Source organism: Papaver somniferum, chromosome 3 (genome assembly GCF_003573695.1).
Source record: "Papaver somniferum cultivar HN1 chromosome 3, ASM357369v1, whole genome shotgun sequence".
Lineage (NCBI taxonomy): Eukaryota > Viridiplantae > Streptophyta > Magnoliopsida > Ranunculales > Papaveraceae > Papaver > Papaver somniferum.
This window is the reverse complement of record NC_039360.1, coordinates 104,135,514-104,207,602: the sequence shown is the minus strand read 5'-3', so window position 1 is coordinate 104,207,602 and position 72,089 is coordinate 104,135,514. Positions and strand designations below refer to the sequence as shown.

At 40.2% G+C, this 72,089-nt stretch overlaps 1 protein-coding gene across 1 annotated transcript; it reads right to left on the bottom strand.

Moving 5' to 3' along the window:
- Positions 1-31,893: 31,893 nt before the first annotated feature.
- On the bottom strand, positions 31,894-50,769 carry LOC113359819 (46 kDa FK506-binding nuclear protein-like). Its single transcript, XM_026603394.1, has 4 exons — positions 50,605-50,769; positions 38,691-38,880; positions 36,399-36,499; positions 31,894-32,115 (listed from the first exon to the last, which is right to left on the bottom strand). Exons 1-4 carry the CDS (start codon positions 50,767-50,769, stop codon positions 31,894-31,896), a joined length of 678 nt encoding a protein of 225 aa, XP_026459179.1.
- Between the last annotated feature and the right edge of the window lie 21,320 nt (positions 50,770-72,089).

Below are 72,089 nucleotides of genomic sequence, written 5' to 3'. Positions count from 1 at the left end.
TGCAACCATTACATATTCATGAGACTATTTGGGTAGACATATCCATGGATTTTATTTGATAGATTACCAAATTCACATGGAAAGACTATTATTTTTGTTGTCGTGGACCGCTTAACCAAGTATGCACATTTCATGGCGTTAAAACATCTCTACACAGCAACGTCAATAGCAAGGGTTTTCTTGGAGTCCGTTGTAAAGTTGCATGGATTCCCACGATCGATTGTCTCAGATCGAGATGTTGTGTTCACTAATAGGTTTTGGCAGGAGTTGTTTCGACTACAAGGTACCGAACTAAGAACGAGCTCTTCTTATCACCCTCAGACGGACGGACAAATGGAAGTGGTGAACCGATGCCTAGAATCTTATTTGCGTTGCTTTGTTGTGGAGAAACCTAAGAGTTGGACTGCATGGCTTCACTGGGCAGAATATTGGTATAACACAACGTACAACACATCTTCCAGGATGACTCCTTTTGAGGCATTATATGGGATACCTCCTCCTGTCATGCAAAACTACATCCCAGGAGAGGAAAGAAGTACGCCTGTTGAGGAAGCATTGAATCGACGCGACCAAATTTTGCTATTACTCAAGGAGAACTTGACTGTAGACCAAAATAGAATGAAGCAAACAGCGGATGTCAGGCGTACTGAACGAGAATTTCAGGTTGGGGATTTTGTATATCTGAAGATGGAACCTTACCGCCAACAGTCTACAGCTCGCAGAGGTAATCAGAAACTTGCGCCGAAATTTTATGGACCATTTAAAGTGCTGCAAAGGATTGGCAAGGTGGCTTATGAGATGGAATTACCAAGAGAGTCACGAATACACCAGTATTTCATGTCTCTTATCTCAAGCAAGCATTATCTCTTATTGTGAAGATCCATAGTGAATTACCAGAGCCAACAGGTGACGATGAAGTTGAGATGGTTACATCGTTGCTATGCCTTGAGGACAAGGCAAATTCAAAGGATGATGGAATGATAGAATTAGATTCTTTCATTGAGAAACAAGACTCTCATGCCGCAACCTAAACTTCTGTCATGAGAGAAAAGACGTGTGTTTAATTACTTAGATGTTCAGTAGATTTAAATTCCAGTCTTTGAGTTGATTTAGGACTCCTTGAAGGTTTTCTCGAAAGAGTTTTTTTATCCCCAAGGAGTTCAATCGCTTTTTCTGTAAGTTAGGAGTTCTACTAGGATTAAGTTTTGTTTCTTAAAGTTCTATATAAAGAGTCGTCAGGTCCTGTTATTATTTATCGAAAACCAAGTTATTTTGTTTATCAGTTCTTTCCCTATTATCTGCAATCTATTTCGCTTCTGCTGGTCGTGATAAGAACTTGTTTCTTATCAGATGCTCAAACAAGAACATCATGAAGTTTCTCATTACTTACACGAAAACGACATCTCCTTTCCAGGTGACCTTTGTTTCCCCAATAATGACAAATATAAGGAACTTTCTTATCCGGATTCATGTGTGTTGTTTTTGGAGGTTGATATACATTGCTCTTTTGAACCTGAACTATCGGTGAAGGAATTTCACTTTTTCCATCAGTGGAAACCTTTTGTTGAGAAGAATCACTAGCCTTGGCAAATTTTACCTCTTTGCTAGTACATGGAACATCTATTCCCTTATAGCCCAATCCTCGTGTATCATGATGGACACATTTATGTGTCTAATATGATCTCAATTGTATATATTGTTAGTGCTCGATTTTGTATTTATTATGGCTTTTTGTGTCTTTGTAGGTGTTTTTGGAGAAATAAGCTTTTGCGGAGAAATTGGTTCGAAAAGTGGCCTTAGAAGACGTACTACAGACACCTTATAAGTATGTTGGAAACGCCCCAGAAAAGTTATATTTACACCCCGGAAGAATTGCTATCTACACCCCCGAATGGGTGACCACTTGCTAATCGCACCCCTGGTTAGGATAGGGGGAGGTCATCTTCCAAATTCATAATTTTGCGGGAAAAATTTTTGCAGCGAGTATCATATTAGGGTTCGATTTTTAGGCTGTTTTTAATGAAACTCAATCACAGATTTTGATCGTATGGACCCTGTTAGAGCGTAACAGGGTTGGTAAGAGTGATTGGAACGACTGAACTGGGTTGTATCATCGAGATCAAGCTACACATAGGCGAGAAGAATCATATTCACCTGCGAACTCTCTGAGTTGGATTTATACGAGATTTTCTCATGAATTTTCTTCGGACCAAGTTGGCTTGGGCCTGTTTTATCAGATAGTGTCGCTAAGGGCTTTGGAATCAGAGAATAAGGAAGTTTCGAGAAAACAGAGAGAGGAGAATATCACGGGTTATATGATGCATTTTTGGAAGGAACGTGGTGACTCAGGGAGGATATTTGCTCGTAGATATTTCTTTCTATCTTTAAAAGAGTTTTGATCGAATCAGGGACGCGTAGAGAAGTGAAGAAAAGGGAGAAAGAAATCCCGTGACCTGCGGGAGAGTAAAAGAAACTAACCGAGAGATTCTTGAGATATTTTCAGCCCTGTTTTGTATAAATAGGGTGGCTGAGGTTCAAAGAAAGAGTCGAGAGTCGGGAGGGTAGTTGCGGAGTAAAAACGAGAGCTACAGAGACGAGTTCCATCAACAGCAGTCGAGAGGTAGAAGAAGAACAGAACCGTCACCTTTTCTTTCGAACTGTAACAGTTTTGCAACAATTATTTCTGTTAGGGTCTTCTCTGTAACACTCTTCTCTGTAACAATGGGTTCTGTAACAATTATAACTGTTACAAACCCGCTGCTTCATACCTCTTCTTCAATAAAACACCTTTTTGAGCTATGGATTATTATTTTGAGCGTGTTTTCGACATGAGGAGCTAAACCCCAATACTGGGACAAAGGAGGAAGCTATTTTTCATGCATGTGGTAATTCTACTTATTTCTTGTATGACTTTTTTCACTTGATTTAATTGTTTTATGATTTTCACTAATTAGTTGTGATTTCGTTTGATAACATATGCTTAGTCTTAATACTTTTGATGCGTTATGCTTGTGATTTATAATTAATCTTTTAAAAATCCACCTTGGCAAAAGAAGAAGAGTCTATAAAAAGTTAACTTTGGAGATATAAATGTCTAGAATAATTAGTTGAACCACATGAACATGAGAATTGGTGGAATCCGAAGTCCTAGTATCTCTCGTTATCGTGACAATCTTGTGAATATATTTTATTTATTTTAGTATTTTCTTTTATTAAGTCTAGAATCGAGTCTCTACAAGTCTTTGAACGAATTTTATTTACCACTTAAAAAAACTACATCAATTTTTGGCGCCGCTGCCAGGGTTCGTACACTGACATCGTAGTCGGTGGCCTGAGTCGACTTCAACGGTTCATCGCCCGTCTGGTACGGGGGTAAGATTCTATCCACCCACGAATCCCCTGTCAGTGGGTTTTATTTTGTGTGACAACTCACACCCCTGCAATAGAATGTCGAACTAGTATTACAATAGCCAATACAACGAATATCCGACTGAGTTTCAAAATGGACGTTACTACTTTGACCATAGTGTGAATAATGATTGGGAACATCATCCTTTTGAAGGTTATGGTCCATACTATGGTGAGCCCAATTACTATCCACACGCCAACCGGTCATACGAGCAAAATTCCTCTCTACTAGAGTCAACACGTAAGTTAGCTGAGTCGACACGTAAGTTAGCAGAAATGAATAACTTAGTTATGGACGAAAGCAATGCAACGAGTGAACTTTCTTTCCTAGATTCAATCAGGAAGTCATGTGAGTCGACTCAAAATATTTTGTTAGAGGCCTATAACATAACTGCTCTTAATTTCCAATATAGTGTTTCCAATAGTACCTTTGAAAATGAAGATAGTTATTCACATAATCAAGATGACGAGGATAAAATTGGTAACACTACTTGTTTAGATGAGGTTCAACCATTTTCATGTTATTATAATGATGATTATGATGAGGATAGTGCTGATGAAGAATTTGAAATAAGTAGGCATAGTGATCAGCAATTTGTTACTCCAATTGAGCTTAATAATGATAATGTTTCTAGTTCAAATCCAAATAATTTTAATAATTATTCAACTATTCAAAAGGACGAAGATTTGACTAGAGATACCCCCGTTTTAGACGATGTAATATTTCCTTTTGATTACGAATCTAATAATGGTTTAGAGGAACGAGTTTCTTCTGAGAATATTGTTTTAGAGTCTAGCGATTTAGAAACATTAGTATTAGATAAAGAAAGTGAACTCGTAGAGATGAGTGAGGATGAACCTGACTTAGAAGAATCAATTGACCATTTTCAGGAATCAGATGACCTTGAAATTAGGGAAGTTGTGACTAGTATTTCTAGAGACACTGAAAACTCTAAGTTTGGGGGTGATTATCATTCTCCATGTGTTTTAACTATTAGAAAGGTCCCTCACTTGGGACTTGAAATATTTGCCTCAACCATGTTAAAAGATTATCTTCATACACGTTTTCCTGAACCTAGTGATGTCCATAAGGAAGTTCAGTTGTTAGAAACCCATCCTCTGGTTGATGTGGTTTACCCAAGATATGATATCCAGATTGACTTTGTTTTCCCACCAAAGATTTTTCGACCAATTGTGGGAACGTATAAGTTTCATGTGTTAATTATTAAGTTTTGAGACTAAACCTAATTACTTTAGGAGATTAGGGTCGACACATTTGTTTAAGGAAGACCACCACTCTCATTGTGGTCAGCTGTGTGAGTCAAAACTGATTGAATTTAAGGATCCACAATTATTCAGGTTATTATTATGTGCTTCTAAGTTTTTACTTGAATTTTTCCAGACTCTAATACCTGAACCGGACCTTAGCTTTGAGGAATTCCAGCGCATGAAAATATTTTATCTAGACCCTTTCATAGAGCCTGAACCTGAACCACAACTATATGTAGTTGTCTTAAACAGGAAACTAGACAAGGGTGCGCTTTATTTGTCAATTTTCTTGGCATGTTGCAGATTCCTTTTACTTGTGATAACTCTATTTGGTTTTGATGACCCACAGATATTTCGGCTATTACTTTATGATACGAGGTGATTAATCCTTTCTTATGTCTGGCTGAAGACGTTAAACTTAGCACTTCTTAGGAGGTAACCCAATCTCATGCAACACGGTAATATCTTTCCTTATCTCTTTTACTTCAAATGGTAACAGTTTCTCCTTGTTCATGCTTTTAATTTTATCTTTAGAACATTGAGGACAATGTTATATTTAAGTTTGGGGATATGGGAGAAACTTTTGAGTTGCAATAAATAAACTCCAAAGCCTAGAAATTTATGCCTATTAAGGATTGCACTAACCAATCTAAGTGGATGGAAGCATTTTGGTTGTAGGAGTTGAGGAACCAATCTGATTAGATGGAAACATCTAAAGAGTCTATTCATAAAAGCACAGAGCTCAGGTGTTAGAAATAACATGGTAGTTTCGCCATATCTCGTTGAGTCCTTTTCACTTCTGTTTTTATTTTTCTTTTTAAATATGTTTCTAAGTGATTTGGTGGGGCTCACGATTCAAGTTGTTACCAATGCTAGGGTGAATTAGAGTGATTGAGATACCATGAAAGAAAAAAAAGTTGAAAAAGAAAAAAAAAAGAGATGAAAAAAATTTGAGACCAGACCATTTGACCATATCACGATGATTTTTACTTGCTCCTAGCATAGTGGTTAATTTACTTGAACTAGTATTGAAATTTTACAAGTCATATTCCAACATCTTGATTTTATCAAGAACAGCAGCTAAATCAGCCTCAAGGCGTTTTTCTCGAGCGAGATAATCGCTTTCTCTGTCATCAAAACTTGCTTGCTGAGAGTTAATCCTTGCTTCAGTTTCTGCAAGTTTCTCTTCCAACAAGAAGTATTTTTTGAAAAGCATTATCACATTCAAGTGACTTTCTACTCAGGTTTTCCTCAGAATCTTTGATGATCGATTCACAGGAGCAATTACAACTATAAATACCTCCGTAAATCCTTTTCAATTTATTCTTTTATCGACAGAGAGAAGTCAGAAGAGATGTGACATGAGAATTTATCATCTTCTTCTTTTCCAACGAATTCAAAACCTTAACATACTCTGAGACTTCATCATCAACATCTCTATCAATATTTAAATCACCTTCATCAGAAAGTTCATCCAACTGTTTTTCTAGGCGTATTTCCCAATCAACAGTTTCTACATCAAAAGAATGTTTAGATATTGACTTAGATATGAGAGTTCTCTCAGGTGAATCCAAGCTTTGAAAAACATCTGGTAATTTCTGACCTGGTACGTTATTAGAGATAGACTCGTCCATAAAAATCAGATTGCGTCAAACATAGACTTATTAGGTCTTAGCGTGTTTGCCTGCTCTGATACCAATTGAAAAAGTGGGGGTCTAACAACCACACCCAAAATTTCGTTTAGGAAATCTGTATGGATTAACTCCAATATAATTCCAAGAGAATCAACTAGACAGTCAGAATCAATCAATGGAAATATATCCAAGAGTTATATCTCTGTTTCTCAATGTAATCAGCAAATCAAACAGATAGAAATCTGCGAGCCTGATTATTATGAGAAACTACTTGAACGGTACCAAAGACTAATGTTCAAGTGTCGATCAATTTATATCAACAACCAAAGGTTGGATTATCTAATTGATTGAACTACGCACAACCTGTGATATTTCAATTATATAAACAAATATAATGCGAAAAAAATAACACAGACACCAGAAGTTTTGTTAACGAGGAAACCGCAAATGCAGAAAAACCACAGGACCTAGTTTAGATTTCAACGCCACACTGTATTAAGCCGCTACAGACTCTAGCATACTACAAGTTAACTTCGGACTGGAATATAGTTGAGCCCTAACCAATCTCACACTAATCAAGGTATAGTTTCGTTCCTTACGCCTCTGAATCCCAGTAGGACTCTACGACTTGATTCCCTTAGCGGATCTCACCCACAACTAAGAGTTGATACGACGCAAAGTCGAAGGCTTGATAAACAAATTTGTCTCACACAGAAAAGTCTATTGAATAGATAAATTTGTCTCCCACAGAAATACCTACGAGTTTTGCTCTGTCTTTTGATAAATCAAGGTGAACTGGAACCAATTGATACACTAGACTTATATTCTCGAAGAATATCCTAGTAATATCAATCACCTCACAATAACTTAACTGTAGGGTAACTGAACAAGATATTGTGGAATCACAAAGATTAGAATATCCAACCACAGAGATTAGAATATCTTACTTTTTATCTTACCTATCGGAGTAAGATTAGAATATCCAACTACAGAGAAAATAGATGGGCTTGGCTTCAAAATCCCAATGAAGTTTTTAAGTCGTTAACCTATAATGGTTTTAGAAAAACCTAGGTTAAAGGAGAATCGACTCTAGTCACAACTAGTATCACACATGAGGTGTGGGGATTAGGTTTCCCAGTTGCTAGATTTATCCTTTATATAGTCTTTAAATCAGGGTTTGAAATCAATGTTACCTTGGTAACAAAACATTCAATATTCACCGTTAGATGAAAACCTGATTAGATTCAAGCTAATATCTTTGAACTGTTAGATTGTCTTAGCTTGTTATACACAAATAAAATGTACCTACATTTAGATATAGGTAACCGTACCTAAACGTGTATACTTAGTTGGCTCAACAACAGTTAACCGAAGTTAACCATATGAACACTTTCATATCAACCTTGTTCATCTTAATCACAACTAGTTCAATTGACTCAAATAAAACTAGTTATAGAGTTGTCCAATGCTTTATATTCTCATAAAAGTATACAAGACACAACTGATGCAAAATCGATTTTGGTCCACTCAAATCAATTCATGAACATTTTAGCCATGGTTTGCTAAGATTGCATTCTTTGTTATACAAATGTACTTGTTCATGAATAACTGATTTTAGAACTTAACCCACTCAAGTTGCAAATGGGTAGGCATACTTAGAATTCCGGACTTGGTCTGTTCGCCAATATGCAAACGGGTACGCATACTGTCGTTCACGACCGAACTCAGTTGAAATCAGTACACATACGGGTATGCATATTATAGTTCCCGGACTTCAACTGTTGATTCAGTACGCATACGGGTATGCATACCAAATTCCCAGACTTGGAATAACTTATAACAGTTAGCATACAAGTACGTGTACTGTGCTATGTCCAATCAATGGACAATTGTTCTAAACTCCCATTTTAATTATTAAAATAGTCTTAGAAGACGAGAATAGCTGTCTCACACAAACTATTAGCTTAAAAGGAATTTCAAGTGATCAAATTATCAATACGAAACATTCTGAGTCGACATCAAATAACTGTCTCACACAAATCATATAAGATGTTACCAGGCGATTTTCACATGATCATCTTTTGACTTTCGTCAACAATAAAAGATGAACTTGGTTAAAGCGAAAGCTTCGCAACACATATTTCGAGAAATATGTAAGCGAGTTAAACTCGACTCGAAATATCAAATGTGTATAAAGTAAAGTCTATATAGCTATACGACTTTTGTCTCAATAGGAGATAGAATATAAATAGACTTCTGAGTGATAGATGAGTTCTAGTCTCCACATACCTTTTGTTGATGAAGTTCCACAAGCTCCCCTTAGTAGTTATTCGTCTTCAGTCGATGAACGCCATGAAGTCTAAATCTCAACTACACATTTTATCCTAATCCGAGACATAGCTATAAGTAGAGTAGAAATCACGACTTATAGTTTTGACAACTAAACTTGACAAACAAGTTTGAGATATCAACGCTTGCGAGTTCGACCGAGCAGTGCTCTAACAATCTCCCCATTTGTCAATTTTAGTGACAAAACTATCAATACATATGGATTACAAAATAAATAAACTTTATAGCTTCTCATCCAAATGCTTGATTTCCTTGGTTCTTCAACATTCCTTGAAATCTTCATCACTCCAAGTACTCCAATTATTCTGAACATGTTCAACTCAACATCATCGTTGTTGAAGATCCGTAGCCATAACAATAAGAAAACAGATATTCTCAATTATTGTTATACAGTGTCATAGTATTGTTGCACAACATCAAAGTTCAATTGTATCACAACTTTGAAAATTATACTATGGTGATATGTATCACTCCCCCTTAATCAATACTTCATCTCATAATGAAAACCACTCCCCTTACATAATTATCCGTAAACCATATGTATCTGTAGTGTGAACTACACAATAATTCTCCCCCTTTTCGTCAATATAAATTGGCAAAGGTACAAACTAGCGGGATCATAATGAAATTCTCATAGAGATATTTTATGACTAAAAGAGAACATATCAACTTTGTTTCGATGATTTCACATAGTCGAAACTTAGTGTATTCAGCAAGGAGTTTATAAAGATACAAGATAACTCCTACAATATTCCACTGCCACACTCCCTACAAAAGTTTGGCAACTAAGCACAAGTTCAATTAAGAACTCTCCCCCATAAAATGTCATTCCCGAAAGAACAACAAGAGCGACCTTACTTTTACAAGAAAAGAAGGATTTCTTTTGGACATTAACAAATCACATGAAACATGAATTTGTATCTAGAAAACTCAATTAAATTAACCACAAAGGAACCTTAATGATTAATTTAATAGGAAATGCTCAACATAAGAAAACTTACGAAGCCTAACAGTACTTTCACATAGAAGTGGATCAGGGAAAGTTCAATACTGCAGAATATTCAAAAGTTCATCCTATCTTTTGTCAATATTTGCATAAAGACATATAATATGCTTAACTTTTGAGCATATATGGGACAATCATAGTTTACGGACGTAAACACACATATCCCATAACATTATTTGTAGTATATGAAACCAATAAAGATTAATACTGCAAAAATCATCTTCCAAATAACTTAGAATTTAAATATATAAATCTAAAACATTGCAATATGAAAATCGTTGGAAATAGCTATATGCAATCACAGTATTTTTTATTCTAAACACTAGTTATCCTTCTTAAAACATAAGAATAAATTCTCATAAGAAGTTTTCTAGACATCACGACAAACTCGTAATGAACATACAAGACGATTTGTACTTAGAAGGTAGAATCAATTTTTTTTCGCACGGATTTACATCAAGAATAGCTACCAAATACGTATAAAAAGATTTTCTTAACAAAGAAGAACATACAAATTCATTAAAAACCATGCACGATACTTCACATAAGATGATTGTGAACATTCAAGAATCCCATAGCAATGCGTACTACTGCCCATTCTTGAACATTTTTATTTGTGATTCACCAACAACATTCTTGTAAAAGTTGCAAATGAGCTTATAAGAGAAGTACTCCAAGAATCCAAATCCCATGTCCAAGATAAATGGAACAAGTGCGACAAAACGGAGCAAAACACTCAAAAATAAGAAACGGGTGTATATGGGGAAAAACGATTTGCTGGTTTTTACGGAATTGAGGAGACGACCGTATGGAGGAGACTCCTTGAAGCCGAGCAAAATGTTCAACCTCACACAGATGCACTGCAAGAAGGGAGTGCTTTGAATTCGAGAGATCAATCTGTAGTACTCTGGCCTAAACTAAGACAATGGACGTTCCAGAGTAAATTCGGTCATAAGAGATGATGGGTCGATCTGTAGGAGAGAAGCTGAGAAATGTGTGGAATCAATGGTAATCAAAGATTGTAGGTGTATTGTGAATTCTGAATAAGATAAGTTCTGAATGATTGAATTTGCTCTGTTGAGAGTAATTGCTCAAATGATGAGTTGTTAGTCTCGTGTTGTCTGTGAGACGTGAGATTCTTGTGATTTCACTTTGAGAGTGATGTAGCCATAAGTATTTCCGAGCGTTCCTTCAAGGTCTCTGATTGAGATGGGAGCATGAGTATCTCCTTGTCGAGTGATGCCTGTGGATCCGATGGTTTTCAGTGGAATGTTGTTGATGGCGGTGCCAGCATCGATCAACGTTCTTCCAAATTCGTTTCTTCTGAGATTGACCGTGGTAAGCAGTCCCCAGTCGTACATCTCTTGGTATGTGGCTGGAGGCTCAAGAAGTATTTACGGAATGGACTTCTTGACACGATGTAGTTCAGTGCTGTGAACATGTCTCTCCTTTGTGCCTTCGAGAGATAGAGCAATCCACGTTCGACCAAGGATTGAACCGCCTCTTTGACAGGTTGTTCAGAAAGTGTAAAGTTTATGATTGGGAGAGGATTCTTGTGTACTCCTTCAGTCCCCAGTTGAAGCTATTGTGGATCAACCGTCTCTTCAAAATGTTGCAGCCACCTGTTAGATGATAGGTGAACTTATGAAGGCAACAATACCTGGGATTCTTCATTTCTTCTTCAGTCAGATGCCTCCTGATGAATGTCCGTTTGCTTGCACCAACCTTAATCCAAACTTCCAGTAACCCGATCACTTGTTTAATGAAAAGAGGGAGCTTAGAATATATATGATCATTTCCCCATTTGTTGATGTAGGGTTGAGGTTCGTGCATTTCAAGATTAGTTATCTTTTCTTTGTGCTTCCGGAAGAGTTGGAGAAGCATGCTTGCGTTGTGACTCGTCTTTCCGTTTGCTCCCTTATGCAACAAAATTTGTGGATGCTTGGAGGTTGTATTGCTTGTTAATCAAATGCCTGCTACCTTGAGTGTCTCGCGGCTCTTCAGCCTTTGTAGCTTTTGTTCTTTCCAATAAAGGGGGTGCAGTAGTTTTCGATCTCTTCGACGCTTCATGAAGATCTGAGAAGGTATGGAAACGAAGATTTTCCAATAAAGCTCTGTAGACCGAGATCATGCCGTTGATACATAAGTCTACCAGTTGTTGCTCTGTGATATTTGGATCATGACAGTCCAGAGCCTGGACTCTGAATCTTTTCACGTAGTCATTGGGATGTTCATTGCTCCTCTGAAACATTCTTCCAAGATCGGAGAGAGTAACTTGCTCTGACAAAGAAGTACTTTCTGTAGAAGGCGTTAATCATTTCTCTCCAATTGTTGATAGTTCCTGGTGCGATGTTGTTGTACCAGGTGTATGCCCTGCCTTCAAGGATTTTGAAAATTCTTTGAGGCGAACAACATGGTTATGCTCATGTTCACCCAAGGCTTCCAGGAACCGAGAAACATGCTCCCGAGCATTGCATGTTCCATCATACAAAGTGAAGGTCAGAGAGGTATAAACTTTTGGAAGAGGAATCCTTTGCGTACCATCAGGGTATGGAGGCTAGTGACGATGGATATGTGATGTCTTGTCTTTTCCATGGTTCTCCAAGAGGAGTTCCAAATCTTCCAGAGTAATGAAATTTGATGATTCCTTCGCTGATGGATCGTCTGCAGCTTTGCGGACTTCGCTGTCATCCACTGTATAAATTGGAACTACTTCAGGATCAGCATCTGAGGATATTTCCTTTTCTTTTTCTTTTCCTTGAGTATTCTCTGACATCTTGTCAGTGAGAGTCTTGAGATAATTGAATAGCTCTTTCTGTGTAGTAGCCATATCGGTTTGATTTTGTGCAAGGGTCTCTTGCACTTTGATGAGATCAACAATGATAGGTGGTGGATTTCCTATGACTTCCTCAGGGTGTCGACCGAACAAAGGATGACCCTCCACGTTGATGTGAGGAGGAGTAACATCACCAACGTCAGTGTTAGAGGCCGGAATCGTTCCCGGGATATCCTCGTTGTCGTTGTTGTTGTTGTTGCTAGTGTTAGCACCGTTTGCGTTGGAACCTGTGACTAACCCAGACCTAAGACCAGCCATCTTGTGGAGTTGTGAGATTGAAACCGAGAGAATGATCTCCCACTGTGGTCGCCAATCTGTAGATGGGGCAAAACGATTTGCTGGTTTTTACGGAATTGAGGAGACGACCGTACGGAGGAGACTCCTTGAAGCCGAGTGAAATTTTCAACCTCACACAGATGCACTGCAAGAAAGGAGTGCTTTGAATTCGAGAAATCAATTTGTAGTACTCCGGCCTAAACCAAGACAATGGCCGTTCCAGAGTAAATTCGGTCACAAGAGAGGATGGGTCGATCTGTAGGAGGGAAGCTGAGAAATGTGTGGAATCAATGGTAATCAAAGATTATAAGTGTGTTGTGAATTCTGAATAAGATAAGTTCTGAATGATTGAATTTGTTATGTTGAGAGTAATTGCTCAAATGATGAGTTATTAATCTCGTGCTGTCTGTGAGATGTGAGATTCTTGTTGTTTCAATCATGATTTCAGAGACTTATTTATATTGCTGGAATTGTAGACACCATGATCCCATGAAGTGTTACAGTTGATGGAATCAAAGAGTGGGGAAATGGAAATCGTGTTTGAAACCAGTTTCTCATCGTGCGGAGACTTGGTTGATTTTCCCTCCACTACTTTGTTAACTCCTTCAACTGATTACACGACTTTATCACATTCCATCGTGTGTATGATTACACGTGTCGTAGACCTCCATACCAAAACCATAGTTAATATCCCCCCATGTGACACGATTAACATCTCGTGGTTAATTAGTCAGTTGTTGACTTCATGACTTTATGGGACGATGAGTCCATGTATTTGCTGAGTTGAACATGATTTTGCAAAATGTTCTGAAACTCATGAATTGAATGTGTCTGTTGAGACAAAGATATAATTCTCACGTTGATATTTAAGGCAAGCAAGTATTGCTCATTCGATGGATTGTTGAATATTGATAGTTGAACCAATATTCCTTGATTTGAGCAAATATTGCTCATCTGAGCAAGTGTTGCTCGTCTGATGAATTATTGGTAGCGTGACCAAAATAAAACATTAATTAGAATATTGGTAGTTGAATCAAGCATAATTAATGAGAATACTAATCATGAGATCGTCGTAAAGTTATTAGTGTTTGAATATGGAATTATGATTCTTGGACTCAGAAACCCTAATTTGATCAATTGATGGTTTATTTGAGAATTAACCATGGAATGAAGGGGGAATCGGCTACATGGGATCATGGATCAACCATGTAGCGCCTATATGCTCGTGTGAGAAAATACCAAGATCTCTTGAAGAGTTGGTGAATGAATGATCAAATGCTGGTTCAATCATTTCTCATATAATGTTTGTCTGAGCCTTAGGTAATAAAACCTAGTTAATTATGAATAGGTGAGGGACCGACCAAGGGGTCATGAAACCGTCCCTGGATGGTCACGAGATCGAATGACGATCACTCTATGAAATTCCAAAATTATTTGGAAGAGTTTTGGACCTAATACGTGCAATTGCGCAAATTAGGTCAAATCGTGAAAATACGTGGGACCGGCTCCTTGAAAGCCAAAGAGCCAACCTTGGTCGGTCAAGGTAACATGCTCATGTCGCCAGGGTGTCCGTTTCTCAGTCCTGAGAATTTTGATATTTTCTGGCGTGCGTTTGAGCATCCATTTGAGAAAATATGACAAAATCAGGGTTTTGCTGAAACTGAGGAAACTTCATGAGATAAAGGAAAATAATTATAAAATGAAGGAATGATGAAGCGTGGGACCGCTGAGGCCAAGGCATGGCCGGCCGGCCAATGACCACGGTTCCATGGTGCTTTTCCTAATTTTACATTATTTTTCATGAAATTATGAAGATATCATGAAATCAAGGAGTTTGTTGAAATTAAGGAGTTTCCTTGAAGTGAAGGAATTTCCATGGGATCAAGGAAGCAAATAATATTAAAAATTTAAAAATAAGGGCGTGTGGGACCCGCTAGGGCATGGTCGGCCGGCTTGGGCCCGGTCCCACGTGTTTCCTTAATTTTATGTATTTTTTGTGTACTTTTCCATGATTTGAAGGAATTTTCATAATTTGAGAGAAATACCATGAAATCAAGGAGTTTCATGGGATCAAGGAAACCTTAAAATAATAATAAAAAAAATAAAAGGACGTGTGGGACCGGCTAGGGCATGGCCAGACGGCTGGGCCCGGTCCCACGGGTTTCCCTAATTTTATATTATATTTTTCATGGATTTATGAAAATACCATGAGATTAAGGAGTTTTCATGAGATTAGGGAAATAATAATAAAATAATGAGGAACCATGAGGCATGGGGCCGGCCAGGATCAAGGCATGGCCGGTTGGCCAACAATCACGGCCCCACAATATTCTTCCCAATTTTATATCATTTCCTTGGTGCGAAGCAAACACCATGAAACTGAGGAGTTTCCTCAAAACGAAGGATATTTGTTCAAATGAAAGGATTTTCATAAGATCAAGGAAAATAACAAAAAATATGATAAAATATAAAAATGGCGTGGGATTGGCCACGACACAGCCGGCCGGTCCGTGAGCCCAATCCCTAGCGCCTTGGTCAATATTTAATTATTTATTATTTTCCTTCCTATTTTGCATAGGTTCATCGTTTCGTCGTATTTTGAAATACTCGTTCGTGCGGTGATCGTTAGTGAATCATTGTTGAGTACACTGGCACCTTTTGAGACGGGGCTTACTCGAAGGTAGCTCAGACGCCCGTGCGTTGAATATTTATTACAAACCCATGGATTTCTGTTGGGAAGAACCATAGATTGAAGTAACGAAATATTACAAAAATATTTGAATATTTTCAGAAATTCAGTGGATGAATCCAAGAATTTTAAGAATAATTAACTGATGGCTCTGTACTAGCAGAGCAAGCTGTCTAGGAGCATTAATTATTCTGACATGAGCTTGCTGGAGCTTCATGTCCTTTATATAGTCAGGGAAAACTGTTGTTTGTATCCTGAAGACGTTATCGCTCTATACTAGAAGAGCAAGCTGTCTAGGAGCCGTCAATCTCGTGATTCTATATATAAATAATTACTGAAGTGTTCAGTATTCATGAGATATGTCGTTGTCCAGCCGAGAGACTACATATCTGCATGTATTTTGAGAGACAGTATTCTCAGTCAGAGGATTCGATGAGAGACCCGTGTCTCAATACTCACATCTGATTGCTGGATCAGGAGTTCATATAATTATGGGTATACGATTTTAGACTTTGTCGAAAATCCACCATCTACAACGGGACAGATCAATCTTAACTCATCCAAATCCAGGATTTCTCATCACCATTTTGAAGAGAATTCAAAGAATCACTAGCCTTGACAAATTTTACCTCTCTGCTAGTACATGTAGCATTTATTCCCTTATAGCCCAATCCTCGTGTATCATGATGATTTTTACTTGCTCCTAGCATAGTGGTTAATTTGCTTGAACTAGTATTGAACTTTTTAAAGTCATCTTCCAACATATTGGTTTTATCAAGAGCAGCAGCTAAATCAGCCTCAAGATGTTTTTTCGAGCGAGATAATCGCTTTCTCTGTCATAAAAACTTGATTGCTGATAGTTAGTCCTTCCTCAGTTTCTGCAAGTTTCTCTTCCAACAAGAATTAGGTTTGAAAAACATTATCACATTCAAGTGACTTTTTACTTAGGTTTTCCTCAGAATCTCTGAGGATCGATTCGCAAGAGCGATTCCAACCATAAAGACTTTCGTAAATCCTTTTCAATTTCTCCTATTATCGACAGAGAGCAGTCAAAATAGGTGTGACATGAGAAGTTCCCATCTTCTTATTTTCCAACGAATTCAAAACCTTAACATACTCTGATACTTTCTCAACAACATCTCTATCAATACCCGAATCACCTTCATTAGAAAGTTCATCCAATTGTTCTTCTAGGCGTGTTTCCCAATCAACAGATTCTACATCAAGAGAATATTTAGATATTGACTTAGATATGAGAGTTATCTCAGATGAATCCAAGCTTTGAAAAACATCTGGTAATTTCTGACCTGGTACGTTATTAGAGATAGACTCGTCTATAAAAATCAGATTGCGTCAAACACAGAGCTATTACGTCTTAGCGTGTTTGCCTGCTCTGATACCAATTAAAAATAAGGGGGTCTAACAACCACACCCAATATTTCGTTTAGGCAATCTGTATGGACAAACTCCAATATAATTTCAAGAGAATCAACTAGAAAGTCAGACTCAATCAATGGAAATATATCCAAGAGTTATATCTCTGTTTCTCAATATAATCAGCAAATCAAACAGATAGATTTCCGCGAACCTGATTATTATGAGAGACAACTTGAACGATACCAAAGACCAGCGTTCAAGTGTCAATCAATTTATATCAACAACCAAAGGTTGGATCATCTAATTGATTGAACTACCCACAACCTGTGATATTTCAATTATATAAACAAATATAATGTGGAAAAGAAATAACACAGTATTGATGGTAGTTTTTAGCTTAGGGTTAAAATCATAAAACCATACATCTGACATGACGTCACTGCGACCACTAGCGCATTTATTGAATCAATCAGCATGCCTACGTAAGAATTACTAGGGTACCTTTTTTTTATATACATGTGTCATGTTCCACGGCAGAACCCTTAGTATTGACCGACATCATCTTCGTATAAGCCAAACCCTAATTCTCACGCCACCGTGCCGATGGAAAACCATGCCAGCCACGTCTCCGCGCCAAGGCATGCCAACCATGCTAGCCGCACCACCGTGCCAATGGCAAACCATGTCAGCCAAGTCTCCACGCCAAGGCAGGCCAACCATGTCAGCCACACCATCGTGCCAATGGAAAACCATGCCAGCCACGTCTCCGCGCCAAGGCATCCCAACCATGCCAACCGCACCACCATGCCAATGGAAAACCATGCAAGCTACATCTCCGCACCAAGGCATGCCAACCATGCCAGCCGCACCACCGTGCCGATGGAAAACCATGTCAGCCACGTCTCCGCGCCAAGGCATGCCAACCATGCCAGCCACACCATCGTGCCAATGGAAAACCATACCAGCCACGTCTCCGCGCCAAGGCATGCCAACTATGCCAGCCGCACCACCATGCCAATGGCGAACCATGCCAGCCACGTCTCCGCGCCAAGGCATGCCAACCATGCCAACCGCACCACCGTGCCGATGGAAAACCATGCCAGCCACGTCTTCGCGCCAAGGCATGCCAACCATACCAGCCGCACCACCGTGCCGATGGCAAACCATGCCAGCCACGTCTCCGCGTCAAGGCATGCAAACCGTGCTAGCCACACCGCCGTGCCGATGGCAAACCATGCCATCTGAGGTGCATATCTTAGCCGTCCAAGTTAGCCAACCAACGCATGGCAACTTCTGTCCCAAGGACAAACATCACGGTTTGCACCAAACCCTAATTTTGGTCGCGCCTAACGCATGCCAAAGCCATGCACGACGCTGGCTGCCAAAACGAAGGGTTGCAATAATCAACGGCTACCCTTCCATCTGAGATGAATATCTCAGCCGTCCAAGTTATCCACCCAACGCATGGAAACTTCCAGCCCAAGGCCAAACATCACGGTTTATGCAAACCCTAATTTGGCTGCGCCTAACACATGCCAAAGCCATGCACGATGCTGGTTGCCAAAAAGAAGGGTTGCAATAATCAACGGCTACCCTTCCATCTGAGATGCTTATCTCATCCGTCCAAGTTAGCCACCCAACGCATGGAAACTTCCGGCCCAAGGACAAATATCACGGTTTGCACCAAACCCTAATTTTGGCCGCGCCTAAACTAAGCCAAAGCCATGTCGGCCCTACCACATGCCGCTGGATGACAAAACAAAGGGATGCAATAATCAACGGCTGCCCTTCCATCCGAGATGCAGATCTCAACTGTCCAAGTTCGCCACCCAAGGCATGCCAATCATGCCACATGTGCCAATGACATGCCGTGCCAGCCACATCTCCGTGCCAAGGCATGCCAACCATACCACATGTGACAATGGCATGCCATGCCAGCTGCATCTCCGTGCTAAGGAATGCCAACCATACCACATGTGCCGATGGCATGTCGTGGCAGTCGCATCTCCGCGCCAAGACATGCCAACCATACCACATGTGCCAATGGTATGCTGTGCCAGCCGCATCTCCGCGCCAAGGCATGCCAACCATACCACATGTGCCAATGGCATGTCGTTCCATCCACATCTCCACGCCAATGCATGCCAATCATACCGCATGCCGCGCCGCATCTCCGCGCCAAGGCGTGCCAACCATGCCACATGCGCCAATGGCATGCCGTGCCAGCCACATCTCCGCGCCAAAGCATGTCAACCATTCCAGCCTTTCCTTCACGTCGTTGACTGCCAAAACGAGGGGTTGCAACAATCACCGGACGCCCTGCCATCTAAGATGAAGATCTTAGGCGTCCAAGGTCACTATCTAACGCGTGGCAACCTTTGACCCAACACCAAGCCCTAATTTTGGCCACGCCCAAACTATGACGAAACCCTAGTTTTTGGCCGCGCCTAAACTATGAAAAAATCCTATCTTGGCCACGCCTAACCATGTCAAAGCCTTCCCGGACATGCTTTCATGTCGCTGGCTACCAAAAGAAGGGTTGCAATAATCAACGGCTGACCTTCCTCTCAAGATGCAAAATCTCGACCGTCGAGGGTCACCACCGAGCTGGCAAGTCACCCAAGCTCAACTTTCCAAACAACAACAACGCTACATGTTTTCCACGAAAACACTCGAGACATCAACACATGTCACAAACTGGGAGATTTTCATTAGGTTATTGGTTTGGTTGTTTACAGCGCGCGGCGTACACTACGCCCGTTACAAGACAGTGTCATAAGAATGAGGCGGTTAGTAAATACAGGGAGTAATAGTGAAACGCTTTCCTTCATTATGGAACATCAATTCCAGGAGTTACCGGTTACCACCTCCTCCCATTTACTCATTCGTTTCTATTTCTTACCGAACAACAAGTTTTGGTCAGGAGCATACAATAATCAGAAATCACTTGTTATCTTTCCAATCTGCTAGCGTTTCACTTTCTGATACAAGTCGTCAAACAACTACTCTTCCCGAATCAACTATTCTGGTCTCAACACTCTCTTCGCCCTAAGACCAACCCTTCTCCTTCACTTTGTGACGGAAGCAAGTCTGGAACGACCATTTCTTGGTTTAGGACGGATTGGTATAGATTGATCTCTCGAATCAAAGTACTCCCTTGCAGTACATTGTTTAGGGTTTAGACTCGTTTCTCACTTATACACCCGAAATTACCAAAATCAGCAGAAACTGTTTTCACCCTCAAACACACAGACACCAGAAGTTTTGTTAACGAGGAAACAACAAATGCAGAAAAATCCCGGGACCTAGTTTATATTTGAACACCACACTGTATTAAGACGCTACAGACTCTAGCATACTACAAGTTAACTTCAGACTGGAATATAGTTGAGCCCTAACAATTCTCACACTAATCAAGGTATAGTTGCGTTCCTTATGCCTCTGAATCCCAGCAGGACTCTACGACTTGATTCCCTTAGCTGATCTCGCCCACAACTAAGAGTTGCTACGACCCAAAGTCGAAGACTTGATAAACAAATCTGTCTTACACAGAAAAGTCTATTGAATAGATAAATCTGTCTCCCACAGAAATACCTACGAGTTTTGTTTCGTCTTTTGATAAATCAAGGTTAACAGGAACCAGTTGATACACTAGACTTATATTCCCGATGAACAACCTAGTAGTATCAATCACCTCACAATAACTTAACCGTATGGTAGCGGAACAAGATATTGTGGAATCCCAAAGAATGAGACGAAGCTTTGTGATTACTTTTTATCTTATCTATCAGAGATTAAATCTCGAGCAAATCTTAGAGAAGATGATACTCAATATTATAGAACAAAGTAAGATCAGAGCACGCAACTACAGAGAAAATAGTTGGGTCTGGCTTCAGAATCCCAATGAAGTCTTTAAGTCGTTAACATATAATGTTTTAGAAAAAACTAGGTTAAAGGAGAATCGACTCTAGTCACAACTAGTATCATACAGGACGTGTCAGGATTAGGTTTCCCAGTTGCTAGAGTTCTCCCTTATATAGTCTTTAAATCAGGGTTTACAATCAATGTTACCTTGGTAACAAAGCATTCAATATTCACTGTTAGATGAAAACCAGATTAGATTCAAGCTAATATATTTCAACTGTTAGATTGTCTTAGCTTGTTACACACAAATTAAATGTACATACGTTTAGATATGGGTAACCACACCTAAATTAGTACACTTACTTGGCTCAAAAATAGTTAACTGAAGTTAGCCATATGAGCACTTTCATATCAACTTTGTTCATCTTAATCACAACTAATTCAAATGACTCAAATGAAACTAGTTATAGAGTTGTTCCATTGTTTTTATTCTCATAGAAGTATAAGAGACACGATTGAAGCAAAATCGGTTTTGATTCACTCGAATCAATTCATGAACATTTTAGCCATGGTTTGAAAAGATTGCATTCCTTATTATATAAATGTATTTGTTCATGAATAACCGATTTTAGAAATTAACCTACTCAAGTATGCAAATGGAAATTCATACTTAGAGTTCCGGACTTGGTATGTTTGTTAGTATGCAAACGGGTACGCATACTGCGGTTCACAACCGAACTCAGTTGAAATCAGTACGCATATGGGTATGCATATTATAGTTCCCGGACTTCAACTGTTGATTCAGTACGCATACGAGTATGCATACTAAATTCCCGGACTTGGAATAACTTGCAACAGTTATCATACAAGTACGCATATTGTGTTATATCCAATCGATGGTTAATTGTTCTAAACTCCCATTTTAATCATCGAAACATTCTTAGAAGACGAGAATAACTGTCTCACACAAACTATTAGCTTCAAAGCAATTTTCAAGTGATCAAATGTTCAATACGAAATATTCCGAGTCTACATCAAATGATTGTCTCACACAAATCATATAAGATATTACCAGGCGATTTTCACATGATCATCTTTTGACCTTCGTCAACAATAAAAGATGAACTTGGTTAAAGCGAAAGCTTAGCAATACATATTTTGAGAAATATGTAAGCGAGTTAAACTCAGCTCGAAATATCAAATGTATATAAAGTAAAGTTTATATAGCTATACGACTTTTTTCTCAATAGGAAATAAAATTAAAATAGACTTCTGAGTGATAGATGAGTTCAAGTCTCCAAATACCTTTTGTTGATGAAGTTCCACAAGCTCCCTTTAGTAGTTCTTCGTCTTCAATCGATGAACGCCGTGAAGTCTAAAGCTCAACTACACATTCTATCCTAATCCGAGACATAGTTATAATTAGACTAGAAATCAAGACTTATAGTTTTGAAAACTAAACTTGACAAACAAGCTTGAGATAGAAATATTTGCGAGTACGACTGAGCGGTGCTCTAACATTAAGTTTTAAAATCGGCTAAGTATGATTCTCATACTCATGTGTTAGAGCATAGCTCGGTTGAACCGACCAAGCCTTGGTATGTCAAGTTTGCTTGTCATATTTTAATGAATTAAAACTCATCTAAGAGTTGCTTGATTATGTACTAGAGAGAACTTTGTATAGGTTAGACTAGAAAGTCTAGGATTATGAGACATACAAGTATTACTCGAAGACCTGAAGAATGTGAAGAAGTAACAAGCTACAAAGACGACATCATCCTTCCTCTTGAGGTTAGTAATATTGAATTGAACTGTTTCATTCCTGACGTATCTTTCAAGTCGTGTTATATTGAAAACATAAATACGAAGCTGTGAATGATTATACTCTAGTAGTGAGACATGATCACATGATCATAGTGTTAAGGAATTAGGATATGCAGTATAACGCTTATCTTTTGAACTTCGTATACATGACATCGACATAATCGTATGAATTCTATTGTGATTACGTGTATGGTTAAAGGTCTTTTATGTTGACCGTCTCTTCTTGGTTAAAAATTTCCTTGACAGTGAAGGGATTCCGTGTTGAGCCTCAGTCCCCAAGCGTGATTTACATGGTTCTATCTTGTATGGTCGGTTGGTTTACCATAATAAAGATATATCCATCTCGCCTCCGTGACTCTATTACTTCTCCATGGGAAAATAAAATATGCAGAAGTTCGGATTACCTTTGTCCGTAGTGGTTGTTGCTATGGTGAAGCTCGGGATGGTATCAACAAACGAGCAACAACGGTTCTTGGCAGCAGCTGTGATCAGAAGAGACTGGCAGAGAGAGGCGTGATAGCTACGGGCACGAACTTGGAAGTCTTCATATAGTGGTAGAGCTTGTCTCTTTATTAGAGGGAGAAGCTAATGATGGAGCCGATAGCTTCCTTGATGTTGCCTCATGAAACGGAAAAGAGCGAGACAGTCCCCTGCCCAAGAGTATCCACTGAGTTTTCAACTTGATAGATATTGTCACGCTGGGTTTCTGAGGAAATAATTTGGATGAGAGTTGGAGTTGAGCCCTATGTTGATGAGGATCGTACGAGTTACTGATCATGAGTCCGTATTTGCGTCTACGTTGCGTTTCATAGACGTCCAGATATATCGCTGGTCTTTGACAATACGTTTGCTCTCTTGAGTATGTCCTCGTATTTGGACATCTTGGAATCATAATGATAACGTGCTTGTGTCTCTCTAAATTAAGCATATTTGAGATGGGTAGTGCTGAGCAGTCCCCAACTACACTCCTTTGCCTTTTTCATCTTTGGATCGTGTCTTTGAGGAGTAGGGAAGTTCCCTCATGCGAACGACTTAACTAACAGGTTGTGCAAATATGATGAATCTCTTGACATGGAGAGTCCGTATGTACCTCTTGTTAGAGCATTTCTCGGTCGAACTCGCATGCGTTGCTATCTCAAGCATGTTTGTCAATGTTAGTGATTAAAACTATAAGTCTTGATTTCTAGCCTATATAGCTAAAGGTCTCGGACTAGGATATAAAGTGTATTTGAGATCAAGACTCCATGGAAATCATCATACAAGACGAAGGACTACTCAAGAAACTGGTGGATATTCATCGACTAAAAGGTATGTGGAGACTTGAACTTATCTGTCACTCAAAAGTCTATCTACTCTATCTTCTACTCTTGAGACAAAAGTCGTGTTGATGTATAGACTTTCATTATACAAATTTGCTATTTCGAGCCGAGTTTAACTCGCCTATCTATTTCTCGAAATATGTGTTGGTAAGCTTTCGCTTTAGCCAAATTCATCTTTACCTAGTGACAAAAGTCATGTTATGTTTCAATCACTTTGGAAATTTCTCTGACGAAAAATGGTCTGTGAATAACGACTGTATAACGTCCTCTGAGAATGTTTCAATGATTTAAATGAGAGTTTAGATTATATATTGGTACCTATTGATCTCTGTACCTTGGTAGCTATTACTATAAAGGCGGAATTCAGAATAATAATAGACGAGAAACTTAGAAAACAGAACGCAAGTAGTAATTCGAAGAAATTTATCTTCTCTAGATTATGAACAAGAAAACGATTTACAATTCTCTCTTTGTTACGCTCACAACCTCTCTAAACAGTAGTTAACCCTAAACTGTTTGCTAAGCTTGCTTTTATAATAAATAATTGTCTCACAAACTTCTCTAGGTTTTTTGTACCTAGTATCTGTCTTTAGCTATTAGCCAAAGCCCTTTATTTATAGCGTTCATCGTACTCAGCCGACCAAGGACTTCTGTTAGGAATATATTTCCTAAACTAAGAGTATTGCCTAAAATAAAACTCTTCCCTAAGGAATTCCACCTAAACAAGGATTCCTGCCTAGAATAGGATTCTTCCCTCAACCTAGCTCGAGGTAAACTAAGTTCTCTAAAGGAGTACGGATACACCTGTATCATGGGTACCTCTTTTAAGAACTTGAACTCCTGTGAAAGTTTAAAATGAAGGTTAGGGAACTCGAGAGTCCCTTTTTCCTTGTTAAACCACTTGGCCTTGCTAGGAACTTGACCTTCACATCCAATTAGAAAAGCTTCTTTCTCTCTTTGTCATGTTTTAGTCACTTTTTGCTCTAATATGCAGTCTTCCTTGAGTGGTTCCTCTTTATCAAACCATAAGTCTTCTACTCTTGGTAAGATCATAGTATCGTCGCCGTCATCATCAAGTAATGGTGGTTCAAGCAACTTCAAGTATTCGACATTTATAACCGAGTACATTCGTAGATAAGGTGGCAGATCTAGACGAAAGGCATTGTCACCAATCTTGTCGAGAATACGAAACGGTCCATGCCTCAATGGATTCAACTTCTTACCTTCCTCCTTCAGTCGTTCCTTACCTAAATTTAACCATACTAAGTCACCAACACCAAAATTACAAGGCACAAGATGCTTGTCATTCTTTGCTTTGTATCTGGCTTGTGACTTCTTTAATTGTGCTTCAACATTTGCATGAATCTGAGATATCTTCTCCAAGAACTTTTGTGCCTTTTTTCGTTCACTTCCTTCCTTTCCCCCCATTGAGCTGTCATTAGAAAATACTAGATCGAAATGGCTAGGTGGTAAGTAACCATAGCACGTCTCGAAAAGAGATTTTCCCGAAGAACTATGAACTGCTCTATTGAAAGCTGTTGATGGTGGATTCTCGTTTAAGGCTAAAATTGTAAAATCCGAGTTTAATAAGCTGACATCCTGTAAAGGATAAGGCCATCTGAGTGATTAATACTTCTTCACTTTATTAATTCACCTAGAATGGAGCATGTGGCAACAATCCCTGTGAATTAAATACACCCAGAACGGAGCATGTAGCAACAATCCCGATTTTCTGTGGATTTATAGCATTATTAATTAATGATTTATTAGCCTTGTATTTCCTGTGTTGTTCCCGGAAACCCTCATTGTTGATGCGGCATGAGGACTGAGTGTTGCTCCTAACAGATTAACACGAATCTCCGAGTGTCAATAGTGAGAGGCATGCACGAAATGCACGTACAGGCTATCTCTCGGTGTGTTATACTAGCCCGATTGAGTAAAGTCTCTCGGTGTGTTATACTAGCCCGATTGAGCATTCCTATCGGTATGTTATACTAGCCCGATTGAGTATGATCAGGACTGCCCGTGCTAGTATCATAAATAATCATGACCACGCAGGTTGGACGCATGATTCGATAGCCTAGACGATCCTCAGTAGGAGCAGGCTATCACCACAATGACCACCAGCAAGCCCGGTTATGCCCTGGATAGTCGAACGCATGCCTTACCCCCAAATAGCCGCCAAACGCCAGCCCTGAAGAGGATGGTCGAGCAGGCATGGAGTGGCTAGCATGCGCAAGATTGTCAAAAAATGGTTTCAAAATAAGTCGCGTCCGTCCAACTTCGCAGGCACGGTTGGAAGGCTTGGATTGTCCCGCGATCAATTGGTGAAGTGTTGGCACACCCATTGGCGGGCCCACTTTCCACCTACCTGATCGGTTCTCCCACAGCCAAGCTATGGAGCAATAAACGATTGCCCAAACATGGTTGGAGTGATGCTTTAGGAAACCGTGGAAATCCAAATTGATCACGACCATCCAACTTCACAAGCATGGTTGGATGGCTTAGATCACACCCAGGACCGTCGGTCAGGTATCACCATGTTCACCACCGGCCCAATGTGGGTCCCACGTGTTCGACCAGTCCATACGAAGAGCATAGCATGCAAATTCGTCTGGCCATAGTAACATGCGTGCGACCAACATAAAACCCTAATTAGGGTTTGCGGCATATTACATGTGTCGTAAATCGATCACGAGCGCCATCTTTGCCATCCTGGATGAAGGGTGCAGGAATAGATTAAGGAGGTCCAGAGAGTATATACATGATCACCTTGGGCCCGTCTACCTCTATGTTCGACCGACCAGAGCAAGGCAGGACCAGACGCCTCGGTTCGTGCGCCCTGAAGATGGCATGCCGTGCCCCTTTGGAAATCCTTTGCGGCACAGGATTCCTGTCGCAAATCGATCTCAGCCACTCCTCTTTACCGGTAAACTTGAGTGTCCTAGATCGCATCATCATGGGGCAGTGAGGTATGGACATGCACACCGGCAAGCCGTTTACACGCCTGCCCGGTCGGTCCTGCCAAGAACACCTTCCATGCTTGGTTTCGACCAAGCTGGAGAGTGATGCTTGCACCTCTTCAAAACCCTAAAACTTCATCAACGGTCGCAGATGAGCGTCATATATCATATCATCCGTCCAACTCTATCAGCTTGGTTAGGCAGCCTAGGATAGAAGTTAAATGGCCAATAAGGTGTCGTGGTGATTACCATCCATCACCCTACCACATCATGTGATCGTCCAAGGGAGGGCTTGCCTGTGCAACCTCCAAACTATCATTCGAAGATAACTAAGCATGCATCTGTTCTAAGACGCTTAATCCGCGACTTACTCCATTAAGCCTTAAAACAACGATGCTTCATACACATTGATTATATTCGATGCGTTACATGTATAGAATACACACGATATTTCATGAATATTGACTTCCTAAATAAGTTAGTTATTTAACCTAGCACCGTATGCTACCTTCTGTGGGTCCCATGATCCACACAATCGAGACATCAAGCATGTCACAAATTGGGGGATACATATTGGGGGTATTGGTATGGCGGTTTACAGCGTGCAGCGTGCAACGCGCCATCACAAGAACGTGTCAGGAAGACATGGACGGTTAGTGATGATAGGAGGAGTGAGATCATACTTGATAGTGTGACAATCACTAACACGACTCCACTACTCCATCACTCCACTTCCCACGAGAGACGTGGGTTAGGCTCAATGACTTGTATAAATAGGGACTCCTCCCTATTTCCTAGACAGACAAGACAGAAACCAAGTGTTGATACAATTCGTATTCAAACACACATAGATGATTGCTTACATCTTGCAAGCCAGTTCGGTATTCTGATACAAGTCATAAACAGCCAACACCTTCACAATATCAACACTTTCTTCGCTTCCTTCCCTAAGATCAACCCCATCTCCTTCACTTTGTGACCGAAGCAAGTCTGGAACGACCATTTCTTGGTTTAGGCTAGAATTATACAGATTGATCTCTCGAATCAGAAAGCACTCCCGTGCAGTGCATTTGTTTAGGGTTTAGATTCATTTCTCATCCACACACACCCCAAAATTACCAAAACCAGCAGAAATAGTGTTCACCCATAAACAATTGGCGACCACAATGGGAGATTAATCTCTCGGTTGTGAAGTCGATTTCTTCAATACCAATTCAATTTTTCTGATTTTAACTATGGTGGATCTTAGGTATGGATCAGAAACCAATCCCGACGGAGCTAGCGCCGACAACACTCTTGGCGTCGATATCCCGATTGGTGGTGTTACCGTGCATCCCGCCATTACAATCAATGTATCTCGTTGAATTGCGTCCTCTACCATCGGCACCAGCGGAGAAGGAGGAGATATTCAATTAGGTGTGACGCCTCCTATCACCAGATCCAGAGCAGCTGCAAATCCCGGTATTTCCTCGAGTATGATGCCTCCATCTGTCATCAGGGCGACTACCACTCCTCCCTCAGGACGAGGGGCTGGAGGAGCCAGAAGGGGACAACCCTCCATTACCATGGTATATTTAATTGAGAGACAAGAAATCCTCGCTAAGGCGCAGACAGACATGGCTACAACTCAGATAAAGGTACTCACTTTTCTTAATACACTAACTGATCGGTTGCTACAAGAGCCGAGACAGCTCTCAGGGCCAACAAAAGGTGCATTCAACACGCCTGGAGCGGGTACCTCAGCAGCGCAGCCCTACATGGACGAAGAAGCTCGTGTTGCTCCTGAACGTCTGAGAGAAAGGGACCAAGAACGTACCCCGGCGGCACAGGCCTACATGGACGAAAAAGCTCGTGTTACTACTGAGCGTACAAGAGAGAGGGGTCAGGAGCGTTCTAGGGAAAGGGACCAGCCATCCAGCTTCATCACACGTGAGGACTTGGAGAGATTCCTCCAAAATTGTGGCAAGGAAAATCTGATGGACATGCGCCAGCATCAACCTCCATACCCAAAGACGTGCAGCGGATTCCTCTTCCCAGGGGATACACCTCTCCTCAATTCACCCTTTATGACGGTACTGGTAACGCTCGTGAACACATCTCTCGATTTTTGGAATCCTTGGGGTAACACGAATACAATCATGTTCTCCGCCTGAAAGAGTTCTCGAAATCACTTACGGGAAGGGCGTACACCTGGTACAACAACATTGCACCTAACAACATATCCAATTGGGGAGGGATAGTCAGCGCTTTCTATAGGAAATATTTCTTTGTGTCTGAGCAGATCACCTTTTCAGATCTAGGGAGGGTCTCTCAGCGGAACAATGAACATCCGAACGACTTCGTTAAGAGATTCAGGACTCAATCTTTGGATTGTCATGATCCGAATGTTACCGAACGTCAGTTGGTGGAGATGTGCATTAACGGGATGGTACCCATATACCGTTCCTTGTTAGAAAACCTGGTTTTCCAAACATTCTCTGAGCTCCATGAAGCTGCCAAGCGTTCGGCCACAACCGCCAACATTGTTGGAAATAACCAGAGTTGTTCGAAGCGAGGATCCACGTGAGAATCGAGGAAGCAGGCGTCTTATCAACAAGCAATATAACATTGGTCCTTCTGTGAGCGTGGTGGGCGAAGGCGGAAAAAGGAAAGCTCCGGCAACCGAACAACAACCCAAGCGTGTGGCTCCAACGCACACGACTTCTTCTCGAAAAGGAACGGGCAAAACTCCTGCGCAAGACGCTGAAGATACAGGCTTCCCATTTCCTATGAATGAGGTAATGGAACTCTTGGAGGCATGGTTTCAGGACGACGCTATCAAGCTGCCCCCTATCAGGCGCCCGCCGACTGAGAAGGACATGACGGACCCCAAGTATTGCCTCTATCATAGGTTTGTCAATCACCCGACCAAGGACTACAACAAGTTGAAACAAATCTTCAGAGAAAAATAGAGGCAGGAGAAATCCAGCTGGGGAACGAAGGTGTTCATAGAGATCCTCTTCCCATCAAGAGTTGCATGATTTTTGGGGACTCTGTTCGCAAGACTGTACAATCTATGATGGAGCATTTGTGCGAAATATTATATCTCTCCAAGGCACAACGTCAGGATATATTCGCAGCCCTCAATCATATCGTATCAGGCAGGCGTTTGTATCCAGAAAAGGAAGCTGTCTCGGAACCTCGGTCTTTTCCAAAAGACACCTCCAGCAAGGGAAACTGGGGACTCTTGACCGTCACTCATTTGAAATACGTCAAGTTCGACAGTACATTGATCGATGCAGCCTCCAAATTCAACATTATCACTGTCAAGACTCTGAGGGCCGCAAAAATTTCAAAGCAAGAAGCTACCCGTAGTCCGACCTTTATCAGGAGCTCAGAAGGAGAATTCATGGACGCCTATGGATGCATTGATCTTGACATCAGAATCGGTGATGCTCCAACATAGGCCAAATTTACATAGTCAAGGAATGTTCGAATTACGACATGGTCCTGGGACGCCCGTGGATACACGACAACAAAACAGTGCTAGGGACGCGTCCTTTACCGGTTTCGATACCCGAAAAAATCTCCAACAAGTCGTCTGAACCTGAAGAAGACTGTCTGTTTCCGTATATGCAGCTTACCGGTGTGACGCAACTTCCCGGAGAGATCCCATCATCATACATTAAAAGGTTCCGAGCTCAAGTAAGTCTCATCACACAACGCTTTCTGCAACCAATCACTCCTCCTTCTGATAAGTCCCGGGGACTCTCTCCAACCGACGACCCAACCCTCGCTAGGAGATGTGAATGGGAGGTCGGTCCCTTTAAACGTTTCATCAAGAGTTTAGAAGCTGTCTCGATCAAAGGCGACAAGGCCAAAGACCGGGTATCTGTACAACACCCAAACCCATTTCGCATCGGTGATCTGGTGACGAAGACAACCGCGTTCAAAGTTGGGAGCATGACGGTGAGAGTTACCACTTAGCCTGATTCACCCACCGAAAAGGAGGATGAACCATACCTGGTAGCAGATGTTGCCTTAGGCGGCTACTGCAAGCTCATCAACGCTGACAAATTGGAAGGCGTGACAGTTCACTCACGGTGGCTCAAACCTTATAGTACTTAAGACGCTGTGCTACCATTTTTTCTAGCGTCCTCTATATTTGAAACGCGGTGCTTTTATTTTTTCCAGCGTATTTCTTTCGCAATTTCCTTTTCATGCCATATTTGTAATTCTTCCAGAAAATGATTGCACTGCTTGCATTCATAATTAGGGTTTCCATTTTTAATTTTCAAATTAATCAAAATATTATTTCCATCTAGGAATTTCTTTACCCCTAAAAGAAGAAACAAAATTCTGAGTCATCCTAAATCATCATTACCCACTAGAGCAGGACTGGAAGGAAACCCTAAACAAACATTTTGCATTCTCTGGAAGATGTCCGGGAAACAGGATATGTGCAGAAGAAGGAAGGCGTTTTGGGCCGTTTACCCCAGAAAGACCAGGGAGATCTCGCGTCAGGAGCATAGACAGGTTTGTGGTATTTCATTATGGCATTCGTTTTTTCATTGCAAGAACAACATATGATCGCACCCGATATGGCCATGATTGGAAGATTTACATCAAGAAACAGTGTGAAACCCTTATTCAATCAAGTAAGCAAAAAAGGACCTTAAACTCTGCCGCCACTGAGTGCAAGGAAAATGTTCGCAAGTTACGGGAATATATTCGAAAAAAAGAACAGGGAGATCTAGTCATCAATAAGATTGATTGTGTCTTCACCGCCATTAGAACCCGCTTCAACACCATCACTTCCTTCGGAGACGCTTCGCTGTTCTTTTCGGATATTTCTGCAGCAACATTCTCCGCTTCAACATCCTCAGCAGGGACAGTCTTTGTACCTTCCTCAGAACTCACTGCAACATTGGAGATTGTGCCAATCACTTTCAGACGTTCGGGCTCATCTGGGTCGGAATCAAGGATTATCACACCGTCGTGGATTGGATAATCACACTTTGCATCACCTGGAGGCCGTTTGTGTTCAACCCTCCGCCTCTTTAACCGTGCTGCAAACCTCTCAGCTCTCGCGACGCTTCATCATGCCTCCATATCGATTGCAGCTGAAAGGGCACAAATACGTCCCCTGGCAATACGCAGATGCAGAATGGACATCCCTTGTATAACACGACCAACTTCGCGAAGTGGGAGGTCGATTTTGTCCATCACCTCCTCGTGCGCATTAGCCTCAGGCTTGTTAACTTCGAAACTTTTTTCTGGAGAAGTTACAAAGTGGTTATCACCAACTTCTTCCATCATGTACTGCAAAAAAGAGGTTACAGTTGCATGTCAAAAAAAAAATCATCGTGGTCAATCAGAGGATCAGATAGACAAGGAGCAGTACCTGAGATATCGAAGAAAGCGATTATTTGATAGGAAGAAGGTCCTTGGAGTCTTCTTTATATTTCACGATCCAACAAGATCCCAGGAGAAAAAGGAGACTTTGCTTCCCACCTATAAAGGCTACTGATCCGGGATAGTGATCAACAATACTTATCAGATATACAATGCTTGTCGGACGTGTTTGGGAGAAGTTGTCGTATAATGAGAGTAAGCACACCCAGACCAAGAAGCGGGCCGAGTTCCGTCCAGGGATATGCGGAGGGAGTCAAAGAAAGTCAAAGCGGCTCCACTAACCTAGTCGTACTCTCTTCCAAACCCTAATTAAGATCGGAAAAGACTGTTGAGGAGGAACGGCTCAACCAGCTCCGGGACTCTTAGGGCATATGACAGTCTTCTCTCACGCGGTAAATATGTATTTACTTTAGCTTGATCATTTCGATATGTAAATTATCACCATCTCATGCCTACCCCACAACTATGTAATCATTATGTGCTAGGCAGGGGACTTAATGTTTATGGTGGATTCTCGTTTAAGGTTAAAATCGTAAAAGCCGAATTTAATAGGCTGACATCTTGTAAAGGATAAGGCCATTTGAGTGATGAATACTTCTTCACTTTATTAATTCACCAAGAATAGAGCATGTGGCAACAATCCATGTGAATTAAATACACCCAGAACGGAGCATGTAGCAACAATCCCGATTTTCTTTGGATTTATAACATTATTAATTAATGCTTTATTAGCCTTGTATTTTCTGTGATGTTCCCGGGAACCCTCACTGTTGATGCGGCATGAGGACTGAGTGTTGCTCCTAATAGAGTAACACGAATCTCCGAGTGTCAATGGTGAGGCATGCACGAAATGCCCGTACATGCTATCTCTCGGTGTGTTATACTAGCCCGATTGAGTAAAGCCTCTCGGTGTGTTATACTAGCCCGATTGAGCATTCCTCTCGGCGTGTTATACTAGCCCGATTGAGTATAATCTGGACTTCCCGTGCTAGTCTCAGAAATAATCATGACCACGCAGGTTGGCCGCATGATTCGATACCCTAGACGATCCTCGGTAGGAGCAGGCTATCACCACAATGACCACCAGCGGGCCCGTTTGTGCCCTGGTTGGTCGAACGCATGCCTTACCCCCAAATAGCTTCCAAACGCCAGCCCTGAAGAGGATGGTCGAGCAGGCATGGAGTGGCTAGCATGCACAATACTGTCAAAAAATGGTTTCAAAATAAGTCGCGACCGTCCAACTTCGCAGGCACGGTTGGACTGCTTGGATTGTCCCGCGATCAATTGGTGAAGTGTTGGCACGCCCATTGGCGGGCCCACTTTCCATCTACCTGATCGGTTCTCCCACATCCAAGCAATGGAGCAATAAATGATTGCCCAAACATGGCTGGAGTGATGCTTTAGGAAACCGTGGAAATCCAAATTGATCACGACCATCCAACTTCGCAAGCATGGTTGGATGCCTTAGATTACACCCAGGACCGTCGGTCAGGTATCACCATGTTCACCACCGGCCCAATGTGGGTCCCGCGTGGTCGGCCAGCACATACGAAGAGCATAGCATGCAAATTCGTCCGGCCAAAGTAACATGCGCGCGACCAACATAAAACCCTAATTAGGGTTTGCGGGATATTACATGTGTCGTAAATCGATCACGAGCGTCTATCTTCGCCAGCCTGGATGAAGAGTGCAGGAATAGACTAAGGAGGTCCAGAGAGTATCTACATGATCATCAGGGGCCCGTCTACCTCTATGTCCGACCGACCAGAGCAAGGCAGGACCAGACGCCTCGGTTCGTGTGCCATGAAGATGACAAATCGCGCCCCTTTGGAAATCCTTTGCGGCACAGGATTCATGTCTCAAATCGATCTCAGCCACTTCTCTTTACCGGTAAACTTGAGTGGCCTAAATCGCATCTTCATGGGGCAGTGAGGTATGGACATGCTGAAGAGTGATGCTTGCACCTCTTCAAAACCCTAAAACTTCATCAACGGTCGCAAATGAGCGTCATATATCATCTCATCCGTCCAACTATACCATCTTGGTTAGGCAGCCCAGGCTAGGAGTTAAATGACAAATAAGGTGTCGTGGTGATTACCATCCGTCACCCTACCACATCATGTGATCGGCCAAGGGAGGGCTTTCCTGTGCAACCTCCAAACTATCATTCGAAGATAACTAAGCATGCATCTGTTCTAAGACGCTTAATCCGCGACTTACTCCATTAAGCCTTAAATCAACGATGCTTCATACACATTGATTATATTCGACGCGTTACATGTATAGAATACACACGATATTTCATGAATATGGACTTCCTAAATAAGTTAGTTATTTAACCTAGCACCGTATGCTACCTTCTATGGGTCCCACGATCCACACAATTGAGACATCAAGCATGTCACAAATTGGGGGATACATACTGGGGGTATTGGTCTGGAGGTTTACAGCGTGCAGCGTGCAACGCGCCATCACAAGAACGTGTCAGGAAGACATGGACGGTTAGTGATGATGGGAGGAGTGGGCTCATACTTGATCGTGTGACAATCACTAACACGACTCCACTACTCCATCACTCCACTTCCTCCACTTCCCACGAGAGACTTGGTTTAGGCTCAATGACTTGTATAAATAGGGACTCCTCCCTATTTCCTAGACAGACAAGACAGAAACCAAGTGTTGATACAATTCGTATTCAAACACACATAGCTGATTGCTTACATCTTGCAAGCCAGTTCGGTATTCTGATACAAGTCATAAACATACAACACCTTCACAATCTCAACACTTTCTTCGCTTCCTTCCCTAAGATCAACCCCATCTCCTTCACTTTGTGACCGAAGCAAGTCTGGAACGGCCATTTCTTGGTTTAGGCTAGAATTTTACAGATTGGTCTCTCGAATCAGAAATCACTCCCGTGCAGTGCATTTTTTTAGGGTTTAGATTCATTTCTCATCCACACACACCCCAAAATTACCAAAACCAGCTGAAATAGTTTTCACCCATAAACAAAAGCAAACTGTAGATATGGTAAACTCTCATCCCATGTTATAGGATGCTTAAAATTATATCCCCTTAACATGTGAACCATAGTCCTGTTGACCACTTCTATTTGTGGATGAAAATATGTACTCTTCTTCAACCTAGTTTCCATCATCTTCCATAAAGAATCCCAAAAGTGACTAAGGAATCGACTATCCCTATCAAAAATAATCGAAGTAGGTAACCCAAAATGCTTCCACACATGCTCAAAGAAGAGCTTTGTTGCACCGGCTCCCGTTACTGTCTTTGTACATGGAATTAATGCAATCATCTTGTTGAATCGGTCGACCACAACGAACAAGTAATCATAACTAGACTTAGTCTTTGGTAACCCACCAAGAAAATCCATAGAAATACTCTCCCAAGGTCTTGATGGTACTGGTAATGGTAGATATAACCCACGTTTCATGTTGGAAGGTTTAGATGTGCTACACAACTTACACCCTCTAACTAACTTAGCCACATCATCTTGCATCTTTGGACAAAAAACATACGCCGGAGGTTAAGTAGAGTTTTATTCATCGTAAAGTGTCCATCAACTCAAGAAGTGTGTGCCTCTCTCAACCACTGTAAACGATCTCCATCTTCTGGTATGCAAAGTAATTGACCTTTGTATAACAATCCATCTCGGAGTTCAAACTCGCCTTTCAAACCACTCTTTACACCTTCTAACACCTTCTTTAAGTCCTTGCTAGATGTATATGACTCTGCATACTCTTGCGGAACAATCAGCTGAATCTCATGGCCACCAATAATGCTCGGAATGGTGGACGAGACAACATATCTGCCAACTTGTTTGTTACTACCTTCTTGTAATTAATGAGAATGTTGAAACTCATCAAGTAAGACATCCACTTCATGTGTCGGTCTTGTTGTAGTTTCGTCTGAGCGTGTAGATACTCCAATGGTTTGTGATCTAAATGTACCACTACTTCTTTACCTAAGAGATACACTCGCCAATGCTTGATACAATGATATGAAGCATAAAACTCTTTGTCATAAGGTGTGTAGTTCTTAATAGCACCTGAGAACAATTCTGAATGGTACTCCACTGGTTTACCATCTTGTAACAACACTCCTCCCAATGCATAGTTAGAAGCGTCGGTCTCAACTTCAAAAGTACGCTGTAAGTTAGGAAATGCCAATACTGGTGCTTTTGAAATCTTCTGTTTTAGTAACTGAAAAGCGTCTTCATGGGTTTGCTTCCATTCAAACTTTGCCTTAGCTCCCGTCAAACCATGTAATGGTCCTGCAGTATTCAAAAAATGCCGGATAAACTTACGCAGGTAGGTACAATCCCCTAAGAAACTTATGATTTCAGTTGAGGTACTAGGTCTAGGCCACTTAGTGATCACTTCAACCTTCCTTGGATCAATCTTCCGTTGTCCACCACCAACAATAAATCCGAGATATACTAACTCCTGCTTTCCAAACTCACACTTCTTTACGTTCAACTTCAGCTTGCCTTCATGTAACACTTTAAACACCTTTTCAACGTGAACAAGATGCTCTTCCCAACTTCTGCTGTATATAAGGATATCATCTAAATAAATAATAGCAAAATCTTCTATAAAAGGTCGTAACAAGTCATTCATCAAACGCATAAACGTCGTTGGAGCATTACACAAACGAAAAGGCATCAACCATTCGAACAAGCCTTGTTTGGTTTTGAAAGCAGTCTTCCATGTATCATCTTCTCGAACTCTCATCTGGTGGTATCCGAATTTGAAATCCAACTTTGTAAAGACTCGAGCTTTTCCCAACTGATCCATCATGTCGTCTATCCTAAGTAGAGGGTAACGATTCTTGATAGTGATCTTGTTCAATGCTCTATAATCAATACACATACGCCAGCCTCCATCTTTCTTTGGTACCAATAATACCGTTGATCCACAAGGTGAAGCACTTGGCACTATCATTCCTAATTCTAGAAGTTCCTGAACTTGTTTCTTGATTTCATTGGATTCCTCTACGGTCGTGCGATAAAGACCTACATTAGGTAACTCTCCCCGGTCAACATGATCTCATGCTCCACACTCTTCTTTGGAGGTAATCCCGTGACATCCGAAAATAAATCCTTTTACTTCAACTTCAACCTTTCTAGGTCATCTTCTTGTTTTGCAGACAAAGCTTCCAAACAAATTCTACTCGGCTTCTCCTCAAGAGAACGGATCACAAGGAAATTAACTTTGTGTTAGCATTCACCAACCACTTAGCCTGAGTGGATGTGATTAACCTTGCTCCCTCAAGAGGAGAATCTATGGCCCGAATCACAAAACTTTCCCCATCTTTAGTAAAGGTATACTTTTGTTCCCTCCTATGTAGAGTTGCATCTTTATCCCATAGGTAAGGACTACCTAGTACTACCTGGAAGACATCCAAAGGAACTATGTCGCATGTAACTTCGTCAATATATGACTCATCTAAAGCAAATTTGAACGTGCACTGCTGTGAAACTTGTAAGCCTCCTTCCTTTTGAAGCCATCCTAAATGGTATGGTTTTGGATGTTTGATAGTCTTCAATCCTAACTTCTGCACCAAAGAATTTGAAAGTAAATTCTTCTGACTTCCCGGGTCAATAACAGCATCAACTAGTGTTGTTTTGACTTGCATCTTCACTGTGAAGAGTCGCTCCCTAAGATCATCTTTTGAAGGTCTTTCTTTTTCCCCTGTCATAAAAGAAAGCTTTGAATTGGGTTCCGTTATTCCGTGGACTTATTTTGGAGTTTGAGCGACTAGTGCTGCCTTCTTGGCTTCTTTCCTCTGCAACCCTTTAGGCTTTAGATGAGGGTTCTTAACCCAACACTTGTCGACTACGTGCATGTTTGCTTGCAATGGGTGCAAGTCAAACTTTACTTGTCACTAGACTTCCCTTCTTCTTTGCTCCTTTCACCTCCTTTCACAGTGGTACCTCCAGATTTCACCTTAGTATTTCCCTTTGAATCAGATTTCTTAAGCCTTCCTTCAATGAAATTAGCTTTTATACTTGCTTCGGAGATAGTATCCACCGAAAACATCTTCAACTCCTTCCGTATATACTCATCGAACCCGGAAATATACTTCATATAGTAGCATGATCTTCCAAGTCTAAATCCAAAACCACAGCTTGATTCTGAAATTCCGAAGTATATTCTTGTACGGTTTGGTTGTATGATTGCTTCAAGTTGTACCACTTGAACCATCTCTCCTCAAGGTAGCCAACCGGATAAAATTGTGTCCTTACAACTGCCTTGAATCTTTTTGTATTTGATAAGCTTTCCAACAGGTTAGAGCATGCTTTTGTAGCTTCAATGCCGCGAAAGAAATCTTTTCCTTTGAACCATATTCAAAGAAATAAAAATACGTCTCTAGACGTTCAATCCAATCATCCAATTTTTCTACATCGACACTTCCATCGTAAAGTGGAATATCAACACGAAAATCAATTTTCAGATTCTTACCATGAGGTTTAGTTGATGTAGAACTTTTAAGAAGCTCGCCTATCTTCTTATCTTCATCCTCATCTTCTGAATCTTCTTCTTCCGAATCATCTTCTTCCGAATCATGTTTTTCCGAAGCTTCAGGTATAGGTGTAATGTTTTTCTTCGTCTTCGACTTGGGTATATTAGAACGAATACATTCACTCAGCTCCTGAAGGGTAACTTGAATTGACTTCATGTCTGTTTGCAGCGTAGCCACCTTTTCTTTCATAGTCTTTGGTTCGCCTTCCTTAGGAACATCATCTGACTTTGTCATCCTTGATCCCCTTGTTTTTTTAATGTCTTCTAGCTTCTCGAGTACCTCACCAAGCTTTATGTAGAGAGATCTAGTGAAAACCATAAACCACAAGGATTTACCCTAAAAACTAACCTTGCTCGTGATGACAACTTGGTACGTATTGATCTCTGTACCTTGGTAGATATTACTATAAAGGCGGAATTCAAAATAATAATAGACGAGAAACTTATAAAACAGAACGAAAGTAGTAATTCGAAGAAATTTATCTTCTCTAGATTAGGAACAAGAAAACGATTTACAATTCTCTCTTTGTTACGCTCACAATCTCTCTAAACAGTAGTTAACCCTAAACTGTTTGCTAAGCTTGCTTTTAAAATAAATAATTGTCTCACAAACATCTCTAGGTTTTCCGTACCTAGTATCTGTCTTTAGCTATTAGCCAAAGCTCTTTATTTATAGCCTCCATCGTACTCGGACGACCAAGGACTTCTGTTAGGAATATATTTCCTAAACAAAGAGTATTTCCTAAAACAAAACTCTTCCCTGACTAGGACTTCTGCCTGAACAAGGATTCATGCCTAGAATAGGATTCTTTCCTCAACCTAGCACGAGGTAAACTAAGTTCTCTAAAGGAGTACGGATACACCTGTATCACATACCATTGGTACGATATAAGCCTTGTTGTGGAAACACATATATGTATAAGTCCTTATTCCTTGAACCAAAGTTTGCGAACTTTGTTGATCAAGAGAAACAGAATGTGGCGTGAGCCAAGTCCGCAAACTCAGTCCGCGAACCGGCGGAAGTTCTCGACCCGATAATTTCTGCTGGAGTTTGTGAACCCCTTCCTGATCTTAAGTCCGCGAACCCAGTCCGCGAACTTGATTAGGTTATATCTAAAATTGGTTGTTCTTGAACTCATGTTTATATAAACTAAGGAATGCTTTTGCAAACCATGGCTATAAAGTTCATGAACCGATTCGAGTGAATCAAACCGTTTTTGCTTCGATTATGTCTTGTGTAGTTACATAATATCTAAGAAATTGAACAACTCTCAAACTAGTTCATTTGAGTCATTTGGACTATGGTGAGGAAGAATATGGTAGATATGAAAGTGATCATATGGCTAACCATTTGGTTAACTATTGTTGAACCAACAAATGTTAATGTTTGGGAACGACTACATAAACCCAAAATTGGACATTTCATTTGTGTGTAACAAGCTAAGTTTTCGATCCAACGGTTGAGAAATATTAGCTTGAATCTAATCAGGTTTTTATCTAACGTTGAATATTGAATGTTTTGTTACCAAGCTAACATTGGTTGCAAACCCTGATTTGAAAGATATAAGGGACATCTCTAGCAACTGGGAAACCTAATCCCCACACCTAACGTGTGATACTAGTTGTGCTAAGCTAGAGTCCATTCTCCTTTAACCTTTGGTTTATTCTTCTAAACCAGGTTAACGAATTAAAGACTTCATTGGGATTATGAAGCCAGACTGATACTACTTTTCTTGTAGTTGTGTGATCTGATCTTGTTGTTTCTATCGTTACGAGTACAATTGTGATAATTGGCTTGAGATTTTATATCTCCGATAGGCAAGATAGAAAAGTAATCACAAACACTTCGTCTCATCTTTTGTGATTCCACAATATCTTTTTTCGCTGCGTCCATTAAGATTATTGTGAGGTGGTTGATAATACTAGGCTCGGGAATATAAGTCTGGTTTATCAATTGGTTCCTGTCACCTTGATTTATCAAAAGACGGAAAAAAACTCGTAGGTATAATCGTGGGAGACGAATTTATCTATTACCGTAGACTTTTATGTGTGATAAATATTTGTTTATTAAAGTCTTCGACTTTGGGTCGTAGCAACTCTTAGTTGTGGGTGAGATCAGCTAAGGTAATCAAGTACGTAGCATCCTGCTAGGATCAGAGGCGTATGATCATAATTGTACCTTGGATCAGTGTGAAATTGATTGGGGTTCAACTACAGTCCATACCGAAGTTAGTTTCGAGTATGCTAGTGTATGTAGCGTCTTAATACAGTGTGTGTTCAATCTGGACTATGTACCGGGGTTTTTCTGCATTTGCGGTTTCCTCGTTAACAAAATTCTGGTGTCTGTGTTATTTCTATTCCGCATTATATTTGTTTATATAATTGAAATATCACAGGTTGTGCGTTGTTCAATCAATTAGAATATCCGACCTTTTGGTTGTTTATTTAAATTGATTGACACTTGGATATTGGTCTTTGGTACCATCCAAGTTCTCTCTCTAGTATTTGATAAAGACTCGCAGATTTCTATTTACTTGAGTATATATCAAATCGAGAGATTGAGATATAAACTCTTTGATATACTTTTATCTAGGTTGAGTCTGATTGTCTAGTTGATTCTCTATAAAGTATATTGGAGTTTGTCCATACAGATTGCTAAGCAAAATATTGGGTGTGGTTGTTGTACCCCCGCTTTTTCAATTGGTATCAGAGCAGGCAAACACGTTCAAGACCTCACAAGTCTGTGTCTGTAGCGATCTGAGGATGGAAGATAATATCTATGATAAACGCGTCACCAGAAATAAAGGCTATGTCTTGTCTAATTCTATTAAAGAGAAAGATTCTTCAATCTCAAATATAGACGAACCATGTGTTCCAACAAGACAGACAGGCTCCGACATGAGTATTTCCGATAGCGCTTCAAAAGAGTCTATATCTCTAAATGAACGGGAAACAGATGAAGAGAATGTCTTGATTCTAAATATTGCTAGAATCCAAGGTGATAGATTTAGTCGGTTAAAACACCATGTCGATGTTCTTCTTGGTGTAATAAGAGACTGCAAATTCAAAGAAAATACTAAAGATCATTCTTCACGTATGACTCTTGAGGCTAGCCTCAAAAAGGATGCTTTGGAAATTGAACATCGCTTGAGTAAACTCTCTATTCAAGGATGCTCTAAGCATTCTAATATACCAAGTACTTATGCTACGCCTGAAAACCTTCCAGCTTCAAAAGTAAAATTGGAATCCCTTCCTGTTAAAAAGAATGTGTCTGAATTTCCCATTGATCAAGGATGTTTCACATCACATGGAAGGAAGAAATCTCCTAACGAGGTTGTTAAGACTACTTTGTCTAATCACTCTTGTGATCAGAAAGTATGCCTCTTTTGCGATGCAAAAGGCTCCTCTAGACAAAAGAGAAACTCTAGGTTGAATAAAACCTCCTGGGTTCAACTTCAACACACCTTAGACTTAATTCTCAAAGGTGTAACTGACATTCGTATGTCTATACCAGTTGGTTTTCGTACTTATCCTGTGTATGTTACCAGGAAGGTCAGTTCAATGAGTTCCTAAAATGCTATAAAGCAGAATAGAAGTCTTAACAAGAATCGATTAAGGGAGAATCAAGTCGTTTGCTCTGGATATAACATTTCCCTTAATGTGAACGAAATTCCAGAAGAAAGAAGAAAAATTGATGATAAGAGAAATAACCTGATGGAGATAATTGAAGGATATAAAGAAATTGTCGACAGGTTGTCATCCTCCGCAAGTCAAAATTCTTCTGGTAAGAACTCTAACTATGTCTCATATTTTGATGACAGTAAGTTTTATGATAATTTCTCACATAAAAAGGGATCTCTTTCTAGATTCAGAAGGAAAAAAGAGACTCGATCATAAACACAATTCTCTTAATGAGCTCAGAGCTCATACTTGTGCTAATTAATCACAAGGGTTAAGAACTTGCTCATAAAAATCCTGTTGAGCAAGATGTGTAAAAATCAGGTATACTATGGCAACTTGGTGTTCTGCTTAGTTAAGCTATCCTCTTATCGTTTATAGCTAAACTAGTGCCTGCATCCAATATTGCCTGAGATGTATTTATGTTATATTGTTTCTCTCTTTATGCAATTCTTTTGCACCTATGTGGGCTGCTACACTTGTGCTCTAAATTACTCCTATGGTTAGGAATTTATTGAGCCATTCATGAATTTTTCATGGAGCAAAAGTTCTTTTGTTGTTTTATTCCTTATGGGACATGTTGTATTCGTATGTGTACACGGGTTTCCATCACGAGTCAACGGTTTGTAAAACCTATAGGTCTTCTTCCCTAAGAAACCATATAAACACCAAACCTCTGAGTCACGTTTGCGTACTCTAGGTTATTTTGGTTTATCAAGAATGTCGTCCTCTTCACAAACGTGTGGTTTTGCTAAAGGCTTTCTTGACAAAGGTATTGGTTTTGAATCCGAAAGGAGGAAGAAAACAACCCTTGTAGATGAAAATCATCCTAATGCCTCATGTTACTATGCATATCCTCATGAGAATGTTGAAAAGGATGATATGATTTCTGCTGAAGTGGTCCATGACTTCCTTAAGTATTTTGAGGAAGCAAAACTGCAGCTCGTTGATACTCTGAAAAATCTTGATGTGTTGAAAACTGAGTTGAAAAAGGTTTCAACTGACCTTGGTCTCATAAAATCTCACATCAACAATCTTCACAAAGAGAATCTCTTCTCTGAAGATGCAATGGATGCTGCTAATCACAAGCTCAAAGACACCAAGACTCGTGTGGATCTTGAACCGTCTATTTGACCTTAGTTCGTGTTCGGCCATGGCACTGGAGTCTGATTTCGTTCCCTAACTTGTTGATTTCTTCTATTTTCCTAGTAAATCTTCTATTTTCTTGTTTTTATTTTAGAAGAATAACTAGAGTTTGGAATAGCCATTATTGTGATTACACATAGTTATGTCCAACGTTTTCATCTTCTTGTTTTTTTTTAGATTTATTGGTTTAAATTCTAAATTTGTTTGGAAGATGATTTATGCAGTATTAATCTTTATGGTTTTATATATTGCAATTGTTTATGGGATTTGTGTGTTTACGTCCGTGAACTTGACTATCCCATATCTTGTCAAAAGTAAAGTCTTTCGTATGTCGATATTCATATGTTGATAAAAGAATGAATGGAATTTTGACAAATACAAAAGTTAAGCCTATATTGTCAATTTTTGATGGAAGATATGTTAAAATATTTTGTTTACAAGGATTATGTCTATTGAATGTCGTTATGCGAATAGTGATGGCAAATAGAATGAATCCTTGTGTATTCCGCAGTAATTGATCTTCCTTGATCCATATTTTATGTATTACTGTGAGGCTCCGTAAAGTGTCTTATGTTGATCATTAAACAAACAAGTTGATTATTTTATGATTAGCTATGTTGTTGTTCCGTGAGGTACTTTATGTCGAGCATTTTCAACTAAATTAATCATCTTATTTGGTTATTTAGTTATTGCTCCATATATTTTCTTATGATGAGCATGACCAATTAAATTGATTACTTTTGTGATTAGTTTGGTTGTGTATTTTGATTAGGTTAATTATGGGTTCTCTTGTGATTAATCTAATTGTATAATTTTGAGTCTCCATAAGTTCACTTATGTTTGAGCATTTTCGATTAAATTAATCATGGGTTCTCTTGTGATTAATTTAATTGAGTTTTTTGGATTCAAATTCATACTTGTATGTGATTTGTTATGTCCGAAGAAATCCTTCTTTTATTTCGAAATTAAGGTCACTCTTGTTGTTCTTTCGGGAATGACATTTAATGGGGGAGAGTTCTTTTGAACTTGCGCTTAATTTCCAAATCTTTGTGGGGAGTGCGGTTGTGGAATATTATAGGGGTTATCTTGTATCTTTACAAACTCCTCGATGAATGCATTTAGCTTCGGCTTTATGATTGCATCTAAAGAACAAGTTGATATATTTTTTGCTTTCTTTTGGTCAAGAAATGTCTCTTTAGGAAATTTCATTAGGATCCCGTTCTTGTACCTTTGCCAATTTTATTGACAAAAAGGGGGAGAATTAATATGGAGTTCACACTACAAATACATATGGTTTTCGGATCATTATGTAAGGGGGAGTGGTTTCCATGTGAGATGGAGTATTGACTAAGGGGGAGTGATACATATCACCATAGTATTGTTGTTGAAGTTGTGATACAATTGGACTTTTACAATGTATAATGATACTATGACACTTTATAACAATGATTGAGAACTATTGTTTTCTTGTTGTTATAGCTATGGATTTTCAACAACGATGGTGCTAAACTTACAACCTTTGGGATCATTGGAGTACTTGGAAGTGACGAAGATTTCGAGTAATGTTGAAGATTAGGCATGTGGAATAGGAGCTACAAAACTTAATTTATTAATTTTTTGTATTACATATGTATTAATAGTTTTTCCACTAAAATTGACAAAGGGGGAGATTGTTAGAGCATTGCTCGGTCGAACTCGCATGCGTTTCTATCTCAAGCATGTTTGTCAATGTTAGTAATCAAAACTATAAGTCTTGATTTCTAGCCTATATAGCTAAAGGTCTCGGACTAGGATAAAAAGTGTAGTTGAGCTCAAGACTCCATGGCAATCATCATACAAGACGAAAGACTACTCAAGGAACTGGTGGATCATCATCGACTAAAAGGTATGTGGATACTTGAACTTATCTGTCACTCAAAAGTCTATCTACTCTATCTCCTACTCTTGAGACAAAAGTCGTGTTGACGTATAGACTTTCATTATACACATTTCCTATTTCGAGCAGAGTTTAACTCGCCTATCTATTTCTCGAAATATGTGTTGGTAAGCTTTCCCTTTAGCCAAATTCATCTTTACCTAGTGACGAAATTCATGTTATGTTTCAATCACTTTGGAAATTGCTCTGACGAAAAATGGTCTGTGAATAACGACTGTACAACATCCTCTAAGAATGTTTCAAGGATTGAAATGAGAGTTTAGATTACATAACCATTGGTAGGATATAAGCATTGTTGTGGAAACACATATATGTATAAGTCCTTATTCCTTGAACCAAAGTTTGCAAACTTTGTTGATCAAGAGAAACGGAATGTGGCGTGAGCCAAGTCCGTGAACTCAGTCCGCGAAGCGGCGGAAGTTCTCGACCCGAAACTTTCTGCTGGAGTTTGTGAACTCCTTCCGTGAGCTTAAGTTCGCGAACCCAGTCCGCGAACTTGAGTAGGTTACATCTAAAATCGGTTGTTCTTGAAATCATGTTTATATAAACTAAGGAATGCTTTTGCAAACCATGGATATAAAGTTCATGAACCGATTCGAGTGAATCAAACCGTTTTTGCTTCGATTGTGTCTTGTGTAGTTACATAAGATCTAAGCAATTGAACAACTCTCTAACTAGTTCATTTGAGTCATTTGGACTAGTTATGGTGAAGAAGAATGGTGGATATGAAAGTGATCATATGGCTAACCATTTGGTTAACTATTGTTGAACCAACAAATGTTAATGTTTGGGAACGGCTGCATAAACCCAAAATTGGACATTTCATTTGTGTGCAACAATCTACGTTTTCGATCCAACAGTTGATAAATATTAGCTTGAATCTAATCAGGTTTCATCTAACGGTGAATATCGAATGCTTTTTTACCAAGCTAACATTGATTGCAAACCCTGATTTGAAAGATATAAGGGACAACTCTAGCAACTGGGAAACCTAATCCCCACACCTAACGTGTGATACTAGTTGTGCTAAGATAGAGTCGATTCTCCTTTAACCTTTGGTTTCTTCTTCTAAACCAGGTTAACAACTTAAAGACTTCATTGGGATTGTGAAGCCAGACCGATACTACTTTTCTTGTAGTTTTGTGATCTGATCTTGCTGTTTCTATCGTTACGAGTACAATTGTAATAATTGGCTTGAGATTTTATATCTCCGATAGGCAAGATAAAAAAGTAATCACAAACACTTCGTCTCATCGTTTGTGATTCCACAATATATTTTTTTGCTGCGTCGATTAAGATTATTGTGAGGTGATTGATAATACTAGGTTGTTCTTCGGGAATATAAGTCGGGTTTATCAATTGGTTCCTGTTCACATTGATTTATCAAAAGACGGAACAAAACTCGTAGGTATATTCGTGGAGACGGATTTATTTATTACCGTAGACTTTTCTGTGTGATACAGATTTGTTTATTAAAGTCTTCGACTTTGGGTCGTAGCAACTCTTAGTTGTGGGTGAGTCAGCTAAGGGAATCAGGTACGTAACATCCTGCTGGGATCAGAGGTGTAGGAGCATAATTGTACCTTGGATCAGTGTGATATTGATTGGGGTTCAACTAAAGTCCAGACCGAAGTTAGTTTGGAGTAGGCTAGTGTCTATAGCGGATTGATAAGTGTGTGTTCAATATGGACTAGGTCCCGGGGTTTTTCTGCATTTTCGGTTTCCTCGTTAACAAAATTTGGGTGTATGTGTTATTTCTATTCCGCATTATATTTTTTTATATAATTGAAATATCACATGTTGTGTGTTGTTCAATCAATTATAATATCCGACCTTTTGGTTGTTGATTAAATTGACTGACACTTGGGTATTGGTCTTTGGTACCATCCAAGTTATCTCTCTAGTATTTGATAAAGACTCGCAGATTTCTATTTTCTTGAGTATATATCAAATCGATAGATTGAGATATAAACTCTTTGATATACTTTTATCTAGATTGAGTCTGACAGTCTAGTTGATTCTCTAGAAAGTATATTGGAGTTTGTCCATACATATTTCTAAGCGAAATATTGGGTGTGGTTGTTGGACCCCCGCTTTTTCACCTCTTAAGTCTCAGGTGCATTCTCCTTTGGTAACGCAACTAATTCTTCTACGAGAGATGAAATTCTGAAAGCGTCTCTCATTAATGTTGTTTCCATCGAGCCAGATATGAAATATCTTGGACATTGTTTTATCATTGTGGCAGTCGTGCATGTGGTATCGGAGTTGGAGTGGGCGATTTTGGACGTGCAGGATGTTGTATCGTGGTGGTTTGCTTCTTACTGCTTCAGTGAAACTGCTTACAGAAGGTTGAAGGTTGTATTGCATGTTGGTGAGATGTATGCTTCCACGAATATCATGAGGCTCTTCATTCCTGGCAGGCTTGGTTCTTTCTAGCAGGGCAGGTGCTGTTGCAGCAATTGTTGTTCAGTCATATTTGCATCGTGACTCTCCAGTGCATGAATTCTGGACCTCTTGACATAATCATTTGGATGTTTGTTGTTTCGCTGAAACATTCTTCCTAAGTCTGACAGAGTGATTCGCCCAAGCTGCGGATTCTTTCTCGGCATGATGACGCGGGCATCGTAATCTTCTTGAGGCTGCTCTCTTGAGGCGTCGGCTCCAGTAGATCTGAAGATGTCTCGGGATTTCTCTTGTCCGGGTTGACATAATAGGAGAACCCCTTTATGATGATTTGAAGATGTGTCAAGCCTCCTTTGTTATTATAGATGTACGAACCTTCGGAATTACGCCATGTTTTGGATCTACACGTTTTGCTGATAAAGTGACAGCGGATACTCCTGACCATAAATTGTTAGCAGTGGTGGAATAGAGACAGACCTTTTCTTGTGTGATCTCTGCAGGTGTCTTTATAGGACTCCATTGGTGTTGAGATTTGTTGTCGTCTATCTCCATACTGGAACAACGGCTATGCGAATCCTCCCTTTATCTATCTGGGTGTGGATCCTGGTGATGTTAATATCAATGATAAATTTGAGGCATTTCTGGTTTGCTCCATATAACACTTGTGGTGTCACAGAGAAGGCGGTTTCTCCATCCGGACCTTCGAGAGACGCAGTTGTGCTCTTCTAAGTAGTAGTCACATCTTCTTGTGTCTCCACGCGGCTTTCTGATCCCTTCATATAGGAGATTTACTAGTGCTCAGCTATCCGAGGCATTTCCAGTAGCATTGCTTGAAAAGTATTTTTTGTGAAGCTTCTAAGAGAATGGAATACCGGAATTGAAATTGGTTGTTGAGCCTAAATTGAATTTAATGATTGAATTGGATATAAGATCCACTCTTTTGAAATTGAAAAAACTGGAATGAATATTAAGAAACTGATTTTGCAACCGAGAGATTAATCTCCCACTGTGGTCGCCAATTGTTTGAGGGTAAAAACTGGTTCCGCTGTTTTTGGTAAATTTGGGTGTGTTGATGAGAAACGAATTCAAACCCTAAACAATGCACTGCACGGGAGTACTTTTAGATTCGAGAGATAAATCTGTAAGACTCTGGCCTAAACCAAGAAACTACCGTTCCAGATTCAATTCGGTCACAAAGTGAAGGAGAAGGGGTTGATCTTAGGGAGGGAAGCGAATAAGGTGTTTGAGATCAGAATGTTGAATTATGAAGGTGTGGTTATTTATGACTTGTATCAGAATGTGGAACTAGCTTGCAGAATGTAAGCTATTAGTTCTTGGTGTTTTCTGGATACTGTGTTGATAACACTTGTGTTGTTATTGTCGAAATAGATTGAAAACCTATTTATACAAGTCATTTGAGCGCACCCCTGATCTCGTAGGAAGTGGAGGAGATTAAGTAGTGGATTAGTGGGGTTGTGTAAGAGGTGGTGATCATCATGTTGTCACACCTTCACCCACTATTCTCATCGTTGTTAACCGTCCGTTCTTTCCTGACACTTTCTCGTAGTGGGCGCGTTGCACCCCAGATGCTATAAACCGCCAGACCAATACCCCAGTGAGCATCCCCCAGTTTGTGACATGTTTGATGTCTCGAGTAAATGGGTCAAGTCTTGGGACTTGCTGCAAAGAATAGCATGCGGCACTATTAGGTTAAATAACTAAGTTATTTGGGAAGATGATATTCATAAAACATCGTATGTATTCGATGCATGTAAAGCATCGATTTTAAGTAAGCAGCTCAAAATAATCGATGTTCATGGAGCATCGTTGTTTTAGAGCTTGTCTAAATTAGTCGCGAGTCGATCGTCTTAAAAAGAAGAGCGTGACCGGACATCTTTGGGCGATCGCTTGGTAGCTCTAGGGGTGAGCTACTACTTGGTCGATCGTTCCCTGTAGGCGAGTGGCGGATGGTAGACATTCTAAAATCCTATCGGCCGATCTTGGTTAGGTCTAAACCATTCAAATCGGCTAGCCAAGTTGAATGGTCGAGACGATTTGCGGCAGTTAATGACTGTTGTTAAAGCAGCGCGAAGAACCATCTTTGGGCGATCGTTTGGGATCGCACGGGCAAGCTGTAGCTTGACCGATCGCTTCTTACAGGAGGGGGTGGCCGGCGATCATAGCATTTCCCCATCGATCATCAAGTATCCAATCTAAATCGTCCGACCAGGCTAGCGAAGTCGGACGGACGAGATAATTTTGCAGCAGCTGCTTGTCGTCGTTGTTTTTAGGGTTTGGAAACCGTGTGGCCAACCCTAGTTTGGTTAATCGAACCAAAACGCCGGGCGCTGCTTTGAACAGGCCGATCGGCCATGTGTGAATACGAGCCGCTACTGAGTATGCTGACATCTCCTGGGTCGTCTAAAATTAGATCTATGCCACTCGATTCGGCTGGCGAAGATGGGTGGTCATGATCGATTTGCGATAATAGTATACTTCAGCGAGTACAAATTAGGGTTTTAAAACGGCCACGTCCATCCTAGTTCGATCGAACGACTTAATACATTATAGACTTGTCGCGGGTAGGTCGATCGACCAAGGGAGGAGTTGGGACGCCAATGAACACATTGGTACTTTTTCGATCGTTCGAGACGCGATCTAGGATGTCCAACTAGGTTGGCTAAGTTGTACGGATGCAATGGATTTTGAGACCGCTTTTTCCGGTCTCAACTCGTTTGAACTTGTTTTCCCAACAGCGCGACCACCCACATTGGGGTTAATCGTTCGAAGCGATGCGGGTGTACTAGGTGGAATCTGTTCAGCCAGGGCATTAGTAGGCCCTCCAGTGGTCACCATGATGATCGCCTAGTTCTGCTAGAAGTAGGTCAGGCTTGTTGGATTGCGTGGCCAAATTGTGTGGCCGCGATTATTTTTTGAGATTGGCATGGACAGTCTAGATTTTCCCTAAGGAATTTAAACGTGTTTGATCGAGCTATATCTTAATTAAAAGTGCGTCGATATGAAAATATCTATGTCAGAGAACGATGCATCCTGTGTGAGTACTTTCATGCATATCTCAATACTGACACTTCGGGAGATTCACGCTACTCTGCTGAGAGTGAACATTTAATCGTCATGTCATGTCAATATTGAGAGTTCGGCTCGGAACATAGCATAGGAAAATAGTAGGAAAGTCATGCATTGGTGAATAATGCTGGTGGAAGATAAAATTCACATAATATTTTGGGATTGTTGTTGCACGCACCATTCTGAGTAAATTTCATATATACAGATATATTGAATTGCTCAATAGATATGTGAGCGAAGAGACTTAAGCACTCATTGCTTTTAAATGGCTTATGTTCCTTTGCAGGATGACAACGCATTAAATACAGGATTTACGATTTTATCCCTTGTACTAACAACCACCATCAATATTAAGTCCCCTGCTTAGTACGTAACAGTGACATTGTTGCGGGGTAAGCACTAGATGGTGACAAATAAAGATAAAACTTATGAGACAAAGTTAGATGTTACCAGGAGAGATGGGTGGGCATGTCCTTGGAACATGTCATGTTCAAGAGGCGTCCAGGTAAGTGTTCCCCTAACATGATGTCGGTTGGCACCAGGTAGATTCTAAACTTGTTTGGAAGTGTGGTATAATCAATTCAAAGATTGTAAATGTGAAAGAGGATTTACAAAAAAAAAAGATGTCAACATATTTTGAACACGAACAATAACTCTTATCTTTTATTTTTCAAAGTTATTCTTTAATTACTCAAGGAGATCCCAGTCCGAAATAAATTAATAATCTTTTAATTAAGGTTGTTAGTTTTACTTTCCTATCTGAATAGGCCGTAAGAGATTTTTCCTTATTAGGTTACTTTCCTCTCCGAATAGGCGGCTCCACCTGGTAACAACACAACTGAGGTAGTTTTGCTGGCTCTGAGGATTAGTTTGCTCGAAATGCAAACTTTGATATTTATAGACAAGGAAGTTTGGACACCAAGGAATTTCCAAAACCGAAAATATTCTCAAGATATGCAATATATTCTGAAATGCTTTGTCCAAACATTGACCGAAAATCTCTTAGAAAATCTCCAACTAGTAAATGCACATTACTAATTTTCATTTTCCAAAAATAAAATTAAAAACCTTAATTAAAAGATTCTCAACTTATTTTTCTATTTGGGATTTTCCTTTAGCTATTAAGGAATATCTTTGAACAATTAAAGATAAGCGTTACTGCACATGTTCAAAGTATGTCTACATCTTAAATTTGTAAGTCTTCTTTCATACTTACAATATTGAAACCGATTTTCCACACTTCCAAACAAGTTTATAATTGGTTCATCTGACTTTCAAGAACTACGTGATTGATCAAGAACACTCAATCACCAAACATGGGTTTCAAGGTTCTACCAAAACAAGTTTCGGTTCTACCTCCATGTGGGTACTGGTTTCAATCACACTAGCTTTCCAAAAATTCGGTTGACTAGGTACTAGGATCGGTTCCCACATATATATGGTATCTAACTTGTACTTGTTGCACATGTTCATAGGATCGGTTCCCCTTTGCTTAAAAACGTGTTGCACATGTCCATAGGATCGGTTCTCCCTTTTATTAAAAACATGATGCACCTCATACAAGGATCGATTCCCCTTTGTGATAGGTTGCACCTCTTACTAGGATCGTTTTCCCTTTACCCAGAGTCGGTCATAACAATAACACTAAATCGATCATACCATCTCATTTGATTACTTAAGATCGGTTTCACTAATAAAAGTCATACCAATACAAAAGTCAGGCCTTTGTGAATAGTTTTACCAAGAACATAAACAAGTCAAGAGCGGTTATACTAATCACACATATTGGTAGTTCAAAAGATATGCAATGAATAACAATATCAATAAAGCCTAGCGATTTCCCTTTCGATTCACAAAACAAGTTCATGAATTTACTTCCTTTAAACAAATGTAGAACATTATTTCCTAGGATGAAATCTTCACCTTATACCCATACATAATCACAATAGCATTCAAACGATTATGTCGGTGTCTTATTGTTGATGGTGGTTTTTATCTTAGGGTTAAAATTGTAAAACCTTGCATCAGATGTGACGTCACTCTGCAAGGAAACGGTGCTACGAGTACTAACCTCTCCACCGACACATTTATTGAGCCTCTCAATATACTTTTATCCATAACACTCTGTAAATTTCGGCACCTCGCCAATACGAGACTTACTGAGTACTTTCCTGTGCTATGTTCCCCAGCAGAACCCTTAATTGGTATGGCATGACGGATTTATGTCCACTCGCAGCGGAGTAGCATGAACCTCCAAGTACCAAAGTTAAGTCCATTGCACGAAATCAGGTCGCTTCAAATCCGCCACCGCGCGTTGGAAGTATGGCCACGCCCTAGCATGCTGGCCTCACTTCCCGTCAACCAATCGGGTTGCTCCAAAACTTGTCAGGGCCTCAAATAGGTCACCATACTAAGTTGGCTTCCCAAAAAACGTCAGCATGCCGCACGTGCCAGGCGTGCATGCCAGACGCGCATGCCAGACGCGCTTACCAGACGCGCATGCCAGACGCGCATGCCAAACGCGCTTACCAGACGCGCATGCCAGACGCGCTTACCAAACGCGCATGCCAGACGTGCTTATTAGACGCGCTTACCAGACGTGCATGCCAGATGCGCTTACCAGACGCGCATGTCAGACGTGCATGCCAGACGCGCTTATCGGACGTGCTTCCCCGACGCGCTTACCAGACGCACATGCCGCACGCGCATGCCAAAAAGCGTGCGCAAGCCATGCCAGCCACGCTACCACGCCTCTGGCCACCAACGGAAGGTAGCCATAATCAATGGCTACCCTTCCTCTTGAGGTGCGGAACTCATCCGTACAAGTTCTCTACCAAGCTTGTGGCAACTTTTGGCCGCTATGCCAAATTCCACGGTTTGTGTCAAACCCTAATTTTGCCACGCCAAAGGCATGTGCAAGCCATGCCAGCACCACGGCCACGCCACTAGACGCCAAACGGAAGGTAGCCGCGATCAACGGCTACCCTTCCTCCTGAGATGCAAAATATTGGTCGTCGAAGGTCGTCACAGAACCGGCAAGCCTCTCTATCTTAACTTTCCGCACACAGCAACATGTTACATGTTTTCCAATCAAGACACTCGAGACATCAAAACATGTCACAAACTGGGGGATACTCATCAGGGTATTGGTCTGGCGGTTTACAGCGTGTGGCGTGCAATACGCTCGTTACAAGAAAGTGTCATAAGAGTGAGGCGGTTAGTAATGGCAAGAAATAAGTGGTGAAATGCATCTTCATTACGAAAACATCAATTCCATGCGTTACTCGTTACCACTTTTCCACCACTCAACCGCTTCCACTTCTTACGAGGCCAGGGTACATTTTATTACGACTTGTATAAATAGATTTCACCTATTTCCACCAAACAAAAAGTTTCGGTCAGGAGAACAATACACATCAAGAAATCACCTGGTAGCTTTCCATTCAGCTCGCCAGTTCAACTTTCATATACAAGTCACGAAACACCCACACTTCTAGAATCAACTATTCTGGTCTCAACACTTTTCTTCGCTTCCCTCCCTAAGACCAACCCTTCTCCTTCACTTTGTGACCGAAGCAAGCCTGGAACGACCATTTCTTGGTTTAGGCCAGGATTGTAAAGATTGATCTCTCGAATCAAAATTACTCCCGTGCAGTACATTGTTTTGGGTTTAGATTTGTTTCTCACCCGCACTCACACGAAATTACCGAAATCAGCAGAAACGGTTTTCACCCACAAACAATTGGCGAGCACAGTGAGAGATTAATCTCTCGGTTACAATATCAATTTCCAATTCCCGATTTCATTTTTTCAACCCCGATCTCGAGATGGTAGAACTCAGGTCAGGATCAGCAACAAACCCCGAGAACACTGGCGCCGAAATTATTCTCGGTGTTAACATTTCTCCCAGTGGTGATAATACGCCATATGTCAACACCAGCAACATGGAGAATGTTCCTTCATGTTTTACACCTCCAATCACAAGAGCCAGAGCCTCTGCCGGGGAAAATGCTCCTCCAGGTGTTACACCTCCAATCACCAGAGATGCTGCCGCCGCTCCCAATGTTTCATCAAGTATGACACCTCCAACTGTTACCATAAATGCATTTACTCTGCTGTTAGGACGAGAAACCGTGGAATCCAGAGGGATCCGACCCTATGTTACTATTGTTGATTTGATGGAAAGGCAGGAGGTTCTCGCCAGGGCCCAAACAGACATGGCCTCAACCCAGAAGGAGGTGCTTGCTTTTTTCAAGACACTGACAGAGCGGCTACCACAAGAATCACGGCATCCAGAGCCAATGAGGAACACATCCAATACCCCTGGCGCTAGCACCTCAACAGGGCACACTTTTGTAGACGAAGAGACTCGCCCGGGAACTTCAGGGGAAAGAAATCAACCGCCCAATTTTGTCAAGAGAGAAGATTTGGAACGACTTCTCCGAAACTGAGAGAAAAGCGACTTCATGACATGCATCAGCATCATCCCCCGTATCCTCCTGAAGTACAAAGAATTTCTCTTCCAAGGGGGTACTCTTCCCCTCAATTCTCTCTGTACGACGGTACCGGCAATGCGCGTGAACATGTATCTCGATTCTTGGAGTCCCTGGGGGAACACGAATATAATCACGTTCTCCGTTTGAGGGAATTTTCGAAATCACTTACATGAAAAGCATACACATGGTACAACAACATTATGCCAGGCAGCATCTCCAACTGGTCTGACATGGTTGCAGATTTCTACAAGAAATACTTCTTTGTGTCTGAGAAAATTACCTTCTCAGATCTAGGAAGGATGTTTCAACGAAACAACGAACATCCGAATGATTTTGTCAAAAGATTCAGAATTCAAGCGCTTGATTGTCATGACCCAAATGTGACCGAACAAAAATTGGTGGACTCCTGTATCAATGGCATGATTCCCATCTACCGCGCCTTACTAGAGAATCTGCGATTCCAGACATTCTCTGAGCTTCATGAAGCCGCAAAACGGTCAGCCACAACAGCACCAGCGTTGTTGGAAAGGACCAGGCCAACTTGAAGCGAGGATGCACGCGAAACTCGAGAAAATAGACGTCTCATCAATAAGCAATACAATACTGGTCCCTCCTCTGTGAGCGTGGTAGACGAAGGAGAAAAAAGGAAGGCTCCAACAGCAGAACAACCATCCAAGCGCGCAGCGCCATCACGACAGGCAGCTTCGCCACGGAAGACCATCGCTAAAGCTCCCATGCGACATCAAGAGGCTGGAGAAAATGTCTTGTATTTCCCGTTCCCAATCGAAAAAATGATTGAACTCTTGGAAGCATGGATCCAATACGACTCCATCAGGCTACCTCCTATCAGGCGCCCACCAACCGAAGCGGAAATGGCGAACCCCAAATATTGCCGCTACCACAGATTTGTCCACCACCCGACCAGTGACTGCAACAAGCTGAATCATATCTTCAAAGAAAAGATAGAAGCAGGGGAACTTCGACTAGACAATGAAAGAGTTCACAGAAATCCACTTCCAGTCAGGAGTTGCATGGTCTCTGGGGACTCCGTGCACGAAACTGTGCAATCCATGATGCAATATGTGTGCGAAATTCTCTACCTCTCCAAGGAACAGCGTCAAGACATCTTCACAGCCCTTAATCATGTTGTATCGGGCAAGCGACTCTTTCCTGCTGAAGAAACCACACCAGAACCCCAAACTCTCCTAGGAATCGGTGCTGTAAAATACAACTGGGGACTGCTGACCACGGTTCATCTGAGGAACGCAAAGCTCGACAACACATTCATCGACGCGGCTTCTGACTTCAATATCATTACCATCAAAACTCTGAGAGTTGCGGGAGTTTTAAAGCAGGAGGCTACCCATTCCCCAACCATGGTCGAAAACTTGGAAGGAAAGGTGATAGACGTGTATGGCTACATCAATCTTGAAATCAAGGTGGGAGACACTCTAACACATGGAAAATTCTACATTGTCAAAGAACTCTCAAGCTATGACATGATTCTGGGGCGCACGTGGGTACACGGTAACAAAGCGAAGTTAGGGGTATCCCCTCTGCCGATGTCGATACCCGAAAGAATTTCCAACAAGTCGTTCAACTTTGAAGATTACATGCTGCCATATCAAAAACTTACCAATGTAACTCAATTTCCTAGAGAAAGCCCGTCGACGTTCATCCGCAGATTCCGAACACAAGTAAGTCTGGTTAAACAACCCTTTCTGTACCCAGTCACCTCTCCTCTCGGCCAAGCATGGGGACTCGGTCCGATTACCAACTCATGCGTCATTAAGAGGTGTGAATGAGATGTTGGGCCTTTCAAGTACTTTTTCAAAAATTTGGAAGCTGTCACATCCAAACATGACGAGTTCAATCAAGTGGTTGCGCAACGCTCAACCCATTTCAAATTGGAGATGTAGTAGTCAAGATGACCTCGTTTCAAGTTGGGAACATAAAAGTAAAGATGGCCTCTAGACCCGGTCCGCGTAAAGAAAAGGAAGACGAGCCATATCTGGTGGCAGATGTTATCTTGGGTGGTTACTGCAAGCTCATCAATACCGACAAATTGGAAGGTGTCACGATTCACTCGTGATAGCTCAAACCCTTCAATACCTAAAACGTTGTGCTACCTTCACCTCCAGCGTTCTCCTTCAGCATTTTCCTTTTCATGCAATGTTTGTAACTCCTCAAAAATGATTGCACGGCTTGCATTCATGAGTAGAATTTTCAATTCCAATTAAAGAACATCTTTCCTTGAAAAGTTTTCCCCTTAAAGGAAAAATACCAAGTTAACCTAAAACTCTCACAGAGTCATTATCCGTCAATTGAAAACCAGAGAAATCAAACCACCACCAAAAATACCTATTCAAAAATACTCAAGAAGGAAATATACAAGGAAGACGATCATCAGGCGGCAAAACAGATATCTTCTTCAAGAATATTCGGCTCCAAATCTCAGAAATAGTATGAAGGTTTTATTAATTCATTCAAAGATGTGAAACCATAAAAGCTGAATGACGGAATGTTACTTGACGAAACCCTAACTCCATCATGAAAGCAAGAAAGTAAAATCAAACTTCTGGAAAGTCAAAAGAGGCTACACGTTAAGAAGAAATAGCAAAAGTAGAAAAATTGGTCGTTAACGGAAGACGCCTGGGTCAATAGCGCCTTCATCAGAGCTTCTTCAAGCACTCTCCCCAGCACGCTTTCTGACAGCAAAAATTCCATCCAAACGCCGCCTCGGCGGCAGCAACCTCGGCGTTCCATCCGGAAGCCGCCTCAGCAGCAGCAACCGCAGCGTCCCATCCAGAAGCTACCACAGCAGCACCTTCCACTTCCTTTTCGGCGTTTGCTTCAACAGCATTCCCAGCGTATGTTTCTGTAGCTTCTCCAGTTGATCCAGCATACATTGCCTCCGTCTCCTCGTCCGCCTTGACGACATCCTCAGCATTTGCGTCAACACCCCTGACAGCATGTAGGATCAGAATCTCACAGCAATAATGCCTCAGCGAGAAAAGTGTGACGGTCCTTCGAAAATAAGGAAGTTTGCGAGATTGATATTTATAAGGTTGCGATAATGTCGCAAGTCATATCCGAAAATAAAGGACAGATTAGCTGTCATCCACTATGTAATTCCCTATAAATAGCCGTTCAGTTGTAAAGGAAAGGGGGAGATCTTTTTAGAGGGAGGAATAAAAAACAATTAGGAGAGAGAAAATCAAGAGTGGTTGTTGTTCTTAATCCCTTTATCGTTTCTTGTAAGATTGTTCAAAGATTCATCAATAAAAATAAGATTGTTAATCCAAAAATGAGTTGAATGTTAATTAAATCTTGTGACGGGTGTAGTGTAGGATTTCCTGCAACTACATAATGGCGCTAGAAACAGGGACGAAGATTGAAAATCACCCTAGAAAAGGTTGAAGATTAATATTATGATTTGTGGGAAATTAGAATAACTGGTGAAGAATTTTACGGATTCTCTTACAATTCATTAGTATTGAAGAAATGGCTAGAAGGAGGAATATATCCGAACAACCAACAACCGCTAGAAGAAGAAGTAAAAGACTTGCTGGAAGGGAGAGAAGTGAAATAGGAGAATCTACTAGAATAATAAATGATGGAGAAAATCAAATTCAACAACCAGTTCAACAAACACCGGTACAAAATAGAACTATGGATTATGATAGAGTGAGCATACATACTTGGCGATCAAATTCAGCAGATGAAGAAGAAGAACGACAAACGAGAAATAATAGACAAACAGAGGGAGGACAAATAAATAGTTGAAGGAATAATTCGTGAAGATGAGGAAATTGGTGCAGTAGAGATGTTGAGACGAAGAATGCATGAAGAAAGAAGAGCTGAGGCAGAAGAACGTGCAAATCTAACAAGGCAAAATCACGAATTGAGGATGGAAAATATGAGACTACAGAATAGAAGATCAAGAAGTACTACAAGATTGTATTCAAGATCGACTAGAAGAGAGATGAGGCGAAACTCGCCCACAGTTAATGCCGGAAATAATATTCGAGAAGAAATACGAAATCCGAATGAAGAACATCGCGAAGGTAGAGAAAGGACTGATGATCGTTACGTTCCAAAAAATGAAACTTTTGATGATAGGCAAAATGATAGAAATCAGGAGAATGGACAACGTCAGGGACGAAATAATCAAGATGGCGAAGGGAATCGAGAGGAAGGAAGAAGAATTTTACATGAGAGAGAAACTCAAAGAAATCAACAAACGATTGGAGAAGAAATTGAAAGATATTATGTTGAACAAGCACGTTTAACTTTCGAACGTGGAAGATTGAGAGCGGAAATGGAAGAACAAGAGCTTCAGGAGGAAATTCTCCAGAACAATCACGACAATCGAGAAAGAAGGCGTACACAAAACCGGAATAACGGTAATCTCAATGAAGAATATGATAGAGCACATAGGAGGGTTGAAAGACAGCGAATGAAATTGATAAGAAATGAACAAAATCATGGAGGGGAAAATGAGAGACATCATCATATGTGAATTCAAGATAGAGATGAGGAAGAGAATCGCAGGAGAAGACGAGATGAGGATGATGAAGAATAAATGCAAAATTTCGCGAGAGAAGAAAGACATGAACGCAGAAGAAGGGAGGCGAAATTAAAAATACCAATGGATCAAAATTCAGGCGTAAATGAACAAATCTTAAAAGAATTGGAAGAAATGAGAGGAATGCTAAATAATAGAGGGGAAATAGGCAGAAGACAATTAGACGAAGCTATAGAAGAAGCTGCAAAAACTCCATTTACAAAAGAAGTACAACTAGGAGGAATACCCCCGAAATGCAATTTGCCTGCGTTAACCAATATCTTTGATGGAACAACTTGTGCAATTCAACACATCAAAGCCTATGTGAGATGCATGTTACAGTGGGAAAATCATGATGCCGTATTGTGCAAGTATTTTGCATCCAGTCTAACAGGAGAGGCATTAAAATGGTTCGAAGGTCTACCAAAAAATACAATAACATCTTTCAATCATTTGCAGACCACATTCTTGGGGGCATATATAAGTAACAATTATTCGCGACCTGGTATTGAAGATGTGTTTGGATTAAAACAAAGGATTGGCGAAAGTTTGAAGCATCTAACCAAAAGGTGGAGGACTATGTGTAGTGAGATGGCTGGCCGTGTGGATGAGAGATATCTTATCTTGTCATTTATCAATGCTATGTTCGCAACCAATCTATTGTATGTCCAAATTTTCAGAGTCAAGAACACAATCACAATGACCGAACTACGAGAACTTCAGGAAGAGTATATTGCTCTAGAGGAAAGGCAAAATGAGATGGAATCATACCCTGTTGCGAATACCAGTTCACAAGCAGCGAATGCAAGCTTATTACCCAAACTAATAAACACAGTGGCGAGCACTTCGCAAAGACAACAAGAAAAGGTGACGGGCAACAATCAACAGAAACTGGTGGCTATGGGAAGCCGAGATCAAGAGGGGTATGAAAGAGAAAGAAATTTCTACAATCGTGGTGGAAATAACAAGATTCAAAGACTTGATCAGCCGCAAGAAACTTATGGAGGTCAGAGTCAAAACTATCATAGAGGACAGGGAATCCACAAGATAGTGTGGGAGGAGATCAAGATGCCACCTCTAAATGCAAGCGTGGAGAAAATATGGGAAGCTATAATTTTGATGGACAATATACCAAAACCATGGAACATGGGAACTGAACCACCTCCAAGCAACAGAAGTCATGAGTTCTGTTCTTATCATCATTTCCATGGACATACTACAAATGATTGCAGAAATATAAAGAGAATTATTCTGAGAATGATAAATCAAGGAAAGCTAAACCACTTTCTGGTAGGGCATCCACAATCTCAACCATTGCCGCCACCACCACTAGAGCATCACAGAGTAAACACGGTAAAAAAAAAAGGAAACATTCTTCGTAGAAGTTGGTGCAAAAGAAAAGAATTTATTCTGTCACTCTATCATACATTCATACAAGACAATTGAATATTTTCATGACAATGTTTTGAGTAGAGTGTTAGCAAGAGACAATGATGGAAGAGAAATTATGAATATTGCGAAAATCTCGTCTCTAGAGGAATGGCAGAAACAAACTATTTCTTTTACCGCAGAATAAGTCCCTGAAGGTGGAGAAGTACATGACAATCCATTAGTGGTAAAATTAGAAATTAATCCAAAACCTAAAGAAGATGAAGATGATGAAGCTGAAGCTGAAGATTCATGGGAAATTAATAGAATTCTGATTGATACTGGAAGCTCTGTGAATATTGTAGTTGCAGGAAATCCTACACTACAGCCCTCATATGATTTCATTGATGATCAGCTCATTTTTAGGTTTACACTCTTAATTTTATTGATTAATTTCTGAATGTTCTTACAAGAAAGATAAAGAAGTCAAGAATGATCTCTGCTCCGGAATTTCTCTCTCCTATTTACTTGTTTCTTACTCAAAAAAGCTCTCCTCCTTCTTTACAACTCGAATGACTATTTATAAGGAAATACATAGTGGATGACAGCTAATCTGTCCTTTATTTTACGAATGTTAATTTCGCAAGCTCTCTAATTTTCGCAGGATTATCATATTTTTCTTGTGATCTTAGCTGACGTCATTTATTTTATCATTTCCGAAATTGTTCTGCGACGCTGTTGTATTGTGTCATTGATAATTTCGCCGAAACACTATCATTGCGAGATTCTGATCCTACATCTTGCCTCTTCTCATATCTTCTCTGCAAAGTAGAGAATGATGTGAGAAATGTCGCAACTGCTTATCTTTTCATATTCTGCATTTATCACACATATTCTTTCTTCCATTTATTTCTCGACACGTCTTTTGTAACCGTTACTTTTTAACCGCTTATATCTTTCCGTATTTACCGTGTTTATTTTCTCGAGGAAAAATTCCCTATATATATATTCCTTTTCACTCTCTTCTTCTTTCCTTTTATTCTCTCTGCAACTTCATCGTTCTTCTGCAAATTCCATTATTGCAACTTTTCTTTTTTCTTCTTCAACCTTTTTAAGTTCTTCTTCATCTTCATACTAGATCTTCATAGTTTGTAATTTTCTTCGAGACGATCTCCCTGCTATTATTTTTCATGGATTCATCAAGGTTAGTCTTCTTTTTTCTTCTTTATGAGTTTTGATGAAATTGATATATTTGAAATTGATCTTATTTATTGCCTTATTTGATGTTGTTTATGTTGTTTATGCGATTCCCATACTCTTGTTATTTCAGCAAAAGCGGCTCCAACACTAAATTTACAGTTCAGAACCCTAACGTTCCCAAATCACAGCATAAGGTTGTCGCACATAAAAGAAAGTCTGTGAATGAGAAAGTAGTAAGAAACACTATCTTTTTCTAATAACAATATTGTTGCCTCTATTTCTTATCTGGATTGTAATTCGCAGGGTGATAAAGATCTTAATAAACCTCCCAAGAAATCTCACCACCTTAAAACTGTTCCAATTTTTGTTCCCTTCCACCTACTCATTTCTTCCAAATCTCCTGCGACATTTTCGCAAGATAAACCTTTATCTCCATTTCGCGAAAATTCTACCTCTGATTTCATTTCTTCAACTGACCTTTCTATGATTGAAATTTCCCTTGTGGATCCTTCTGCGAAAGAAACCTCTTCTCTTCCCATTGAGAGTGTTTCTCAACCTTCTATCTCTACCAGTTCTCTACCCAAGTCTCTTCCTCCGTCGAAAGAAAACGTGGAAGGGATAGATATCGCTTTCAAAGTTTTATCTGAAATTCTGGATGATGGCAAGAAGTCTTCTACTGATCCCATCAAGTCTAATGTTTGCGTTTCGCAGACAGCTTTAGAAAAATAATGTAATGCTCTTCGTCTTGAAAATCAGAAGCTTCAGAATGTTTTGCTGGATCGTGACAATCTTCGCAAGAAGAATGATGAATTAAGAGGTATGATTTTCTTATTTATGTCTTTAATTTTCCTTTTCGATGGTTTTATCCTTCCCATGTTTAATTATCTTTTAAATCCCTCTTTCGCATGTTAAGCATTAAATCAGAAACGAATAATGGAGAGATATCAATTTGAATCTTCTGTTGAAGAAGACCGTGTTGATAAAGAAATATTTATGGATCAATATAACCAATTAGATAACCTCTATTCATATTCTCTTGATCAGATAAATAATCTTACCAATGAAAATATCCAATTATTTCAAAGACAAGATCTATTAAGTAATGAAGTATCTCGTCTTGCTTATTCTTTAAATACAGCTAATTTAGGAATGGAAACTTTATCAGATGAGAATAAAACCTTATCTCAAGAGAAGCGAACTTATTTAAACAAGATGGCGATATCTTCGCAACAACTTAGTATTCTCCAAAAAGTATGTGCTGACCAAGAGCAATCTCTTCGCTCTTTGAGAAATGAGCTTAAAGAAGTAACATAATCATCTATCGCTGAAAGAGATACACTCATTCAAGGTAGAATAGCTTTAAGTGTGAAGGCAAATCAGCTTAAAGAACAATATTCCAAATTAGAAGAATCTTATTCTTCTCTTGCGAAGAAAAATGCCTTTCTTGTTTCTAAAGAGAAAAATCTTCAGTCTCGACTTAAAGGTTTAGTTGGAGATAAATTTGATGACGCAATGGACCATTGGGAGAATAGTTGTCTATCCTTGATTCAACACCTTATTTCGCAGAAGGAAGGTAGTCATAATAGTTTGACTGCCTTAATTATCTTCTCTTTGTCATATCTCTCTGAATTCCTTATCTTAATAAAATTTTGTATTCTATTTTTCGCAGAGTCTGAGAAGAATCTTCATTCTTCTATTTCTGATTTGGAGGCTAAATATGCTAAAATTCGCAAAGAAAATGCATTGCTCGTATCTACCCTTACTGGTTCTCGCGACCGAGCAGAAAGAAGACTTGATTATCTTGCTTATTTTAAGGATATTCAAGATAGGAATCATCAAAGAGCACTTCTTCGCCAAGTTCATCTCCGGGCTGAAGGCCTTGTAAATGACATATTACTGTCCAACTCTCTTCCTCCTACATCAATTGATCCTCTAGAAGTAGATGATGATGAAGTTCCTCGTCCTGCTGATAGTGAATATGATTACGAAAGCGGTGCAGAGGATAATTTCTTGGAAGATGAAGAGGTTCCTTCTAAAGAAGTATCTGCTGGTGTTAATCAGAATGAGAAAGAAATTTCTCCTGAAGAAGTAATTGCTGGCGATAATCAAGATGCTATTCATGGCGAAGATCAAAACCGAAATGAAGGAGAAGCTTGCGAGAATATTGGCGAAGAATTTTTGTCATCTCCTGCTACTGAAATTAATGTTGAAGCTTGATCTTCTTATCTAGCTTTGTTTTCTTGAACTGTCTTATTTTTATCACTTTTGAGAGTTACATTTTTCAACCTACTTTGGAGTCAACTTTTCCTTTTAATATTTTGTTGATAAGAAAGATAATGGTTCTTGTGTATCGATTCCCATACTTGCCTCTCATTATCTTTCTTGCAAAAAATAATATGTTACGAATGCGTATAATTAATTTGTTTTATCATATGGTCTTATTTTGCCTTCCTAATTAAAGGTATTATTATGCCATCTCTTGTCATTGCGACAAAATCGCAGGACGTCCTTGCACTTTCATACAAAAACCCATTGATCTTGTCTTAAATTTTTCTTTTGTATTATGGCCTCTTCAGGAATGTTGCGACAATATGACAGGCCTAAATATTCTTGCAAAAATAAAGCCCCATGGCATTGCCGTCTTGCGACGAAATCGCAGGACGTCTTCGCACTTTCATGCGAAAACCCATTGATCTCGTCTTATCTTTGTCTTTTGTATTATTGCCTCTTCAGGATTGTTGCACAAATATGACAAGCCTTAATATCCTTGCGAATAAAAATCCTCATGACATTTGCGTCTTAAGACACTTATCAGCTCCCTAATGGAGGGTGCCGCCCTTATCTCCCCCCTGGTTGCCCCTTCAAGGAGGCGTACTTCTACCATACAAGGTTAGCTCCTCCCATCCAGTCTTAACAACAACCAGTTGTTTTCGCAGCCTCTTATCCCTTTTACCTATATGGCTTATGGTTACGAGACTGCACCCTAAGTGGGGTTTTCTTCAGGCCGAGTGCAGTATGAGCCAAGACTTGTCAAGAATGGCAAGGACGCTTCAAACGCCCCCGGTACTCTTGACTCAACCGTGTACCTCGGCGCCTTGATCAGATTCTGCACTCCTTGGGAGAGTCCTTATTACCTTAGTCTCCCAACCTAAGTCATATGCTTAAGCTGAGAATCCAAGGGGAAGTTACTATGTGAATCCCATTGAAGGGGATATCTTCTGAAATCTTGTTCTGTGTCGTTGACATAAAATAACCCTACAATTCATTGATTGGACGGCCTTGGCTACATGGGATTCTAGGTGTAGCTTCAACTTTCCACCAGTGCATCAAGTTCCCTCACCCCAGCGGTGTAGGAATCATAAAGGGAGATTGGGTTGAAGGAAACAAATGTTATGAAACTGAGGTAGAATCATGCGAAGGAAGAGCAACCAAGAAGGAAAGTCGGCGACACAAAATCAGAGAGACACAAAGAAGTGAGAGGTTGATGGTGGATGCCATCGAACAAAAAGAAGAAGAAATGTTGTGAGGACGATGCTAGTTCATAGTAAGAAATTGTGAGCAGTTTACCATCAATGAAGCAATAGCAGAGAATAACAAAGAGGCAAAGAATGACGAAAGTAATAAAAATAAGAAGTGTATGAATGATTGATTTGTTGCGACACTCTCGCAACAAATAAAATTCTCAAAAATATATTTTATTGAATGACAAAATTGAGATTGCGAAATGCAAATACAATATGATGATATACGAGAACTTTGCAGAGATAATAAATTCTACAAAAGATAATCAGAGAACAATGACAAAAGAGAAAGGGGCGAACCTTTATGGCGTACACCCTAGTTCGTGAATAAAATTTAGTAAGAGGAAAATGTAAGACCTAAAGTACGTCATATAAGGGGGTACCTGTTGCATGGCTCGGGGAAAGGCTACACCGCCACCGTAACCTGAGTCATGGAGATTTGGGGTCAATAAAGCCCATCCGGGAGAGGCACCTTGGATTCTCAGCATTAAGCATATGACTTATGTTGGGCGACTAAGGTAATAAGGACTCTCCCAAGGAGTGCAGAATCTGACCAAGGCGCCGAGGTACACGGTTCAGTCAAGAGTGCCAGGGGCGTCTGGAGAGGACCTTGCATTCATGACAATTCTTGTCTTATACTGCACTCGACCCGAAGAAAACCCCACTTAGGGTGCAGTCTCGCAACCATAAACCCTATAGGTAAAAGGGATAAGAGGCTGCGAAAACAACTGGTTGTTGTTAAGACAGGATGGGAGGAGCCAACCTTGTATGGTAGAGGTACGCCTCCTTGAAGGGGCAACCAGGGGGGAGATAAGGGCGGCACCCTCCATTAGGGAGCTGATAAGTGTCTTAAGACGCAAATGTCATGAGGCTTTTTACTCGCAAGGGTATTAAGGCTTGTCATATTTGTGCAACAATCCTGAAGATGCAATAATACTAAAGAGAAAGATAAGACGAGATCAATGGGTTTTTGCATGAAAGTGCGAAGACGTCCTGCGATTTCGTCGCAAGAAAACAATGTCATGGTACTTTATTTTCACAAGAATATTTAGGTCTTTCATATTGTCGCAACAATCCTGAAGAGGCAAGAATACAAAAGAAAAAGTTAAGACAAGATCAATGGGTTTTTGCATGAAAATGCAAGGACGTCCTGCGATTTTGTCGAAATGACAAGAGGTGGCATAATAGGACCTTTAACTAGGAAGGCAAAATAAGACCACACAAGAATGAAATTTTGAAAAGAATCAAAATTCACTTCGCATATGATTGCGAAATTATACAAAAACAACTGCGAAGCTGAGGCACAAAATAAGAGAAATCTGCAAAATCTCTCATTTGAATACAAATAACAGAGGCAAGTATGGGAATGAATGAAATCAAAAAATGTTATTTGTCTCCACATGATAAATTTACGCAAAAAGTTAAAAATTGATGATTATATTGATTAACTATATTGCAAGGAAGAATTGTTTTAATGAATGCAGGTCAAAATAAAAGAAACTTATATATTAAGGAATATGGGGAACCAAGAGAATTCGCAAGTATACGAAAAGAAGGAATAAATGTACAAGTGTTACAGAAGATCAAAGAAAGAAACAAAGACTACTTCTTAGTTGATTCTTCTTCATCCTCATCAGATTTTCTCTCTTCTTCATCCTCATCAGAACCTTTACCTCCATCAGAATCTTCATCACCATAAGATTCTTCATCATCAGCTTCACTATCAAAGATGATCAGACTAGGGGTGTTCTTTGGGATATCCTCTGAGAGACAAGGATAAGCAGAGTGAGGAATACTATGGTCATTGCAAACCGTTTGAATAGTTTGATTGCGAAAATGCATAGCGTCATTCTTAAAGTTCGCAACAGTGATCTTGATTTGATTCTTTAATCTAGAATATTTACCGTTGAGAGAAGAAAGACTCTTTGCGAGTTCCCCTTTCTCAGCTTCAAGTTCTTCAATTCTGTGGCGATATCTACTCTCAGAACCTGCGAACAAAAGACAATCAATTAATAATTTAGTAAGAACTCAAAAGAGACAAAAGACTAGTAAAAAAGAACAGTTGGTGACCTTCTCTGTCAGAAATCATATCTCTAATCAAGGCTGTATGCTCAGCTTAGAGACTAATATTTACGCCTAAATCTTTTCTGGCATCATCTAAGATTTTCGCAGCCCAATCGAACTCGTCATCATTATTTATGAGAAAACGAGAATGAACTTGGTTTTCTCTCTCGCTAAGCACAACATTTTAACGATTGGCTTCATCTCGTTCAAGTTGAACCTCAAGAAGGGTCTCTTGGAATTTCGCCAAAGCCTTAACACCTTGATCAGAGATACGATCTTTATCATCTATAAGTTTGTTAATCTTGGTTCTTAATTTATTGATCTTCTCTTTAGAATTGAGATAAAAACGTTTAAATTGGTTGGGTAAACCTAAACTAGATCTATGATCAATCTCTAAGAGGCGAAATTTGGATTTAAGTTCATTCAAAGATAGAGATGAAATTTTATCATTAGAGAAACTATTCAAAGATTTATTAATATGTTCAAGAAGAGTGTCATTATCTAGGGCATCGGGAAATGAACTAAGAAGAGTGGCTTCATCAGAAATACCATAAATGTCTGCAAAAAGGATTAACCAAATAAGATAAGACAATAGGATGAATGAATGAAAGGAAAGGAGAAAAATTGCATACCATAGAGATGATCATTAGCTTTTTGAAGAGTACAAATTTTGTTCCTTTGCGAAGAAGTGTCGGTTTCCAGTTGTTTGTTCTTCTCGCGAAGACCTTTAACTTCAGATTCTAATTGTTCGTTCTTCTCACGAAGACCCTTAACTTCAGTTTCCAGTTCTTCATTCTTCGTACGAAATTGAAGATTCTTCTTTTCAAGAATCTCGCGTCTCCTCTCCAAATCTGAGGAAACAGCGAAAGAAGATTTTCCATCCTGCGAGAAAATGTAAAAAGTATTAAAATAGAAAGAGATTTTGAGTTACAATAATGAAGAAGTAAAAAGACGAAAGTATACCAGACTATTAAGAGAATGCAGGAAGTTTGGAGTCACCGATCTAGAAACTCCGCGAAGAGAGCTATCACCATCCAATAAAGAAACATCGCAAATAGTGGCGAGAGCTTTGCAGGTATTAGCGAGTTGACTATCTCTCATTCCTTTCCAAGAATCAGAAAAGATGCCAGAGAGCTCAACCATAGAAGTTTCAGATGGAGAATCTTTATTTGTAGCAGGGTCATCATTATCCTCATCATCCTCATCACTCTCGGAATTTTCATGAGGAGAGGAAGAACGGACTTTTCTCTTCTTTGAAGGAGGAGAAGTTGGTTTTTCCCTGCGAAGAGCACCTTTGCCTTTATCACCAGTCTTCGCAACATTGGCAGGCTCTTCTATTTCAGCGATAACCTTCACATACAGATAGAAATAAGAAATAGAGGCAACAATATATTATTTAAAATCATAAGAGAATATTTCTTACCTCATATGTGTATGAGTGAAGAGCTAACAAGGTATTAGCCTTTCCAGTCCTGCGGTAGCTATCTTTCAGTTTCTGGATCTGTAGAATGTCACAAGAATCAGCGAACAAAAGAATAAAGATAAATAAAGAAATTTAAAGTGGGAAAAACTGGAAGAAACATACCTCTTTCTTCTTCTCGGGCCAAGAGAATACCCAAGGTTAATAAGTAGCGAGATTCTCATGAAGAACATTTGACCCAGCAATGTAAGGTCCTTTCAGCATCGAGGGAAAAACGCACCATTTATCATCTTTGGATTGGCGAGGGGTTGTGTTCTTACCAGAGTGCCAATCAATGTCTTGCATGAGTATTTTATCTTCATCAATATTATCTTTCCTTTTCAAGCGAATACCCCAACGAGAGTAAGAAGAGTATATATAGAGGATATTTTCGATAAGATAAACACAATTAATGCGAAAAGACGTGAGCGGTTGAAAAGCAGCGGTTACAGAAGACGTGTCAAGAAACTGATGGGAGAAAGGATACGTGTGATAAATGCAGAATATGACGTGATGGATAGCTGCGGCATTTCTCACATCGTTCTCTACTTCGCAGAGAAGATATGAGAAGAGGCAAGATGTAGGATCAGAATCTCGCAGCAATAATGCCTCAGCGAAATTATTAACAACACAACACGACAGTGTCGCAGAACAACTTCAGAAACGACATCAGCCAAATCATGAGAAAAGTGTGACGGTCCTGCGAAAATAAGGAAGTTTGTGAGATTGATATTTATAAGGTTGCGAGAATGTCGCAAGTCATATCCGAAAATAAAGGACAGATTAGCTTTCATCCACTATGTAATTCCCTATAAATAGTCGTTCAGTTGTAAAGGAAATGGGGAGATCTTTTTAGAGGGAGGAATAAAAAACAATTAGGAGAGAGAAAATCAAGAGTGGTTGTTGTTCTTAATCCCTTTATCTTTTCTTATAAGATTGTTCAAAGATTCATCAATAAAAATAAGATTGTTAATCCAAAAATGAGTTGAATATTAATGAAATCTTATAAGGGGTGTAGTGTAGGATTTCCTGCAACTACACAGAAGTTTCGGCGTCCACTCCAGAAGGTGCTTCAGTTTTGTAAATCGTGTTGACGTCTTCCCCATGAGCCTTTTCAGCTATTTCTTGAGGATGTCCCGGTTCGTCCGCATCAAAGTCAAGGATTACGACACCATCATGGACAGGGTAATTAAACTAGTCCTCACCTAAAAGTTTCATGGACTCAGTCTTCCGCCGCTATAACCGAGAGGAGAACCATTCAGCCCTATCACTGGGTTGTAGAAAAGCTTCGTTGCTCTGAGATCTCCCGACAAGCCGGGATTCTTCATCGTGCCTCCACCTTTCCTCCATGTCCACTGAAGCCAAGAGAGTAGTCTGAACACACATCCGCACTCTGCATAAATGGGCAAGAGATATGTATCGTATAATCTCGTCATCCTCACGGAACAAAGAATCAATTTTGTCTAATACCTCCTCATGAATAGAAAACTGGTTTTCGTCGGGTTCAGAATTTCTTTCCGAAGAGGTACGATCATCACTGGAAGATCCCATTATATGCTACAAAAAAAAATTACCACGTTTGTACCAACAATCTACATGATGAGGAAGACAAAATGGAACTAGGGGAAGAAACACGATACAATACCTGTGGGGAAGAGGGACGCGATTATTATGATGATTTGTTTGGGTGAAGGATTCAGGATCACCTCTTATATTCAGCAGAAAATCTTTTACCAGCCGTGAATTAAGGCTTCACACGCGTGATACCAGCTGGATTAGATATTTCTTTATACGGAACAATTAAGGTTTGGTGTCCGAGTCATTCTTACTTATCCCGCGCCATCCTTCTATCCCAAGCGCGCGTCTCAAGACAACAGCATCGTTTCCGCGCCTAGCCAGCGTTATCTCCGCGCCAAGCCTTCCACGCGCAAGCCAAGCCGCGTCCAAGCCACGTCCAAGCTAGCCACGTCATCTGCTACTTCAGCTAGTCGCTCATCCGCTACTTCAAGGTAGCGGTACCAACGACCCATGGCCAAGATGAATCTATGCAAAATCCGCCAGCACAAGGATCACGGATTTCTCATGCCTTCCACTAAAGGTTAGTTAAATTTCCTTGGCGATCACTTCACATGTTGCCCTCTCGATTTTTCTCTCGCCTGTCACCATCTCATGCTTACTCTGCAACAATGCCACTGTTATGTGCTAAGCATAGGACTTAATGTTGATGGTGGTTTTTAGCTTAGGGTCAAAATCGTAAAACCTTGCATCAGATGTGACATCACTCTGCAAGAAAACTGTGCTGCGAGTACTAACCTCTCCGCCGACACATTTATTGAGACGCTCAATATACTTTTATCCATAACACTCGGTAAATTTCGGCACCTCGCCAATACGAGACTCACTGAGTACTTTCC

What these genes read in the sequence shown, in the direction of transcription:
- LOC113359819 (XM_026603394.1), bottom strand. Translation starts at nt 50,769, where the DNA reads ATGGTGACCACTGGAGGGCCTACTAATGCCCTGGCTGAACAGATTCCA. An exon ending in TACATCAACTAAACCTCATG is followed by an intron (nt 36,500 to 38,690) that starts GTAAGAATCTGA and finishes TGAATACTGCAG; the next exon opens with GACCATTACATGGTTTGACG. An exon ending in AGAAGATTTCAAAAGCACCA is followed by an intron (nt 32,116 to 36,398) that starts GTATTGGCATTT and finishes TCTTTTTTGCAG; the next exon opens with TACATGATGGAAGAAGTTGG.